The sequence below is a fragment of the Nicotiana sylvestris genome, chromosome 1 (assembly GCF_000393655.2).
Source record: "Nicotiana sylvestris chromosome 1, ASM39365v2, whole genome shotgun sequence".
Lineage (NCBI taxonomy): Eukaryota > Viridiplantae > Streptophyta > Magnoliopsida > Solanales > Solanaceae > Nicotiana > Nicotiana sylvestris.
In genome coordinates this window covers 162,326,577-162,398,665 of record NC_091057.1, presented here as the reverse complement: position 1 = coordinate 162,398,665, position 72,089 = coordinate 162,326,577, and the positions used below count along the sequence as shown (strand labels likewise).

General features: G+C 36.8%; 2 protein-coding genes, 1 long non-coding RNA gene and 1 pseudogene across 6 annotated transcripts; 2 read left to right on the top strand and 2 right to left on the bottom strand.

The window, feature by feature from the left end:
- The first annotated feature begins 21,981 nt into the window (after nucleotides 1–21,981).
- LOC104242685 (MADS-box protein SOC1-like) lies at nucleotides 21,982–41,107 on the top strand. 2 transcript variants are annotated; one of them, XM_009797767.2, is made up of 9 exons: nucleotides 21,982–22,163; nucleotides 22,414–22,601; nucleotides 39,641–39,725; nucleotides 39,830–39,891; nucleotides 39,990–40,089; nucleotides 40,176–40,217; nucleotides 40,449–40,490; nucleotides 40,620–40,802; nucleotides 40,888–41,107. In XM_009797767.2, exons 2-8 carry the CDS (start codon nucleotides 22,420–22,422, stop codon nucleotides 40,764–40,766), a joined length of 660 nt encoding a protein of 219 aa, XP_009796069.1. In that variant the 5' UTR covers nucleotides 21,982–22,163; nucleotides 22,414–22,419; the 3' UTR covers nucleotides 40,767–40,802; nucleotides 40,888–41,107. The 2 variants fall into 2 exon arrangements, with proteins under 2 accessions (XP_009796069.1, XP_009796063.1); XM_009797761.2 differs by having other exon boundaries at nucleotides 40,620–41,107.
- Nucleotides 35,714–39,632, top strand: LOC104242677 (pre-mRNA-splicing factor ATP-dependent RNA helicase DEAH1-like; annotated as a pseudogene).
- A 195-nt stretch (nucleotides 41,108–41,302) lies between the features above and the next one.
- LOC104242670 (uncharacterized) lies at nucleotides 41,303–42,847 on the bottom strand. 3 transcript variants are annotated; one of them, XR_715055.2, is made up of 3 exons: nucleotides 42,503–42,833; nucleotides 42,186–42,399; nucleotides 41,303–42,105 (listed from the first exon to the last, which is right to left on the bottom strand). It is a non-coding gene; the product is annotated as an uncharacterized lncRNA (long non-coding RNA). The 3 variants fall into 3 exon arrangements; XR_715053.2 differs by having other exon boundaries at nucleotides 42,589–42,830; XR_011405976.1 differs by having other exon boundaries at nucleotides 42,186–42,847.
- Nucleotides 42,848–47,356: 4,509 nt separating this feature from the next.
- Nucleotides 47,357–53,415, bottom strand: LOC104242699 (agamous-like MADS-box protein MADS3). Its single transcript, XM_009797774.2, has 8 exons — nucleotides 52,702–53,415; nucleotides 49,467–49,542; nucleotides 49,300–49,361; nucleotides 49,049–49,148; nucleotides 48,669–48,710; nucleotides 47,993–48,055; nucleotides 47,759–47,898; nucleotides 47,357–47,598 (listed from the first exon to the last, which is right to left on the bottom strand). The coding sequence occupies exons 1-8, from the start codon at nucleotides 52,881–52,883 to the stop codon at nucleotides 47,508–47,510; spliced, it is 756 nt and encodes a 251-aa protein (XP_009796076.1). The 5' UTR covers nucleotides 52,884–53,415; the 3' UTR covers nucleotides 47,357–47,507.
- Between the last annotated feature and the right edge of the window lie 18,674 nt (nucleotides 53,416–72,089).

Here is a 72,089-nt window from a genome sequence, read left to right as displayed (position 1 = left end):
CACAAAAATTGTAAAAATAATGAAAGACATCATTTTGTTTGAATTTTTGGGAATAATTCATATATAGGGCAAAAATCACGTGCTCACAGCTGCCCCTCTTTGCCCGGAAACATGAAGAGTTTTCGTGCAAAGATAAGTAAGCGGAAACGAGCGATTTTTGCCCGTTTGAATATTCTGTGGGAAACATTTTTGAAAGAGCTGACCGCACCCTGCTTCAGAGGTTGCCTACATATCCTGGGCTAAACAGGAATCGGGTTAGTGTAGTTCAGGAGTGTCTGGTAGCTGGGACTACCAGGAGCTGTGATTTCACTACGCTTGCTGCTGCTATTGCTTGCTGACCTCCCTTATTAAACCATGTCAATAAAAAGAAGCTAAACTAAACTGTGACTACAAACTACAAAGGTCCTATCTAAATTCTTCAAACTTGCTCTTGTACGTCATGTTGCCTTGTTGTCTTGTGTTTTCTTGTTGCCTTGTTGTCTTATGTTCTCCTGGTGAAATCCATTGTTGCCGCTTCAAATTGCAATACTGAGATGTTGTTCCTTTTCTTCAACTTGTTGAACTTGAATGTATTCTCTTGTTGTACGGGTAGGCTCCCGACTGCTGAACTTGAACTTAAATGTATTCCTCTGTTCTCCGGGCGGTCTCCTGACTTCAAAACTTGAAATGTATTCCTCTGTTATACAGGCGGGCTCCCAACTGTTGACTTGCAATGTATTCCTCTGTTATACGGGCGGGCTCCCGACTTCTTTGTTATACGGGCGGGCTCCTGACTTCAAAACTTGAAATGTATTCCTTTGTTATACGGGCGGGCTCCCGACTACTGAACTTGAAATGTATTCCTCTGTTCTCCAGGCAGGCTCCTGACTTCGACACTTGAAATGTATTCCCATGCTCTCCAGGCGGGCTCCTAACTTCATACGAAAACAAGGAAAATTTTCTGCTCCAGTTTGGTGGCTGGGCCCATGGGTGAGTGTTGCTGAATCATAAACCAGCTATTACTAAGAGTTTGAAAGCTAAATCCTATTATTCAGGGAGGTCCTGACAACTCCTAAAATTACGAAACTAAGGTATTACTCTCACTACATCATGTCACCTACAAGGGTTTTAAACTACGTCCTGTTATCCAGGAAGGTCCTGACAACTTCCAACCATTACGAACCTAAGGTATTATTTTTCACTACATCATGTTATCTTACAAGGGTATTTGAACTACGTCCTATTATCCAGGAAGGTCCTGACAACTTCTACTTGAATTTTATCCTAAACATGCAAATTTTGCAACCAACTTATATTCCCCTATGCTATTCATAATTATCTTGTGTTTTAATCGCACCATACTTTGTGGTCAAACTTGATTACTGCTTATTTTTCCCTTACTGAGAGTTCCTCCGGCACAATCGATTTTTCTGCCCCTGTTTCGATCAAAGAAAATTTCGTCAGTTTAAAATAGTGGTTAGTTGATGGCATTCTTGCTGAAAATCATTCCACTGTATTGCTTTGTTTTTTCCTCGAACTGGCCTTGAATCGCTTGCCTTTCTTCCTGACTTTCAAACCCCTGACTCTGACAAACCGAGTGTTCTGTACCCATGTTGTTGTTTCACACCTCTGAACCTTTTATCTGAACCTTTGCACTTCCCACGACATTTCCCAATTATCCCACTGATGACACTTCCGGTGATTCCCCATACTCCACTTTACATCAGGTTGTTGCTGACATGCTCTGACCACATTGTGCTTTACCATTTTTGGAAGCTGGTAGTGAGCTTTGAAATCCCTTCCTGCTTGCTTTGCACAGAACTGACATTGAACATCTTAGATAGATAAAACCCCCAAAAGAAATGAAATGCAATGATTTTACGAGTTAAGGATAGGGATAATCCAAAACCGGATGACTGTTGAAAAGAAAAGGGAAAGAAACTTATCTGTCCGGAACAATTGGTACCAATAGTCATGACATGCATTTCGGACTAATCGGCCCTGTCCAACTACCCAGCTCTTGGTCGCCACACTTGGTTGCCCCAGAATTTCCATCACTTGGTTATTTTATCCAACCCTTAATCTTGTTCATCCTGCGGCGCCTTGAAAGATTTTCACCAACATACCTCTTTCATTCGTTCATCTCTCAACTCACATCGCGTTACGGTGCCCGTGAGGGTTTTCACCGATAAGACTCTCTCATTTTAATTTCTCTCAACTCCCATCGCCTTACGGTGCCCGTGAGGGTTTTCACCAATAAGACTCTCTCATTTTAATTTCTCTCCTTGCTTGTACCCGAGTGTTGCCCCTGACGTGAATTACTTTTACCTGCTTGACTTGGCATTTCTCCAAGACTGATCAGAAGGTCTTTCTTTGGACCGTAACGTGGGCTTTGGACGGGGTTAGAAAGAAAGGGTATGAAAGGCTCAAAACAATTTCTAAAATGGGTTAAAATTACAACTTTCGGAATCCAATTCTTTCACAACAACCACAACTTCTGCCCCAGTTTCTTGCTTGGGGACTTTTGGATCTTTATTTTGGTATGACTAAACCTCAGCGAGGTTGCCTACGTACCCTTGCGGGATCAAGTCAAACGTAGTTCACGCCATAGAGACTACGTTGTTGTGTTTTTTTCCGTTCTCCTTTCCTTTCTTTTCTTCATTTTCTTTCCTTTTCTTTTCTTTTCTTTCTTCTTTTCACTTTCAATTTTCTTATTCTTTTTCTTTTCTTTTCTTCCTTTCTTTTCACTTTTCTTTTTTTTCTTTTTCTTTTCATTTTCTTTTCTTCTGCGCTCACGTTTCTTAATGGTGCCATTGATTCCGAAAGAGGGATATGAAAGAAAATAAGTGAGGCTCAAAGGGGATGACAAGGGGTAAAAGTGTTTAGATAGCAGAACAAAACGCCTTCGTCATTTCAATCTTTAAAATATGCCAAATACAAACAAGTACAATCAAAATAAAGAAATCATACATAGTATCTCTTGACCGCATCGGAATTGATGGCCATTTCTGCACATTTTCCTTCCACATCTATCAGATATAATGCACCATTAGACAATACTTTGGTTACGACAAATGGTCCCTACCAATTTGGAGCGAACTTTCCCTTTGCTTCATCCCAATGAGGCAAAATACGCCTCAACACTAACTGTCCCACTTCAAACTTCCTCGGACACACTTTTTTGTTGTACGCTCTTGCCATTCTTTGCTGGTACAACTGACCATGACACACTGATGCCAATCTCTTCTCGTCAATCAAACTCAACTGCTCAAGGCATCTTTTCACCCATTCATCATCATCGATCTCAGCCTCCGCAATGATTCAAAGAGACTGGATTTCCACTTCTGCGGGTATCACTGCTTCCGTACCATACACCAAAGAGTAAGGAGTCGCCCCCACCGAAGTACGAAAAGTGGTGCGGTATCCCAACAATGCAAAAGGCAGCTTTTCATGCCACTGTCTAGATCCTTCCACCATTTTCCGGAGTATTTTTTATATATTCTTATTGGCCGCGTCAACCGCACCATTTGCCTTAGGGTGGTATGGAGTAGAATGACGATGAGTAATCTTGAACTGCTCACATGTCTCCTTCATCAAATGACTGTTGAGATTAGCACCATTGTCTGTAATGATCACTTTGGGTATCCCAAACCGATAGATAATGTTCGAATGTACAAAATCCACTACAGCTTTCTTGGTCACGGATTTGAATGTTTTAGCCTCTACCCACTTGGTAAAATAATCTATAGCCACCAAAATGAACCTGTACGCATTTGAAGCTGCTGGCGCAATTGGCCCAATAACATACATGCCCCACGCAACAAAAGGCCATGGTGCGGATATCGTGTGTAACTCCGAGGGTGGAGAATGAATCAAATCTCTATGCACCTGACACTGATGAAATTTGCGTACATAGCTGATGAAATCCCGCTCCATCGTGAGCCAATAATATCCTGCTCAGAGAATCTTCTTTGCTAAAATATACCCGCTCATATGAGGTCCACAAACTCCGGCATGTACCTCAGTCATGATAGATATGGCCTGTCTCGCATCAATGCATCTCAACAACCCGAAGTCTGAAGTTCTTTTGTACAACACTCCTCCACTAAAGAAAACCCCACTTGCCAACCGTCGAATTGTTCGTTTCTGATCACCTGTGGCCTGTATCGGATACACACCCATCCTGATATATTCCTTGATGTCATGAAACCACGGCTCACCGTCAAGTTCCTCTTCCACCACATTACAATAAGCGTGCTGATCGCGGACTTGAATCTGAAAAGGGTCCACGTAAGCCTTATCCGGATGGTGTAACATCGACGCCAAAGTAGCCAATGCATCGACCACTTCATTATGAATCCTTGGAATGTGCTTGAACTCTATTGACCAAAACCGCTGACAAAGCTCATGCAAACATTGTCGGTACGGTATAAGCTTTAAGTCCCGTGTTTCCCATTTTCCTTGAATTTGGTGTACCAGTAGGTCTGAGTCACCCATGACCAAGACTTCCTGGACACCCATATCTATAGCTAACCTCAACCCTAAGATACATGCCTCATATTCTGCCATGTTGTTGTACAATAGAAATGAAGCTGAGCTGTAACAGGGTAATATTGCCCTGTTTCAGAAATAAGTACCGCTCCTATTCCCACGCCTTTCATGTTTGCAGCCCCATTAAAGAAAAAATTCCATCATAGCTTCTCAACTTGTTCCAACTCTTCAACATGCATCACATCTTCATCAGGGAAATAAGTCTTAAAAGGTTCATAATCTTCATCAACCGGATTCTCGGCCAGATGGTCCGCCAAAGCCTGTGCTTTCATTGCAGTCCGAGTCACGTAGACAATGTCAAACTCTGTGAGCAGGATCTGCCACTTTGCAAGCCTCAATGTGGGCATAGGCTTCTGAAAGATATACTTTAACGGATCCAAGCGAGATATGAGGTAAGTAGTATAAGATGACAAATAGTGTTTCAGCTTCTGTGCCACCCAAGTTAGGGCGCAACATGTCCTTTCAAGATAAGTATACTTAACCTCGCAGGGTGTGAACTTCTTGCTGAGGTAATAGATGGCCTGCTCCTTCCTTCCAGTGATATCATGTTGACCCAATACACAGTCGAATGAATTGTCCAATACCGTTAAATATAGAATCAAAGGTCGTCCTGGTTCTGGCGGAACCAACATGGGTGGATTTGACAAATACCCCTTTATCTTATCAAACGCCTCCTGACATTGATTTGTCCACTTGACCGCAACGTCTTTCTTTAACAGCTTGAAGATAGGCTCATAAGTTGTCGTGAGCTGAGCGATGAACCTGCTGATATAATTCAATCTTCCCAACAAACTCATCACCTCGGTCTTGTTCCTCGGAGGTGGCAATTCCTGGATGGCCTTGACTTTTGATGGATCCAGTTCAATACCCCGGCGGTAGACTACGAACCCCAATAACTTTCCAGACGGCACCCCGAACGCATATTTTGTAGGATTAAGCTTGAGATTATACCTGCAAAGCCTTTGGAGGAACTTTCTCAGATCCCTGACATGGTCAGATTGCCTTCTAGATTTCACGATCATATCATCCACGTACACCTCGATTTCTCGGTGTAACATATCATGAAATATTGTTGTCATCGCCCTCATGTAGGTTGCCCTAGCATTCTTCAACTCAAATGGCATGACCCGATAGCAGTACGTTCCCCACTTAGACCCGACATATCATCATACGACTATGCAAAAATATCCTTGTACTCAAACAATGCTTTGATTATCTCCTCCTTGAGTTGTGGCTCTAGATGAACACTTATTTTAGTTTCACGGACATTGTCTTGGTCCCCTATATTAACTGCTTATGTGTCATTTAGGTTAGGTTTGGGTTTTTCTTCAAAGTGACTTAATTCTTTACTAATTTCCTCATAGGCCTCGTCATCGTCATATTCCACCTCATCATCACACTCGATTTCTTGTACTATTATTTCTGAGTTAGATTGGCTTTTAAAACTGGGCCGAAGATTCCTCATGCATGTCATGTCATTGATATCAGCATAAAAAGAACTGTACAGAAAAGAAAAGAAAAAATGGAAACAAAATTAGGAATTAAGAAAGAAAAGGAATTGCATTTCATTGAATGTAAAGATAACAGGGTTTTAACTCATCCAAACGGACGGAACATAGTAACTGAATTACAACCCCTGGAATAATCCAAGTGAACAAAAGGAAAACAAAACCCACTACCGCGACTCCCTCCGAGATGGAAGAGGAGTGGCTTCCCAGTTGTTGACATTAGCGCGTGGCCCGATGTACTATATATCTGCTTTGCTCAACCCTTCCCCAGCCTCAACCATGTTCACCTCAACAAATACCCTCTCAAGCCCTTTCTCCAAGTTCCCATCCACACCAATCAGTGGACCAAACACCTTTGCCAATAATTGCTTCCCGATACCTGGACAGACGTGGAATTGGTTTGGGAAGAACCCAAACTCTTTTCTTCATCTTGCGGGCTCGTCTCACATCCGCCGCCATAGGCTTGAACCCCAGCCCAAAGGTATCCAGATTCTTGGGCAAATAAACTGGCCGAACAATACCTTGCAAATCAGCACCCAACCTTTTTCCTGGTACAAACTCGTTTTTCAACATTTCAGAGGCTACCATGATAATTGCAGCCATTATTCTGGGGACTGGGACGCTTTTACCTTCAGTAACCTTTTCTACCGAGGTCGTGTCAAAAACCTGGTAAACCCACGGCCCCTTATCATCATCAGTCTCTATGAAGGGTACGATGGCATCACTTACAGCGCTCATGTTGTCTTCCCCATGTACTACGATCTCTTGTCTATCCCACTTGAATTTGACCATCTGATGTAGTGTAGAAGGCACCGCTTTGGCAGCGTGGATCCATGGTCGCCCCAACAGAAGATTATAAGACACCGCCACGTCTAACACCTGAAACTCCATGGTGAACTCGACCAGACCAATTGTTAATTCAAGTATGATGTCACCCACTGTGTCTATACCACCACCATTAAACCCTCGAACACAGATGTTATTCTTATGAATTCTATCATCATCAACCTTCAACTTGTTCAATATAGACAAAGGACAGATATTGGCACTAGACCCATTATCAATCAGTACTCGAGTGACTACCGAATCTTCACATTTCACGGTCAAATAAAGAGCTCTATTATGTTTTGTACCCTCCACGGGCAATTCATCATCAGAAAATGTCACTCTGTTTACCTCAAAACATTTGTTCGTGATTTTCTCCAAATGATTCTCTGAAATTTTATCGGAGACATAAGCTTCGTTCAATATCTTCATCAGAGCCAGACGATGTTCATCCGAGTGGATAAGCAATGAAAGCAACGAGATTTGGGCTGATGTTTTCCTTAGCTGCTCAACAATAGAATAATCTTGCACTTTCACTTTTTCAAAAACTCTTCTGCCTCTTCCTCCGTAATAGCTTTCTTAACTGGCACCAGATTTTCCTTGGGAGCCCTGGCCTTTCTCAACTCTTCGGGGGCAAAACAACGTCCCGAGCGAGTTAAACCTTGTGTTTCACAGACTTCCTCTTTGATTTCCTTCCCCTTGTAGGTCACAACTATCTGTTCATACTTCCACGAAACAGCTTTATTGTCAATTATTGGTAACTGGGTTACTGGCTTTATGACAACTGGTTCTACGTGAACCCCTTTACGACTACCGCAGGTGTGCTTGATACTCCCTGAACCACTACCTTGTTCGGCTCTGGTTTCTTCGCAACAATAGACGATCCTTTCCCCAGCACCGCAACTGGCTTGTTGTCTATACTCTTCAACTGAACCGCTGGTTTCACACTAGCTGACTTTTCATTCACTTTGGCTTCGCTAGAACAGATCATCATGACCGTCTGTGAGGGCTTCTTAAGCTCTGCTCCCTTATGTATCAGTTCAATCATGTTGGCCTCATGATGCGCTGGCAACGGGTTCTGATTGATATTCGGTGCCTCTGAGGCCTGAACCTCGATCCTGTTTGTGTCGATAAGCTCTTGCACAGCAGTTTTCAATCTCCAACATTTCTCAGTATCATGTCCAGGAGCCCCCGAACAATATTCATAGCTCACTGAATGGTCCAGATTCCTAGGAAGTGGAGTTGGCATTTTGGGCTCAACCGGGTTCAACAGGCCTAACTGCCTCAGTTTGTGGAAAAGAGTGGTATATGATTCTCCCAGCGGAGTGACTGTTTTCTATTTCTGTATTCTCTCGTTGCTGAAAGCTTGGTTTGTGCGGAAGCCGGATCCTGGCCTGTGAGACCTCGGGGGTGGATATGTGTTTTGCGGAGCTGAGTATGTATTTTGGGGAGCTGGTGCACGCCATTGCGCGTGAGCCGGAGACTGGGTATAAGTTTGGGCATGGTGGACGAAAACGTGTGGCTCTGGTGGTGGATAATAGTGTTGAGGAGGGCCATATGGGATGTATGGATAATTTGGGTGGTGGGGTCTGGGTTGGTTGTAATAGGGTGAAGGGCTTCTAGACCTGGACCATGCTCCGGATTCGATAGTTGCAACCTCTTCTTTCTTCTTCTTCCCAAGCACACCCCAAGTGTCGTTTTGAATAGCTTGGGTGGTTGCTTTGATTGCTGAATAAGTCATGATCTTATTGGACTTGGGTCTCTCCTCAACCATGCCTCCCATTTTCACGACTTCATTAAAGAACTTGCCCACTGCTGACACCAAATGACCAAAATAGGTGGGCTCCAAAGCCTGCAAGAAATAATCAACCATTTCACTCTCTTTCATCGGGGGTCAACCCTCGCCGCTTGCTCTCTCCAACGGAACCCATATTCTCGAAAGCTCTCACCGGGCTTCTTCTCGATCTTTGTCAATACAGTCGATCTGGGATGATTTCAAGATTATATTGAAAATGACAGGCAAAGGCTTGGGCCAAGTCATCCCAGGTGTACCACCTGCTATGGTCTTGTTTAGTATACCATTCCAACACCGATCCGCTCAAACTTTGGCTGAAATATGCCAACAACAATTCATCTCTCCCTCCTGCTCCTCTCATCTTGCTACAGAATCCCCTTAAATATGCTACTGGGTCGCCATGCCCGTTGTACAAATCAAACTTAGGCATCTTGAACCCGGCCGGTAACTGAACATCTGGGAACAGACATAAATCTTTATATGCCACCCTTACTTGGCCCCCTAACCCCCTCATGTCTCGGAATGATTGCTCCAGGCTTTTGACCTTTCTGATCATCTCCTCCTGCTCAAGGTTTTTGGGCGGCTTCTCGGTGCTTGCCGTGAGATCAAGATGAGGGGTATAAGAGTAGGGTTCTGGAACTTTGAATGTAGGCTCAGGGGGATAATACTGGTTGTCGTGCGTCTGGAACAAAGGTTCACTAGGGGATCGGTGTGGGGTAGCAGACGGAGGTGCCACAAAAACGGGAGTGATTGGTGGAGGAGGGTATGAGACTTGTTTGTATGGAGGAGCCTGTGATGTATGAGAAGTGGTGTCTTGGCATTGTTGGTAGAGGTGAAATGCTGGAGATGAATTCACAGTGGGTGGCTCCTGAGGCTGAGCCAATGGTGGGATATAAGCGGGGTTAGCAGGATAAACTGGCGGTGGATGCCTTTTTTCCCAAGCTTGGTACATTTCCGCCATCTGTTGCTTCAGCTTATACATTTCCTCCCTCATTGCATGAACGTACATTTCTTCTACTTCTTTCGATGGGTCAACAATACTCGTATCAGATTCCTGTCCCGTCATGTTCACTTTATCTTTAGACCGGGTGTTGTATGGATGGGTTGCCAGAATGCCAAACAACTAACCACCTACCTGAACTCAACATCAACAACAGTTTGGTCAATGGTTAGGGCATGAGCAGATTTTATAACTGCACGTTGGGGAATGAATGCACCTAAGCAGTTAACCGTTTCTATCATGCATTTGTTCGGCCGCTTGCGTCATCCCGGCTTGGTCATTTGCAACTTTCTTTCTTTTCTCTTTCTTTACTTTCTATTTCCTTTTTTTATCCTCTCATCGCCATCGTTTCTTTCCTTTCATTTTTCTTATTTTCTTTCCTTTTCTTTTTCTTTTTCTCTCTTGTTTTTCCCCTCTTTTCCTTCTCTTTTTTCTTTTTTCTTTCTTTTGGTTATGGTCGAATCCTATGGAGATTGCCTATGTATCATGAACCTACATAAATCAGACCGAGCGTAGTTCCGGAAGATAAGTGCAAAAAGTAAAGAGACAATTTTTGGAAATTTTCGATTTTTCATCAATAAACATTCTATTACAAACTAGACGCTTTCAGAAAGGAAAATAACAGACCCGAAACCAAACCAAATACAAACTCAAGAACTTCTGACAGACTCTGATGCGAAAGGAAAACGAACTCTAACAGCCAACAGATTCTAAGGAAAAAGAAAATGCAGACTCGAACTATGAATACATTAAAGTTTTAAATTTGGGTGCCCGCGGGGCGTCATTCGGCCTCGCCGCAGGCTTAGGTGTAAGTCCCCTTTCCAGCTGTTCCAATTCATACATAATTTGCTTTACAAATATCATTACTGTCGAGAAGAAAGTAGTGCGGGTCATGTTTTCACACACCCGACATTTCCTAGTAATAGCATGAGCAATAGTCAAAATCTTGTCCCTGGTTCGGTCTTTCTCTAGGAGTAGGCGTTCTATATGATCCCCTCTAGCCTTCAAAACCCGAGAATCATGCAGATGTTTTTTCTATAACTGATGTATTTCATCTTCCATCAAGGCCATTAGATCATAGCAGTGTTCACTTTCGGTTTCAAAAGCCTGGCTTGTTTAGCCGCCTCGCTCTCTAAGGTGGTCACCTTCCTTTTTAGACTGGCAATGGTCTTTTCATAATCCTTCCTCATCTGTTGTAAGTACTGTGTGCGCTATTTTTTTTTTTTTTGCCCATTGTGCCTGGAGTTATGCAATGGTACCCTCAGATATCTTCAAATCATCCCGGCACTCACTGATTTCCTTTTTCAACCCTTTTATTAACCGCTCATCCGACCGACTCCTTTGTTGGTTGTCAACATCTATCCTCGTTTGTCGGAGGCTTTCAGCGCCTTTTTTTTTGGGCCAATTTGTTCTTTTCTCCCCGCTCGGCATCAACTTGCAGACTATTTTCAAATTTCAGGTCTCTAATCTGTCGCTTCAGCTTGCCTATTTCTGCCCTGTAACCCTCTTCTTTTGCTAACCAACCCCATTGCTCTTGTGAATTATTAGTAAATTGTGGGACATGGGCTCTTTTGGCGGGCCTTTGGAGAATCTGGAACCTTTTCCCAAACCACGCATTATACTTTGGGTCCACCTCACCTTTAGCTAGATCTCGGACCATAGTCTTAAGCTCGAGGAACCAGCATTCATTCCACAATTTGCGAATTTTATCTTTCAGGAATGCGGCTCTCGGACTTAACTCAATGACGTGCTTGCTCAAGTCTTCTTCTTTGGGGACGACTTGAAACCTTCCCAGTTGGCGTAGTACCCGATGGGGAGCAAACGGTTGGATACTCCGAACACCTATTAAAAGAATATAACACTCTCTCGCTGACATATATAGCACCTCGGTAACGGGCAACCACCCAAATGCCCATTCAATTTGATCGGCAGTCAATGACCTCAGTCGTATGAGCCAAGCTTCGGTACCTTCAGGAAATGCAATACCCCTTACCCGTTTTTCAAATTCTCCGATACAGCTTAACCCAGTCAGCCCATAGTTCATGTACCCCGCCCGGTGGCACAGATGTTCTTGCATCCACAACTGAAGTAATAAATTGCAACCTTGGAAAAGATTTCCTCCCTCCCTGCACACAGTCAATGCTTGGTAAATTTCTAACAAAATCAGGGGAACTATAGTGTTCTCAGCCCTTTTAATTGCAACATCAACCATCCCCACAAGACCTGTCTCTATTTTCTTATCTTTTCGTGGACAAATCACGATTCCCAAGAATGCCATTATGAACGCCAAGGTTTGTCTTGATTCCCATTTACTCCTATTTCCAGCATGGGTCAGTCCCAGGTTAGGTTCGTCGAAACCTCGACGACTACCATAACGTTGATACAGGAATTGAAGAGTGCAACATCCTCCCGACAAATCATCATTCTGAACACTCCGGCTAATGTTTAGCAAATCCAAAAATTTGTGCGGAGATACCGGTCTTAGTGACAGCAAATATTGACCCCTCATATTTCCATTCAGACCCGCATAACCCGCGACTTCCTCCAGCGTGGGTGTAATCTCAAAATCCCCAAAGCGAAACACATTGCGGGTTGGGTCCCAAAATGGTATTAAGGCCTCGACGACATCCGACTTTGGCTTGACATTTAGTAGACCGACAAGACCTCCCAGGATTCTAGCCACTATTTCTTTGTTGCCTTTTCCTAGATCATTCCACCACATGTGGAGCTGGAGGGGGACCTCATTATGTATGGTGAAAGATTCATTAGCATTTGTGCTCCACATTTATTAAGGTGATTAAGAAAAAGGTAAATTTATTTGATTTAGAACAAAACTACTATTTTTGTTTTTCCAAACTAAAATGAAAGACCCGATTTTTCAAACACGGCCTTTCAGCACTTCGGAGACGAAGATTTAAGGCTGTGTGGATTAACCGGTCGAAATCATAAAAATGACCAAAGGTGGCTATTTATGCAAAATCGGCCTTCCGGTGTCCCTTTGGGGACATTCGGCTATTTTTGACAAAACGGCATCACTCGACTTATTTATGTCGAAAATTAAAATTTAACATTTTTGGCTATTTTTGCAAAAGGGGAGGTTGGACCCGATGAGGGTTGTCTACGTATCTCACATCCGGTGAGAATCAAACCTGCGTAGTTCGGGCAAAGCAAACTAGCTATTATTGAAAACAAGATTCTTTTTCCTTTTTCTTTTAAAACAAACTATTCCGTTTTTGAAAACAAGACAAACTAAAGTAAAAGACTTTTTTTCACGCATTTTTGCTTTTTGAGTAAAACAAACAATTTTAAAAACATAAAATATTTTCTTTATATTTTCTCAAAATTTTGGCAGAGTTTCGACAGTACTTGGGCATTGATTTTTTCTAAAATAGGTAATTAACTCTCTACACTGCTATTTCCTCTCTCTCTTTTTCTTTTCTTAATTTTCTGATATTCCCCAAGATTCGGAAGTCGGTCATCATGCAAGTCCGAACAACTAAATGAACAGAAAACAAGTAGGATGCATCAGGATGGTCTTTTTCATTTCAAGTTGCTTGTCCTAGACGGACCCAACCCCTGTGTTGAGTCCCCTAAGTTAAATGCACATGATGCAAATAAGCGTTCCTACTAGGGATCCGGCATGAAGTTGAGTTATTCTAGGTTCAGATCCTGGGTGTTTGTTCTAGACCTGGCTTACCCGAGCGGATAACTCGAGCCGAGGGGGGGCAGCGTACCGTGGATACAGAAGCTCCATCGGCTTAGCAACTTATCCGAACCTCGTTCTAAATGGGAAAAGACTCTAAACAGAAGAGAAGCTACACGAAGTGCACCCTTCTCCATGATGTAGAAGACTCAGAGAGAGGAAGAGATTCGTAACAGTTTATATATACAATTCAACAGATATCAAAGCAGTAAAACATTTAGCACGTATAGTATGGAACATGTAGGAAAATCAGATAAAGCCAAATATAACAATTTACTAAGCTCGAATTCTTAAACCTTGAACCGAAGTTCTAGGTTTGTTCCCCAGCAGAGTCGCCATAGTTGTCACACCTCCTTTTCACTACACCCGCAAGGGCATAAATGAGTTTTTCCAATTAAAGGACAATCGGAACAGGATGTATCATTAAGATTTCAAAGTCGCCACTTGGGAGATTAATGGTGTCCCGAGTCACCGGTTGAATCCCGAACCGAGGAAATTATGACTCTGTTAACAGTTTGCGAACTAGAAATCCGAGTAAGGGATTCTGTTAACTCGGGAGAAGGTGTTAGGCATTCCCGGGTTTCGTGGTTCTAGCACGGTCGCTCAACTGTCGTGTTTAGCTCATTTATCTGATTTTATTACATGAAGAACCTACATGCCAATTTTACTTTTAAACTGGTCTTATTTAATATTGATTTTTTAAAAGAAAGTTGAACGTCGTTTAAAGCGTGCCTTCGGATCGCGTCACAAGAAATGCACCCGCAATCCTAAACACACTCTATTCAACGTTTTGGGATTTTATTTGGGTCACATGAAATGCACACCCGAGTTTAGGAATGTAATTTTATTAAAATCGCGCCTAAAGTGTCTAACGCGTTATTATCTTTAGGGAAGGCCGTGAAATTCGCTAAACGGCTACTCCCGAATTCTAAGTATTTTATTATAATCATTTATTGAGGGCCCCGCGATTTTGTGTTTTTGTTTGACGGGGCGCGCCTCACTTGTTTTAAAAAAAAATCTTAAAGCAACTGTGATTTTCTATTATGTATTGTCTCTAAAATAAAAGAAAAGGCCCTAATTGATTAGCATTATTAATAAACCATCATTGAAAGTATTACATCACAATATCAAATAAAAAGCTTTAGTGAGCAAACTAAGATCTTCAGCAGATTGGGCTTCAAAGGCAGCCCAAAGGAAGGAAAGATTGTCAACTTTAAGAAAGGGGAAGGCTGACTGACGTTGGGCCTTAAGTAGAGTCAGGCCCAAGTCTGGTTTGAGCAGAAGCAGTCACGTTTAGGCCCTCAATTGAGCTCTGATCTCCCACTGATTTTATTTGAATCTTGGCCTACTGATTTTATTCACAACGGCCTAATTATTGGCAAACAAATCATCAATTCTAAATTCAAATTAACATGCCAACTTTCGAGTTCAATTATCCTACACATAGTCACCTGAGTTGTGTAGGGTTGACCAAACATGCTGAACTCGTACTCCTAAAAACCATATCAGTTTTAGATCGATACATCCTAAGGATTTCTTTGTACGTGACTTATATCCACAAATGAACTATCTAATGCATTTAAAAAACAAAGAATGCCTGATCTTACACTAGTAGGAGCATGTAATCCATTTTAAAATCAAGTTCCAACCAGTAACTTGCTTATTAGATCTGAATCTACTTAACACTACAACCGATATTTTCTGCTAATTACTCATAATAGTTTGAATTTCCAGTTTTGAATACAAATGAAAATCATAGATCTTAAGAGCAGTTTCCTGTTCTAGCTATTTTTAATTTTAAAAAGTTAAACTACACAAAAGCAAACTGAACTATACTAAGGCTAATGAATAATCATAGTCCAATATTCCAAACAGTCCAGTTTTAGTTACAAATAAAAATCTAGTGAAAGTCTAAGGCATACATGAAATATAACGTGCCCGAGAAATCAGCCATAGTTACAAACAAAAATTCTACTGGAATTTTATACTACATGGATTACGAAAGACATATCAACAGAGATTCATTCAGCATTTTACTTCATGTCCACAAACTCGAAGTTACAGGTTATGTACTTAGGAAATAGAACAAAATGAAGAAGAGAGTAGAATCAGCCAGCAGTAATCAACAATCAACAATGTTACGCGGCAGAGAACTAGCAACAACAACCCAAAAAATGATTCAACAGTCCAGAAATCTTCTACTTCAAACTGGACCAGTAAATCGACCAAAAACAACTTGAATAACCCAAATGAACTTGAAATTGAACCCGAAAACTTCAGAAAAACATTTCACAATCAAGCCCCGAGCTAGAAGATGCAAATCAGCCACTAAACCCGAAATTAACCTAAGTTTTTCAATGTAACAGTACTTTTTCCAGTTTTCTATTGCTCTTTTTTTTTATTTTTTAATAATTGAGACTAAAAGGAACTTTAGAATTTCAGATTTGGCTTCTTTTTTTTTGAAATTCAAATTTCAGATCTGCTAAAACTTGTGGGAATTTTGGGGGGAATTTTCAGAGATTCCAAACTTGTCAAACAAGGCAATAAGGACTGCCTTTTATAGGCAAAACTAAGGGGGAGCTTCAGATTTTCAGTTGCCTATTAGTTCCTTATTTTCTGACTTGTGTCACAAGTTAATACTCTACAATTACTGAAATTACACTAAAGTCCTACTTTGGAAGGCCCTAAAAGATTCTTGTTCCAACTACCATGTGTTACCCAATCCTAAATGTCTAAACTACTCCTGAACTTAAACTAAAATTACATCTATAACCAAACAATTTCCTAAACTCTGAATCTATCCCAATTTAAACTCTTATTGAATCTATCAATTGAACTCAGAATTAATGACCAAACTAACTATCAAAGGAAAAATTAACACAAGCTAATCTAATCAGAATTGATAACCACAGAACCAATAACCAAATTAAATTATCAACTATAACCAAATTCAACTAATTATGACGACTAATTAAACTGAAACTGAACCAACTAGTAATTAACCTAAACTAAAGGAATACCAGAAATTAATTCAAACAAAACTTAATAAAACTAATTAACAAATTATCAAAGGCTTAACTAAAATTCAAACTAAAATCCGGAATTGGAACAGATTAAAATCAAACAAACAACTACAATTAATCAAAACAAATCAGGACACAAGATTAGAACAATATTGACAAAAATTAAAACGCAAATTAAACTAAACATCAACAAATATGAGAACAGAATCAAAAGCAAGAATTTAAACAAAGAAAGGGAAAAACTCAAAAACTCACTGATTCAACTTCCAAAATCTGGCTAACTTTCAAATTTCAAATTCGGCCATCTCTGGGGAGACTTGAGCTCTACTGACGATGAATGCACTACGAGGGAGGTGAGGGGGTCACTTGGTGTCAATTTGGCGAAGTTTGGGAAGACTAGGGTCTTGGCCAGAATTTTAAAAACTAATATTCGAGCGGTTCCAGTGAGATTTGAGGGCAATTAGTCAAAGGTTTAGGAAAAGGGTGGTGAAAGGAGTATGTGGTGTGATTTTGGGGAGGTTTAGACGTATTTGGGTTTTGGCCAGAAAACTTCGATTCAAGATTCGAACCGTTCAGCTATGATTCGAGGAATGCTATGGCCAGATTCGAGATGAGGGAGAAAAGGAGATTCTAGGGTGCTATTTTGGTCTGGATTGGAGTGGTTACCGTCGTCGCCGCCGACGAGCTTGACGGAGCGTATAGAGGCGGCGTCTCTAGGGTTTGGGTAGGGGTGAGGTCTGAGAGATGAGATAGGGGGGGTAACGTTTGGACATTAATATACTAAACGACCCAAGCTTCTCGTCCGTTGGATTGATTAACCTCGACGGCCCGGATTGATCGACGCCAAACGATGTCATTTCGCTAAGGGAGGGCAGGCCGGATTGAGACGGGGTATGGGCCTGGTCTGGGGCGTGTTTGGTCCGATTGGGCTGCGTATTTGGCCCAATTTTGGTCTCCAATTAAGACCATTTTTTTTAATTGTTTTCCTTTTATTTCTTTTATCGATTTTTGTATTTCATTTTGTATTTTATTTTTATTTTTTCTGACTTTATAAAAATGCAAAAAATAAAAATAAAGACCTAATATATTTTCAAAGTTAAGCTAATTAATTCCTAAAATTGTTTAAAACCTATTTCGCGACAAATTCAACAATTAACAATTAAAAATGCAAAAGTGGATTATTTTTGTTATTTTCTCCATATTACGTTCTAAAAACAACTTAACCACTGATAATCCTAAAAATATGAAATTAAATCCTAAATGCAAATGTCCAGTATATTTTTTTTATTTTTTATTTTGTATTTTTCATATGAATTAAAAAAAATGCACAAATAAAATGCAAACAATTAATAGAAAAAGCACCAAATTCACAAAAATTGTAAAAATAATGAAAGACATCATTTTGTTTGAATTTTTGGGAATAATTCATATATAGGGCAAAAATCACGTGCTCACACCTGTGGAGGTAAAAAATGTGAGCCATTACTTGTTCCTTCTTTATGTGCAGTCCTAACTGTTTTGATTGGCGCTTAGACTTTTCTCCTTTAAATAACTTAGGAGGGTCTAGAACTGTCCAAAAGTAGAAGTCTTAAAATACCTCCAGGGCCACGAGGAAAGGACGGGTAGTGCACGCATAGGACATTTTCAAGGTTGCTAGAGCGCTTTAGGCTATGACCAAAGGGAGGGAATTGGGTAGTAAGGATATGATGACTACGAGCTGATGTCACGTGTAGCCCCTCATTGAGGAGTGATTATCGGGCATTGCGTGGGGGGATCTTGTAGGCTAACCAACCGATGACCCTTCTTTCCCAATTCCCGATATTTAAACTTTACTTTTCTCTGTATATGCAACTTGTTCAAGTCTTTTCCTTTTGTCTAATTACTTGAGTCATATAATGTCCAAAACATGACTTTATTTGCAAGTATGTGTTTAACTATTTATTTGTTAAAAGGGACTAATTCATAAGTATAAGTTCGGCCGGAATCCACCGTTGTGGTCCAAGAGGGGTGCCTAACACCTTCCCCTTAAGGTTATTTCGAGCCCTTACCCTAAATCTCTGGTAATGCAAACTAGTCTAAGACCATTTGTCGTCATCTCGACCATGACTCCTGTCGGTCCTTCGGTTTCGAGTATTTTCTGCTTCTTGGATCACCTCAAATAATGACGACTCAAGAATTCTTCCTTCTTGGTAATTTTATTTCGAATATTATTAGGCAGATTTTAACCCTTAGAGTTAGTCCCTCCACTTATTGAGGCGGATAATCAATTTTAAAAAAAGATTATTAGTAACTTCGTATTTCAAAAAGTCAGAAGAATAGACTTCAAATAAAAACATATGTTATAACTTTCTTTTAAAAATTTAGGCCCCATATTAAACTTTGACCTTTGTCCCCGTATATCCTTGAGCCGCCCTTATTGAGCAGCTGTGTAACACTGAATACACTAGTTGTGTAAACAATCTATCCAATGTCCTTGTGCCAAAAGAAGAACATAGAAAGATATAATAATGGGTATCTATGGTAAAAATATCAACCTATTTAGGATCTAAAATTAGCGGTCTTTTACAAGAGTTCGGAACCAAAATGTGGTTCTTTTGGATAAGTAACACCTTAATAGGTGTAAAAAAGATGACATTTTTATATATAGCCCAAATACTGGGTGCTATACATTAACGTTAACTGTGCCGTTAATGTATAGCGCCCAGTATTTGGGCGCTATATATAAAAGGCTGACACTAACAGTATAGCACCCAAATACCCGGCGCTATACATAAATATTTATGTATAGCGTCCAGTATTTGGGCGCTATACACCTTTTTCCTGGCCCCACCAATAATTCTTCACTTCAATAATTCAAAAGCGTATAGTGTCCACTTTTTGGGCGCTATATATATAAAAAAATCCCGGCTAGCCATTTCCTATATAAAGAGGTTAGGATTGTATAGAAATTCATTCAAAAAATTTTTTAACTCTTGTTGAAACGTTTATTGTTGTTAAATTCTCCAGCATTTTTCCATTATGTTTGAAGAGCGTAGAATAAGAGTTTCATTATATTGGGGGAGTGAGGTTGTGATGGAGAATAACTTCGTGGGCTACAGTTTACCTGCTCAGTGTTTTGAGGCCCAGTGGCACCAAACTATCATTAATAATTATGTGTTTCTTTTATAATTTAAATTTATATTTTTTAATAACTTAATTGTACAAATTACTTATATATATATATATATATATTATATATATATATATATACCTTTGGGTTCCGGGCTCGATATTTTGAGGCCTAGTGGCACCAAACTATCATTAATAATTATGTGTTTGTTTTATAATTTAAATTCATATTTTTTAATAACTTAATTGTACAAATTATATATATATATATATATATATATATATATATATATATATATATATATATATATATACCTATGGGTTTCGGGCTCGATATTTTGAGGCCTAGTGGCACCAAACTATCATTAATAATTATGTGTGTTGATACAATTATTAACTTAATTGTACAAAGTTTGCATTTTCAACTACCAGTATAAGATACTTAAACAAAAGGAATTCAAAGCTAAAATGCTACACATTACTATGCTACAAGGCTCTAAATTTTACTACGCTAAAAGGGTCTACATTTTACTATGCTAAAAAGGTCTAGATTTTACTACGCTAAAAAATAATCTAAACTAAATATAAACAACAAATAAATTTAATTGCAAATAAAACACAACGGCATGAAAACGCACATATATAAATCAGGATATTAACAGACAAATTTATTTGACAAATTTATATTTTTTTTATAAAACACTAATATTAAATCCGGATAAATTTAACATACTAGTTTCGAGAAAAAAAAATACAAACCGAAATAGAACACATACAAATCAAATAATATGCATTATTATAAAAGTTTCAACTTAAACTAAACATAAATACCTCGATTTAGAATTTTCGGAAAGAAAATAGATTAAAATTTTGACTCTGGAAGTGTGAATCAACAATAATACGAAGCTCTATTCGAATGTGGGACCTGCGTTCTTCACCTTTTATATGACGGGGGACCCAATTTTTTTTTCTTAAAATGGTGGGGCAGCGGGTATGAGAGTGGGGGACCAAGAAGAAGAATATGTTAAATATTGAGGAAGATGAAGCAGTCGTCGTCTTGAAGAAGACGATCGATTTTTATAAAATATGTATAGCGCCGAGTATTGGGCACTATACTGTTAGTGTCAGCTTTTTATATATAGCGCTCAAATACTGGGCGCTATACATTAACGACACAGTTAACGTTAATGTATAGCGATAAAGGAATGGGGAGGCGGAGATATTTAATACTGAAATCGTAATCGTAAAAAGATAATCAAAACCTGCTACTTGAAAGCACCTATTAAAGAAGAGGGACTCGATTAAAGGACTCATACAAGCACCTATATATAAAAATGTCATCTTTTTTTTATACCTATTAAGGTGCTATTTGTCCAAAAGAATCGCATTTTGGTTCCGGACACTCTTTTACAAAGATAGAGTAGAATATTCCCCCTTAGAATACAATCCCTTCTGTTACTGTTTATGGAAAGGAAAAAAAAAACTATAGTATAGTATATTCCCTTACTTCTCTAAAGTGAGGATATTTTCGACCTAAAAAAAAAAAGAAAAAAAGGAAAAGATAGTTGATGAAGAAATGATAAAGAAATGCCAGCCATTTGATACTGAGACACAGTACGCTCTTCTCACCTCCACAAAAAGCTACAATAAAGGAAAGGAAATAGATCAGAGTTTTCACATCAAGACTATAACAGCTACTATATTGGAAAGTAGTCCTAAAAACTCCTCACAGAACCAATGCGTTTTCGACTTCTCATTGGGACGTACATACTACTACTACTCTTGACATTGACATATTGATGTAAATTAACGTTGTACGAACTTTCCATTGTTATCACTGTTTACTTCAATTCTCCTTCTTGCAATATATTGCTTGGTTGGCTATATCCCTCCAAACATGGTTTAATATGTGCACACGCCTAATATCCTTTTACATCTCATTTTTTCTCTTTTGGGTTAAGTTTGTAGGTTTACAAAACTAGCATAAAGTAATGAAAGATGATGTTTTGTTTTGGTCTTTCTCTGAATTATTAATTCTCTTAGTTTTTCTTTCTTTTCATTTTCTCAAGGGGGGACCTCAAGAAAAGGAGAGAGAGTGTATAGTACATGTGATTAGTTAATTCTAGGATAACTTTTATATTAAAATGGTGGATTAGTTATCCCATATAAAAGAAATCCCATTGGAATGGAATATCCCACCATTATACCAAATAACTCTTAGAATAACGACCGTTTAATTTTTGTGCATTGATAATATCAATTTTTTACACTAGTAGGTTAGCTAAAGAGTAATTATAAATGGGGTAGTTGTTTATAATAAGTGAATTATCCAAAAAATAAGAGATAATTTTTTAAAATAGTTTAAATTATACAGATAATATAAAATTCTTTGCGCTATAGTGTGTGTATATATATATTAATTTAATATAGTGTATATAAATCACATCCTAATTTAGAATAAGTAAAGTATTTGGCGTTGTCTCTTTCTTTCCATTTTGATAATATACCACAATTTGGGGCTGAGAAAAGAGCAAATTTGCACCTATTACCCTTTCAGCTAGGTTGTTCTTCCACATACACACATCAGATTTGGGACTTCCCCTTTTTAGCTTCACTTCTATATTTCCTCATACCTGCAACCAAAAAGCTTCTGAGTTTTTTTGCCAAATTTGTAAGTCCTCATTGCTCCTCCAATATACACTAATTAAGCCTTTCAATTTGATTTTCATATTTTTTGTACAAAATTCTTTCTTCATATAAACTCTCTCGTTCTTCATCTATTGGAACAACTGTCCTTTATCTTCTTCCTTATACTTGCACAAATATATATATATATATATATCTTTTCTTGTTTTGAATTCTAATTTGGCACTAACATCTTCTTCTTTATATTCGGGTGATTTTTATATCTTCTACAAAAGGGAGATATGGTGAGAGGAAAAACTCAGATGAGGCGTATAGAAAACGCAACAAGCAGGCAAGTTACTTTCTCTAAACGCAGAAATGGTTTGCTAAAGAAAGCATTTGAGCTTTCAGTACTATGTGATGCGGAGGTTGGATTAGTTATATTTTCTCCAAGAGGAAAGCTCTATGAATTTGCCAGCTCTAGGTACCCACTATCTCTTTCTTACTTTCTGTGGTTTTAATTAATTATTTGTGTCCAGTTTTTCCCTTCATTTTCCATCAGAAGTCCAACATCTTGATTGAGTTTAAGTCCCAATTATTTGTTTATAGTCATCAAGTGTGATTTTCTTGCTTCTTTTCATCAGATCTCATCTTCGTACCTATAAAATAGTGACGAGGGGTCTGACCTCCGACATTTATTATGGGCTATAATATAGGAGAGTTGTTTATATGACGTACAACTTAATTAAAATGCCTCTATGAACATCTTATTCACGAAGAGAACCTTCCCCTAAGCATATATTATTGCTTCTACAAGCTAGGCACTGTCCATCTACCTAGCAACTTAACCCTAATTAAGAGATTCTTGTTGAATGGCATTTTATGATCACCCTAAAATAAACTTATATTCAATTTTTCTTTGTAAGTTTTGTTCACGTCATGCGATAACCAAAAAAATGAAATAATATCAACTTCTTAGCACAAAAGTTTTAATTGAGTTAAACTTGTCATGATAAGAAGACAACTCAAGGAATATTAGTACTAGAGTTATATAAATCATGTTTGTAATTACTTATTTTGGGTTTGTTATTTCAGTTGTTGAAGTAAAATTATGCATCGTCATCCTATACGTGGTATAAAATTTAAATATTTCGTTAAAAGTACAGTCAGTCAGAGTCATTCTTTCCCATAAACTTGATAAAATAGGCATTAGTCAGTTGACAAAAAATAATAAAGCAAGGTATGATTCACGGACAAAGTTAAAAGTAAACTGAGTTTCTTGATTTGTTTAGAGTTGTAAAGAGAACTTCAAAGCGAAGACTGGGAGCCAGTTGTCAAGTTAGTACTTGATTTCATGCTCGCTGTCTTGCTCAGGAAGGCCATACTCTTGGGCTGTTTCCTTTGTAACAAACCTTGAGAATCTTTTGGGCAGATATGTACCATGTGTTCTCGAAAAATGTTAGTACTATGTTTGTCAATAAGATACTTTCATTTAAATAGATCGACATGCTCTATGAATATTTATATAATCAATCTCTAACTTACTTTATATTGAAACGTTGTTGTCAATAAAATCCTTCATATTCTTTGTTTATCTTTGGTGTGTGGATATCCATGTATTTCATGCTAGGTTGTTTGAACTTTCCAAAAATTATTGTGTCGAATTCTCCAAAAAATATACTATTTTGGAGGATCCTATATGCCACAATATTTTTAAAGAGTTCGTGCAACATATCTGTCATGTACTTTATTCAAAGAATCAATTTTATATGTCTCAAGAAATCCCTCCAAATTAGCCATGCTTCCATTACTACTAAAGGAAATTAGAAACCAGATCAGGTAGTTCTTGTTATGTTTCAGCTAAATCATGTATTGGTTGCCATATTTCATCTAGGTGATATTGAAATACTGTCATTTACCAAACTCTTTTTTCGTTTAATTAGTCCACATAGTCACAAAAGAAAGCTAACTAAGTTAGATTTCTATCTATATGCAGTTATGCACAAACGTCTATTTTTATAGTAATTTTCAATTTTACTGCTATCCACTGACATGGTCATAACTGAATTCGTATGTTATTAGGTCACCTAAGTGGCAGATTTTTTTAGCTAAGTTAGCCTCCTCTAGTGAAACCGTACCTTCTACTACTCTTTTCAACAACTTCTTAAAAAGGTGAAGGGTCATCTTCAACTAGACAAATGGCAACTTACTAATATTAGAAGAAGATACGACTAAAGTAATTTCTTTGTAAGTTGAATTCACAGTTAGCAATGGAAGAGTTGTATAGCTATAGGCCTTTCTCTTCCAACATATTTTGAAGATTGATTCATCGGTCTCGTCTCTTTCGGAGGTTAAGGTCCATGTCCCCTCCTTTTTGTAATCTTTTGCATGTGAATAGATATAGTAAAGGTCGAGCCTAACCTCCAATACCAATGGCACAAGCCTTGGTGATGACTTAATTAAAAAGAATAAGAAAAGGTCACCTAAAACATAACGAGAACTGTCTGTAAAAGGTAAGATCAGTATCACTGAAAAATAAGGCAGGTTACCTGCTACGACAAATTAAAATACTTTCATAGAATAAAGATTCTTTGCACTTGCTCTATATATAAGTTACATCCTTACTTGTTTATCAGATTTGTTTTGACTGTCTCATAAACTCAGAAATGGATGATATATGGACCACTACGGCAACTTATATTGTTCAATGCTGCACCAAGTACTTTTGAACACTTTGAACTGTTGTGTAGAGTCCGTGGACATAACCTAGTGCTCAAACATTCAAGTACACTCTCTTCATAACCTAATGCACGAATATTCCAGTACATGACTCCTCCACTTCCAATTACACATTCCTTAATGCCTTACAACATGATTGATACTTGTGTTACAACTTGATTTAGAACAATGATCCAATTACACATTCCTTAATGCCTTACTACATGATTGATACTTGTGTTACAACTTAATTTAGAACAATGATCCAATTACACATTCCTTAATGCCTTACTACATGATTGGTACTTGTGTCACAACTTAATTTAAACCATTGAATCCTTAGTTGTCATTGTTAAATTTAATTTAATACTGAATTGTCCAATGATTCCATCTTTAGATTGGACATTGGTTTCGAGGCTTCCTTGAAATTAAATATTCTTCTATTTTGCTCCAAACTTCTAGTTCATGAGGCGATAATTGTCAGGATCATGTAAGAAGACCAATTACCTTTTCCACAACCGGCATGAGACTTCTGACACTTATCCCTTTATTTCTTCTTTTCTTTCTTTATTCCTATATATAGTTTTTCCTACTATTGATCCTTGGGGTTAATCTTCCTCTTTCTTAATCCTCATCATTTTTCTAAGTTTGAAATATTTTCGTATAGTATCTTTGCACGAACTGGTTGGCTTACTTAATGTTCATGATTAATATAGAGATTTTAGATAGAGTATAGAGAAGTGCTTTCCTCATATATGATGAATAACAAATGTGACAATTCCCTTTACATTTAAAAGTATAAGTAGTAGTGAAGTGTTGAATACAATAACTTCATCAGGAGGTGACCACAGACCACATCAACTTGAAGACGCAATGTCATTGAGATAGAAGCAACAGATATGAAAATCTAAGACAAATAAACACTTAAAAAAGACATGATTCGGAATACAATTACGAGATGATTTAGCCAAATTAGTGCGACCTGCCATGTTCAAAAGTTGGTCTTCCATTCAGCTAATCTTGTATTAATATCAACAACTGAAAGTCCTTATGAGTTGGTCTCTTACAGAAGATAAGGAAGCCCAGGTACTTACTAAACTCTTGATTACTCTAAACCCCCTCCTAAACTAGTACGTTTATGGCAGTTACCTACTTAAATTATTTGGTGTCTCCAAAATCTCCCTTAACTATATTCACTTTTATATTAAAAATTAAAAAAATATGTAAGATAACTCGTCCAACGGCACAAAGGAGATGAAATTATACAGAGAAATGGCCTCATTGGCCGTGTCTAATGGTTAGCTAGTGTTAACCTTTTTTATAAATTCAATTTTTCTATTTTCTCTCTATTTTCATTATGTATAGCTTTCTTCTTCATTTTTTTTTAATCTTTCTTCTTCCTTTCTCCTTAAGGATTTCATATTGAAATTTTTTTCTTATCTTCATTTAGGTCTTCTTCTTTCAACACAATTTAGTCACCAAAAGCCTATTATTTTTACCAAACCCTAACTGAAAGTTTTACCAAACCTTACATTTTTAATCCCAAAGCTAGTATTTAACTAAAATTTTCAGTGAAATCGAAGGTTAATGGGAAAAATCCATTGTTAATAGCAAAAATTACAATTGAGACATGGTGTAGCCATTACAGGAAGAGATGAAAAAAATTCTCTTTTTTTTTTTAACAAGTGACCGTGTGTTTATCCCTTCACCCTCTTTCTTTTTTTAACCCCCAAACATTTACCCATTTAATTATTTTTGATTATTAGTTAAAATTCTTAATTAAATTGACATTTAGATTATACTATCACGCTTTCCGTTAAAAAATTGACAAGTTTTAAAAAAATATATAAAGGTATATATTTAAGGGAGGTTTTGGGGACACCAGATAGTTTAAGTAACTGACAAAAACATATTAGTATAGGGGGTTTTAGGATATTCGCTCATTGCATTTGTCATCAACTTCCAATTATTGATTGATGCACTTCTCACCAATATCCTTGATTAAATTTTCTCACCAATATCCTTGATTAAAAGAGTTTCTTCTTTATTGTGCCATATTTGCATGCTCTTTTTTAAACCTACAATTTTTTTTACTTATGTCCAGATCTTTTACAATTAAACACTTGGGTCGTTTACCTTTATGCCAATAAACCTTCTCAGCCTGATTCTTTTTCTTGCATATACAGCAAAGGTTTCGGTTGATTCATTTGGCGTCATCTCAACAAATGACTTTTCACTTGTTTTCTCATCTCTACTGGTCCACCTTTTCTCAATAGTTCGCCAAGCGTTATTAAATTTCATTAACAGAAATTAATATTTTAGAGATCTTTGGAATCCTCAAGTGAAAACATCTTACACAAATTTCTCAAGCAAACCCACAAGAATTTTTTCAATAATTCCATTGTTTGGAACCTTTCACTAAATAGCCTAATTTTGTAGACAATTGTTGTGGGTTTGCCAACATAATCCCTTGATCCCTTCCGATTCTTTATTTTTTTGAATCTCAAATTCTCTTTTAAGGTTCAAAACTTTCAAAAACCTTGAATGCTTATAATATCAATTTGAAAGAAACCATGACCTTCACTCATAATCTCATACATCTCGGCACAAACATAAATTCCAACACACAAAATGGGTAGTACGTAGCCTTCAATAAAAGTTCAAGTGACATGTTTTATTCGATTTTCAAACTTGCATAGTAATGAAAATAATCTTCAAAAGTAACCTCCCATGCCCATAGTCCATGCGACCACTCATGTGGCGTTTTAAGATCTATGAATAAAGAAACAAATAGATACTAATATAGCTAATGGTACAAAATGTTACACCTTTCCTCATCAAGTGTGTAAGAATTTTCAAAGGGGCTTGAATAGTCACCGTTACCTTTAGGGTTGGCTTGGAAAGTCACGTGCAATTACTTGACGGTGTAATTGCCAATATAGTAATTTCACACCTTGTAATTAGTAATTACAATGACCTGTTTATTTGTCAGAACACAATTACAGTATAATTTTCACTGTTATGTTTGGTTAGACAAGTGTAATTACATAATTAAATAAATATTTTTTAAATTAATGACGAGCGCAAAGCACAACATGAAATTGATGCTTGCTAGTCAAAGATAGTATAACTAGTTTAATTATTGTCTCCATAATGCTTGAATTTAAATAGTATTTAAGTAATTTCTGGTTTAACGCTATTCAGGATGCATAATTAACACTTTGATTAGAATGAATATGAACTAAAATAAACTATTAAAACTAAAACAATTAACAATTGATCACAGAAAACTAGAGAGTAGAGCAATGGGTTATTATCAAGACGAAGAATAAAGGTTTTACCATGATAGGTGCAAGACTGCTATCCTAAATTTGACATTGTTATATTTCACTCTTAAGGTTATATCGTTTCTCACGAATTCAATAGCTAATTAGCTTATACTTCTGATTCAGGTTCCTGTCTCGATTAAATCTAAATCTTCCAAATAAACCAATGTGAAGTGTGGTGAAACTTGCAAGAATCTATTGGTAGGAATGATCTAAGAGAAACTTCTCGTGAATATTTCTTTATCTTAATTTAAACGGTAACTCAAAAAGCTCTCTCGATTACTTCAAAGAATCGCCAAAATAAACTAAGGCATACACTGCAATAATATCCAATAAGATATTCCTCTTTCAATTAAACACTATAAAGAATAAAATCACAACTAATATCAAAGCTCCTCCAATAAATTCATGCAACTAAACAGTAGTCGAATCGATAAACAGTCGAATCGATAAACAATAATCAAGTCACCAAATCATATAAAACCCTAAGATAAACTACTCCATAGATATGGAGAAAGTCATCACAAATAGTGTTAAAGAATAAGAAAAGATTAATTTGGTATTACAATCCAAACTCGCGTATTGAATTGGTAGAAGAAAGATGAAATCTTGTGTCTTGAAACCTCCAATGCTTTCCAAAAGTGTCACGACCCGAAATTTCCACCTTCGAGACCGTGATGGCGCCTAACATTTTACTCACTAGGCAAGCCAACGTTAGAGTAATTCTTAAGCCAATTTTTAAACAATTCAAGTAAATAAACCAATTAAACTAAAATGAATCTAAAATGAAGTACGAAATGGCATAATAACCAGCATATCTAAGTACAATCCCGGATCTGGAGTCACAAGTACACGAGCTTCTAGAGGTTCTACAAATATAGTCTGAAATAAATACAACCGTTTCGAATAAAATGAATAGTAAATGAGGAAAAAGGAAGAGGACTTCACGGTCTACGGACTCTAGCAGATCTACCTCGAGTCTCCAAATGTGCTAATCTGAGCTGATGCACCTCACGTACAGTTGGGATCAGTACCAAGCACAAGAAGTGTAGAGTGTAGTATGAGTACAACCGACCCAATGTACTCCGTAAGTGTCGAGCCTAACCTCGAAGAGGTAGTGACGAGACTATGACATGACACTCACATAATTTAACATGTACAAACATAGATATATGTACCAAATAATTATAAATAGAGATTTAGTATGGACAGATGGGAGGGGGCATGCGAAAGGGGAACAAGATACGATAATTACAACAGGGATGACAATATAAGACAGTCAAATAAATCATCAACTAATGAAAATGGATAAAGATAATGAATAAAGACGTCACATCACCCATCGTGCTTTTACTCTTAACCTCACTATGAAACAATAATAATGGCACGACATCACCATCGTGCTTTTACTCTCTACCTCTCCATAAAATGATAAATACGGCACGACATCACCCTTCGTGCTTTAACTCTCTTCCTAATTATGTATTAATCAATAAATGAAGCAATAAACGGCACGACATCACCCTTCGTGCTTTAACACTCTCCCTTACCATGTATTAATGAATATAAAATTTGGGAGATAGAATAAGCAAGAATAAACCTTACATCAATAATGGTTCCAAGATACCAAATCTCAACTTCCAAAAATACTCAACCATCACAAATAGTTCATAAATGTGGAAAGAACGATCAAGTAAGTAATAAACTAATCTAAGCATAGATATCATAATTAAAGAAGGCAATAAATTACAAGGAAACAAATGTCACCCGCATGCTTTATCCCAATAACAATGTGTAAGTACTCGTCACCTCATATATACATTGTACCCACACATTTAAAGACATAGAAAATAGGCGATCAAGTCCTAATCCCTCAAGTCAAGGTTAACCACGATACTTACCTCACTCCGCAGTCAACCCAGAGCTCTATCGAGACCTTTCCTCTAGAATCCGCCTCCAAACCAATCGTATCTAACCACAATCGACTCAATAACGTCAAATAATGCTAAGGGAGTCAATTACAATACATAAAGTTAGGATATTTATACATTTTTGCAAAACTCAAAAAGGTCAACTCCGTACCCTCTTGGTCAAAATTCAAGATTTGGACAAAAATTTATTTACCCATTCACCCCGGAGCTCGAATATATAATTAGTTTCGGAATCCGACCCCAAATTGAAATCTAAATCCTGAATTTGCAAAAACCCTCAATTCTTCCTAGATCCCTAGTGTTCTACCATAGAAGAACAAAGATTAAGACTAGGAATTTGTGGGTGATGTTAGAAATGGAAGAAAATAAGTTAAAGTATACTAACCTATGAATTGGTGATCACTTTTCTCTTCAAAATTGCCTTAGGCCGAGCTCAAATGGAAATATGGTGAAAAATGGGTGAAATCCCATTTTTTAAAAATTTAAATGACTAGGCGTCAGGTGTTCATCACGATCGCGAGACACCTGACGTGTTCGCCAAGGCACTGTCCGATTGGCCTACGCAATCGCGAGTTACTCCACGCGTTCGCATAGGCTTAGCCAGCCTCACCTCCGCATTCGCGTAGAGTAAACGCATCTCCCAGCCCCCGCCTCTCTAAAGCTATGCCTTCGCGTTGGTGTTCGCGAAGGGCACTCCCCTCACTACTCCGCGTTCACGTCCATAACCTTGCGTTCGCACTGAGTAAAACCACCCACTGTCCTAACTAGCCTTCGCGATCGCGAAGAAGGAAATACCAGAAACCAGCAGAAGCTAAAAACTAGCTTTTTTAAGTTTTAAAACTTTGGTAGCCTATCCGAAACTCACCCGATCCCTTGGGGCTCCAAACCAAATATGCACACAAGTCCCAAAATACTATATGGACTCGCTCGCACGATCAAAACACAAAAATAACACATAGAACTATGAATCGGACGCCAAAACGAATGAAATTTTTAATAAAATTTAAGAACTTTCATTTTAACAACTGAGCATCTGAATCACGTCAAATTAACTCCGTTTTGCATTAAATTTTGCAGACAAGTCATAAATATAGCAATGAACCTATACCAAGCTCCGAAATAAAAATCCGGACCCGGTAGCGACGAAGTCAAACTTCGGTCAAATTTATAAGTTCTTTAAACCTTTAATCTTCATATTATCAACAAATTACGATAAATCAAGCTAGGGACCTTCGAATTTGATTTTGGACATACGCCCAAGTCCCAAATCGCGATACAGACCTACCGAGACTGTCAATATATGGATCCGGATACGTTTGATCAAAATATTGACCGAAGTCAATTCAAATAAATTTTAAGGCACGAATTCACATTTTTAATCAATTTTTCATACAAAAGCCTTTTGGAAAAAGACATGGATTGTGCACGCAAATTGAGAAAGGCTAAAAGAAGCTATTTGAAGTTTTGAAATACAGAATTAAGGGTTAAAGCTTTAGATGACCTATCAGATCATCACAAAAAGCTCCAAAGGTTAAAAGTCCTCTCAAAAACGTGTTTCTAATATATTTATACCAAGTTGGAATGTGCCTGGATCAAACTACCCTCTTTGACCCGACATGGGAAAACTTAAATTTTTTTTACGCTTTATGCGTCGCATAGTGCTACGCGCTCTGCGTCGCATAGTGCTACACGCTCTGCATCGCATTAGTGTATTTTGCTCTGTTGTAAACTCTCTGAACTTAGCTTGTCTGACAAACTTCTGTACTAATGCGTCGCTCCTTGCTACGTGCCCTTCGTTGCATTAGTGTATTTTCATGTCAGACCTAAAAAATCCAAGTCTCCGAACTTCTCGAACGTCTGACAAACTTATGCACTAATGCGATGCTCTATGTCACGCCTTATGCGACACACTAAAACATTTTTCTCTATCCCATACACTTTCTTCCAACTTTTGGATGCAACGCCGATTCACGAACACCGGATATGGTCCCAGATGATCAATTGAAGTTTTTATTCAGACTTCGAAGCTACGTGTTTCATTATGGCGGCCCTGATATAAGTCGTGTTTCATTATGGCGACCCTGATATAAGTCTTGAACATACAAATCACATTATAAGTATAAATTTCTACTGAGACCAAAATTCATGCTTCTAGCCTATCATCAATTAACCTATCAATATATATATATATATTATTATTATTACTTAACCTTTAAATTTATAATAATATCGTTATAATAAATAATATTATTACTTAAATTAATTAATTAAAATTTAACGATTTAAGCTTTTACTGACTCATTAATATGTGGCAATACAAATGTATATATAAGAAAAACTAAATATTATTTATCATTAGATATTTAAATTATATTTTTAAGAAATAAAAGCATTAGATAATTATAAACTAAGAAGTAATATCGGAAAGAGTTATCAGTATCTTTACTATATTTCAAATAAATAATATTTTAACTTAAAATAATTAACAACTTTTTTAATTATGAATTAAATTTTTTAGCAACTTAAATGAGTAAAATATTAAATGCATACTTTATTGTACTTTTTAAATTACAAAGGATAAATATGAATTTAAGAGGTATTTTTTAAATAGCTATTTCATACTAAGGAGTAGAAAACAGAGCTAGTAAATACGAAATTGTGTATAGCAACTAAGAAAAAAAAATAGATAAGAAAGAGAGGTTGCAAAATTATATGGAAGCACGCCATAAGTAACACGTTGGAAGGTTAAAAAATTAGAATAAGAGAAATAAAAAAGAAATATTATAAAAAGAATACGTACTTAATATATTCGAAAAATAAAAATAATAAAAGATCAGAAGAGTTACATTACCTTATAATTATAGGGTGTACTCACCACTAATTCTCACCTCCTTTTTGAGAATTAGAAAGTGTAATTACACCTAATTTCATGCTCACCAAGTAATTACTCAGCCAGACAAACATGTTAAACTTTGTAATTATACCCAATTAGACTCAAATAAAACTCCTAGATGGTTTTCCAAACATGATCTTAATTTGCATCCAAATTAAAAATCAAGAAAATATAATTGCTCCTGGCCAGTTTTATAAGAAGCGCGGGTATGAAACGAAACGTTATGCTTAAGCCTCGAAGCATTCTGCTTAAGCTTATGGATCTTTAATTTTTAATATTTTATATATTAATATAACACAAATAATATTAAAAAGATAAACAACAATAACGTACCCACAATAATCCCACAAGTGGAGTCTGGAGAGGGTAATGTATCAGACTTTACCCCTATCTGAAGAGGTAGAAAGACTGTTTCCGATAGACTCTCGGCTCAAAAGGAGGTGGAAAGGAAGAGAAGAAGAAGAAGAAGAAGAAGAAGAAGAAGAAGAAGAAGAAAGACGATAAGGAAAAGAGGAGAAAAAGTAGCATCAGATCGTAACAATCAGGAAGCAACAATTTTCAATAAAAGGGAGAAAGAGTAACACCAAATAGCAACAGTTTCCGGTAGTAATTTTCAAAAACAATGGACGTGGTTGCTAAGTACCAAATATAATAACTAACTAAAGGGAAGTACTTTCAACCAACAACTAGGATATTAATAGTACTATTGTTAACCTAAGAAAAACTCATAACTACCTATCAACACACCACCTTAATTCTCGATCTCCATATTTTCCTATTGCTAGTCATATCCTCGGTTAGGTGAAGCACCGACATGTCCTACCTAATTACCTCTCCCCAATACCTTTTAGCCTCCTGACTGGGATATTTATGTCTTTCCTTCTCACATGCCCAAACCATCGCAACCTCGATTCCGCAACTTGGCTTCCACGGATGGCACTCCCACATTGTTTCTAATAACTTCATTCCTGATGTTGTCTTTCCTGGTATGTCCACACATCCATCTCAATATCCTCATTTCATCTACGCTCATCTTCTGGACATGTAGCTTTTTGACGGGCCAACACTTAGCTCCATGCAATATAGTCGGTCTAACCACCACCCTGTAGAATTCGCCCTTAAGTCTAGGCGGCACGTTCTTATCACATAAAACCCCCGAAGCTAGCCTCCATCTCATCCAACCTGCTCCAATGCGGTGAGTAGCATACTCGTCAATCTCCCCCTTGCCTTGGATTATAGACCCAAGATACTTGAAACTATCTCTTTTGGGAATAACTTGAGTATCAATTTTTACTTCCACTTCTTCTTCATGCCTCTCATCACTGAACTTGCACTTCAAGTATTCAGTTTTCGACCTGCTCAACTTGAAATCTTTGGACTCCAGCGTTTACCTCCAAGCTTCCAACCTAGCGTTAATACCTCCTCGCGTCTCGTCAATTAGAAAATTATAGAAATTTGAAGAAAATATAGAAGAAGTGAAATGTACATAGAAGTAGTTCATCTTAAAACGCTAATTTGAATAAGCAATTGACTAAAAAACTAATCAAAATTGTTTCATGACAAAAGCTAATAAGACTTTTGGAAAAAAAATGAGTATAAATTTATAAACTAAAGTGAAATAGCAAAATAACTTGAAAAGAAAGAAAAGCAAAAAAGAAATTTACAATCAGAAGCATTAAACCAGAGCAAATTGTTGAGGATGATGAGTTTTTACTTTATAGTATTGCAAATTGATAAGTTTTTCCTTTATGCAGTAGAAGACAAAGAGAAAGAGTAAAAATTAGGGCTAAGAATAAAAAATCTTTTGACTTTTAAGTATTTAAGCTTTTTAGCATGTAATAACAATTTGACTTTTGTGTTTCTTTGGTATTAAATTAAGAACTTATTTAGAAATTTTAATTCTAGTTTGGAAAGGTTCTCGGCTTACGTCATAAAATAAAAACTCGTCCAACACCTAGGCATACGCCCAGAACAATAGAGCTTACGCCTCGCAATACTTTTGCTCCCGAATTGCTTCGGTGCATCTTTACTAGCCCATAAAGAGAGGGTGGAGGGGGAGGGGAGGGGGGAATGTGGCTTGCCCCGAAAACGTCTTTTAAAACACTGCTCCAGACATGTCAGTGCAAATGCTATAATTTGTCCAAACTAGCTGACTCCGCAGCACATATAGAGGGCACATAAACAGTTGAGGTTGACCCTAAATCATATGAGAACTAGAAAGTATATCAGTCACTCTAGGTCATAGTTCAGATTATGTCCTTGTATTTTACCTGTGTCAATAAAAAATATCAAGATTCTTTTCAACAAATAGGGAATTTACTCGGCATTTGTTTAACTATATTGAAGCTTTACAAAGTGGCAGAAGATCTCCATACGTGGATGCAGTCGTATATTCATATGATTGTTGAGTTGCAAGTCGATGAAAGTTTACTTTTATTTTCATTTAGACGATTGTTACTAAAGTTACTTATCAATATGAAAAGCTTGACATTTTTAGCAGATTATTAAGTTTGCTTATTCTAGTTTGGATATCTAAATAACCAAATTCTTTTCTTTTTCAGAGTTCCAAATATATCCATTGGTTAAGAAATTTTCTGTATTTTATAAAAGACTACCTAATTAATAATTTGTGCTTCGACTTATAAGGAGGAGTTCCATACAAAAGAGTATTGTTTTAGTAATTAAAAAAAACGTATTCTTATAGTATAATTTTAATTTTTAAGTGAGAATGGATCCTAGTCCAAGTGGGATTCGGTAACATCAATCAAATATACTGGCATGAATCCCAGTCCAAATAGGGTTGGGTAACATCTATCGGATGTTTATATAAAGCTCCAATACCTCAAGAGCCAAATCTACAAGCCCAAAACCCTAGCAACAATTGATTGACGGAACCGAAATTCCATTAGCCCGCCAATACTCTCTTCCTCCGTTGAATTTGTTGTGATTTCCTTCTCCTGAAAAGATATGGGGTCTGAATTAAGCAAGTGGGTTTCAGACAAATTAATGTCTCTGCTGGGTTACTCACAGCCTACAGTAGTTACTTATGTACTTAATCTTTCTAAGCAAGCTTCATCAGCTGGTGATCTAATAAATCATCTTGTAGATATGGGAATGTCTTCCTCCGACGAAATACAGGTGTTTGCTCAAGAAATTTTTGCTAGTGTTGAGCGTATGACGACAGGGCCAAATCTTTATTTACACAAGAAAAGGAGGCTGCTATGTTGGCGAGGAAGCAAAAGACCTACGCACTTTTAGAGGCTGATGATGATGACAACAATGTTGGCGCGGAAAGTAATTCTAGGAAAGAGGATACCCGTAAAAAGAAATTCAGGAGGATTGTTGAGACCCATGAAGACGAAGATGATGACGAGGTAGTTAGGAATGTGGAGGGTGAAAGACGCGTTAGGAGACGAACTTCCCAAGAGCAAGATGACAGTGACAAGTTTGAGTCAGAAGAGGAAGAAATACTTCGGGACCAAAGAGAGAGGGAAGAGTTGGAACGACATAACAAAGAGCGAGATGCTGCAGCGACTAGAAAGTTGGCAGAGCCAAAATTAACAAGGAAGGAGGAAGAAGAGGGCATCAGGAGGTCTGATGCGTTAGAGCGAAATGACGTTGCAACTTTAAGGAAACTCTCCAGAAAAGAATACTTAAAGAAAAGGGAGCAGAAGAAGGTAGAGGAACTCACAAACGAAATAGAAGATGATCAATATTTGTTTGACAAAGTGAAGTTGACAGAAGTAGAGCAATGTGAACTGAGATATAAACAACAAATATATGAACAAGTTAAGAAGCGATCAGAAGATACTGATGTCATGGGCGAGTACAAGATGCCTGATGCCTATGATGTTGAAGGTGGTGTAAATCAGAAAAAGAGATTTTCAGTTGCAAAGCTACGTTACAGGGATCCAGATGTTGCTGAAAAGATGAACTCTTTTTCGGAATAAGAAGCATGGGAAGAACATCAGATTGCGAAGGCAACACTTACATTTGGATCGAAAAACAGAACGCCAAGATCCGAGGACTATAAATTTGTGTTCGAAGATCAAATTGAGTTCATTGAAGCATCAGTAATGGATGGTGTTAATGTTGAACAGGAGCCTCCCATTGAGTTAAGAGAGAAATCTACGGCTAAATAGGCGTTTGAAAAACTTCAGGGGGACAGGAAAATTCTGCCCATTTACCCCTACAGGGATGATTTGCTCAAAGCTATTAATGATCATCAAGTTCTTGTTATTGTCGGAGAAACGGGTTCTGGCAAAACTACACAGATACCGCAGTATCTACACGAGGCGGGATATACCAAGCGTGGGAAGATTGGATGTACTCAACCTCGCCGAGTTGCTGCAATGAGTGTTGCTGCGCGTGTTTCTGATGAATTAGGAGTCAAACTTGGTCACGAGGTTGGCTACTCTATTCGTTTTGAAGACTGCACTTCTGAAAAAACGATTCTGAAATATATGACTGATGGGATGTTGTTACGGGAATTCGTTGGAGAACCTGACCTAGCAAGCTATAGTGTAATCATGCTTGACGAGGCTCACGAAAGAACACTATCAACTGACATTTTGTTTGGGTTGGTTAAGGATATTGCTCGATTTCGGCCTGACTTAAAGTTGCTTATATCAAGTGCGACACTAGATGCAGAGAAGTTCAGTGATTATTTTGACTGTGCTCCAATTTTCAAAATTCCTGGAAGGCGGTTTCCAGTCGATATACACTACACGTAAGCACCAGAGGCCGATTACTTGAATGCAGCAGTAGTCACTGCTCTTCAGATCCATGTAACTCAACCACCTGGTGATGGTGATATCTTAATCTTTTTGACTGGGCAGGAGGAGATTGAAACAGCGGAGGAGATTATTAAGCATAAAGGGTTTGGGGACAAAAATTCATGAGCTGATAATCTGCCCAATATACGCAAACCTGCCAACTGAATTACAAGCCAAGATATTTGAGCCAGGGGCTGGCAAGGTTGTTCTAGCTACAAATATTGCTGAAACATCATTGACGATTGATGGGATCAAATATGTTATTGATCCAGGATTTTCTAAGATAAAGTCTTACAACCCTCAGACCGGAATGGAGTCATTAATGATCACTCCTATATCGAAGGCCTCTGCAAACCAGAGAGCTGGTCGATCTGGAAGAACAGGTCCTGGAAAATGCTTTCGATTATACACTGCATATAACTACATGAATGATTTGGAAGATAACACAGTCCCTGAAATACAAAGGACCAACCTTGCAAATGTGGTGCTTTGTCTCAAGAGCCTTGGGATTATTAACTTGGTGAATTTTGACTTCATGGATCCCCCATCGGCAGAAGCTATACTTAAAGCACTGGAACTGCTCTTTGCACTTGGTGCCCTTAATAAGCTTGGCGAGTTAACAAAAATAGGTAGAAGAATGGCCGAGTTTCCCCTAGATCCCATGCTATCCAAGATGATTGTTGCCTCTGAAAAGTACAAGTGCTCTGATGAAATAATAAGTATTGCTGCAATGCTTTCTGTGGGGAATTCAATCTTCTATCGTCCAAAGGACAAACAAGTCCGCGCAGACAATGCACGGATGAATTTTCATATGGGCAACGTGGGAGATCATATCGCTCTGCTAAATGTTTACAATTCCTGGAAGGAAACAAACTTTTCACTAGAGTGGTGCTATGAAAACTACATTCAGGTTAGAAGCATGAAGAGAGCTAGGGATATCCGAGATCAGTTGGAAGGCCTGCTAGAAAAAGTGGAAATTGAGTTGACTTCAAATGTTACTAACCGGGAAGCTATAAAGAAGTCTATAGCATCAGGATTTTTCCCACACTCAACAAGACTGCAAAAAAAACGGATTTTATCGAACTGTTAAACATCCCCAGACTGTTTACATTCACCCCAGATCTGGTTTAGCACAGGGGCTTCCTAGATGGGTTGTCTACCACGAGCTGGTCCTGACGACTAAGGAGTACATTCGGCAGGTTACTGAACTGAAACCAGAATGGCTTGTAGAAATAGCTCCTCACTACTATCAGTTGAAAGATGTTGAAGACTCCTGCTCAAAGAAAATGCCTCGCGGAAGTGGCCATGCATCTTAGGATCACCTCCTACTTTTGCAAAGATCACGGTGGCTTATGCTAGGATTTGGAAATTTGCCCATTATACTGCTCGGTAGGAGGATTCTGCTAATTGAAGAAGCCCATAGACATTAACTGAGACAATTAGATAGCTGCATATAGGATTTTGTAGATTCTTCATTTTATTGGATTTTTGTAGATTTACAGCTGTAATTCTTTGTACATGCCTCTTTCTGATGCATTATATTGCACGTTAGCACGAGGAAGTGCAACTGTCTAATTAATGAAATGTGAAAAAAAGTAGTAGGTCCAGTGAGTCTTGTGTTAAACGCTGGCAATTTAATACATACTTGTTTGCCCACACTCCAAAGTCTTCTGTACTAGATAAATTGCCAAATCTGAATGATCACATAGAGGTCTATTCTTATGCTATTTGCCTGTGGATTCATCCACTACCTGAGAGTCCAAGAGTTGCTTATGTTCTTATTAGAATACTTGTCATTCAAAATTCTTTATGCTATTAGCCTGTGTGTTTATTATTAAAAAAAGAAAAAGAAAAAAGGACTAATAGGGAGAATTTGGCAGCATGCAGGAGATAATAGAGCGATATAAGAGGCATACTAAAGACAAAGTTCAACCTGAAAACCAAGTTGGGGAACAGAATCTGCAGGTAATGCCTTGAATTTATGCCTCCTCCTTAGATTGAATTGACAACCAATTAGTTTCTTGAAAAAAATTGAAAAACAGCTTAATCTAGCTTACACAATAATGCAGCATATGCAGCATGCGGCAGCAAGTTTGATGGAGAAGATAGAGCTTCTTGAAGAATCTAAAAGGTTCAATCAAACCCTACTCCAAAAGTTGTTGCATTGTCATTTCTCTTCCTTTCCTAGTAAGTTTGAAAGCCTTTTGAAACAAATGGAATTTGCATCAGGAAACTCTTAGGAGAAGGTCTGCAGTCCTGTTCCCTTGTAGAACTACAACAGATAGAAAAACAGTTGGAGCGGAGTGTCAGTACCATCCGAGCACGAAAGGTTTCTTCATAAAAGTCCAAGAAATGATCTGTTCTAATGAAGTTTTGGGTACTTGACATTTAATTTACTTTGCTTATTCTTTTCAGATTCAAGTTTTTAAGGAACAAATTGAACGACTAAAAGAAAAGGTAACACCACAGTTAATTTATTTTGAGCTGCAATTCCCATGAAGGTACACAATTATTTGAGTAACAATTCATGCATAATGCAATCATTTAAATAGTGAATTCAAGATAACTCAAATTGCAAAGTCGAAACTACTTATTTATGGCATGACTTTGTTGTTGCATGTCATTGTCTCTGTCCCTCAATAGCAGCTTCACTAGTTAATGTAATGCTTTCCTGTCTAACAAATCCAGGAGAAAATCCTTGCTTCTGAAAATGCAATACTGAGGGAGAAGGTATATTTTTCTTTTCCTTAGCCTCAAACCTTAGTTTAAGTCCTCTTTCAACTCTTCGACTCTATAGTTCATAGTCGAGTATAAAATCATAATAAAGGAAAGTAGTAATTCTCTCGTGCCTTGTTTTAGTTTGGTGGCCTTCAACAGAGACAAGGCTCAAGTGGAGAAAAGGAAGGTGAAGCTCTTTGTACAGAGAGTAGTGAAAAATCAGATGTGGAGACTGAATTGTTCATCGGACCACCCGAGTGCAGAATAAGGCGTCCCTTACAGAATTAATTGGTGAACAATCTTTTGGACTATCTGCAGTTAAGGGTATATAACTAATTGTGAAAATGGTCTTCATGCTAAATAATTGTGCATTTTTTATCAAGCAACTAATAAGACGTATGTCTCTTAGGCGCAGCTGATGGAACTTTTGATCACTTCTGAGATGATTTGTACTGGGATGTGTATTATATTTTCCTTTGATTGACACTCTTAGTTAATAAGTTCCTTTCTTTATGAAGTTAAGCACCTGTTTAGCTGCTTTCATATTTGTGGAACAACTATATAACAAAACAATATTCTAATCACTCTTTATGTCAGCAAAATCTTAAGCATCATGGATATTGACTTTCTTGCTTGGCTCTTGTTCATTTGCTAGAGTATCTCCTACCTCCAAAACCATAAAAATCAGATAAATTTCTGAGGTTTATCTCTAAGTTGTAGACCCTTAATTTTATTAGTACTTCATGCTGCGATCCAACAGTTGCATCGTTAGTTTTATCATTGATGGGATTGAAGTCCTGACAATACAAAGTTTGTGTGTTCTTGAAGATCAAATCGAGTTTGCATTACAGAAATTATTTACAGGGATAGCATGTGCTAACTTCTCAAGTATCAGAATATTACCACAAGCTGTGCAAATAAAAAGAAGAGTGAGGATAAACATGTAAAAAAACAATTTCGTGATAATTTGCCGAGGACCAGACTTAGACCAAGTCCTATGGAGTTTCAAAAATAGACCTCTATGTGATCATTCAGCTGTGGCACCATCCAAAATTTTAATCACATCTTTTGTAGGAAGAGTAGGAATAGCCTCAAGTTTAACTCTACCTATTCTTCTGTGAAAATCTTGCAAAAATTTATCTTCCCTGCCAAGATGAATCTTCACAAATTATAATTTGTGATAACAATATCAGAAGTGAAGCTCTTAAACTGTTACTGATTTTATACCCAAGTTGGAAATATTAAAACACTAATGTTAGTGTCGTATCATTGTATCAGCAGCCTTCTCCCCCTTCAGTAACCTGCAAAAGCCTAGGATTCTGGTTGAAAACTGAAAAGTTTAGTTATCACAACATTGTCATCTCATTTGCATTATCACCATTAGTTAACAAAGTGATTTTGTGCTCCCTTGTCTGCTATTTCGATGCAAGCACAAGATAAAGGACTTTTACTGCAAACAAAAACCACTACAACTATGCCTCCATTGCAAGCAAGTAGAGATCAACTATACAAGTCCTCACTTTTACTGTTAAGCCAGGGTTTAAATTGTTTGTAAGCTTCAGTTACCTTGATTATGTATGCCAGATTGGCCCAAAATGCTCATGATGCCTTTCCCAGCAGCCTCTGCCTATGGCCATAAATGCAAATCTTAGATTGGGATCTTTCGTACAATTAATATTCAGCGTAGAGAAAGCTTAGTTTATTTACCTTCTGAATGAGATATTTGGCTAGCTCTGCTTCAGTAAGGAGCATTTTCAGCACTTGGAAACATGAGCTCACTCTCACCATCTGATCTTAAGTTGACAGGAGGCCAAGGCTGTCTTTGCCTTTGGGATCAAAACAGATGCCTGAATTATTAACACGGTTCTCTTTTAAGTCATCTGCTAGCATATGAGCTATGACCAAACTGATCTTCACATACCTGAAACAATGATGAAATCTTTCCAATTATCCTGGGAAAATTTTGAGAGAAGCTCTCGAATTAGCAAACGAGAGAACCAAGAAAACTGATTAAGCAAGACTACCATAATGATTAGTTATTACAGCAGTCCTTAGACAACAAATAAAAGTGTCCTATCTTTAACAATATAAGCTTCAAAACGAGACAAACATTTCAGCATAGTATCAAATTGGTTAAGGTCTTCTGGCTTCGTGGCTTTGAGTATCACTGTCACCCACAAAATATCAATGTGTTCGGCCCCAAAAAGTTGCAGGCCGGTAGTGTTTGACCAAAGTTTAGATCTAGGTTTCAACAATTAGATTTTCTTAACAAGATAAGATTAATCTTGGCCAACAACAATATCTACTAGATTGTTTAACTAGTGTCGTGATAATATGTTACAAGATCTGTGGTAACAGTGATGAATATATAATAATGAACAACACTTAATGGCATAAATACAAAGTAAATAACATTAAATAGTAATAAATAGCATATAATGGTATGTAAATAAAATGTAACAAATATGACCTAAAAACGGGATGGAATCGTGTGATGTTCCTTCTGACAATGATAAATGATTGGTGAGCCTTTAAATATTTGTATTCTCCTTGGATCGTGGGAGACAGACTAGACATGGATCTCAAGAAAAAGGTGTCTTTTGTATGTAGTAATGAAGCAAAAATCTCTAGAGAATATCAAAGTCTTCTTTTACAAATGAGTGTTCCATGCCCGCTATAACTATGTTTCTTTCTATTTATTGGGGGTCATGTGCCATAAAACTCTAATAGTACAGATCCTAGAAATATTCTCTTTAAAGTGAGATCAACAAAACTAGTTGTTACTGCCCCATTAAGGTGAGTACTCGTCCTTGACCTCGATATCTATTGACTCCTCGACCTAGCCCCTATCTTTCGTCAGATCACTTCGGCCTTAAATCCGTCTTTCATTGAAATAATACTGATGACATGTGGTAGCCTTCGAAGACACCCCCAGTGCTAACCTCCCGAAACTCACCCGAGGCCCTCGGAACCTCAACCAAACATGCCAACACATCCCATAACATCATTCAAACTTAGTCGAGCTTTCGAATCACTCAAAAAAACACTAAAACACCAAATCAACCTCGGATTCAAGCCTAAGAACTTATAAACTTTCAAATTCCACAAACGACGCCAAAACCTATCAAATCAACTCCGAATGACCTAAAATTTTGCACACGCGTCAAAAATGACCCTACGGACCTACTCCAATTTCTGAAATTTTATTCGGACACCGATATCAAGATTTCCACTACCAACCAGAAAGCGCCAAATTTCCAGTTTCGTCAATTCAAGCCTAAATCTACCACGGACCTCCAAATTATATTCCGAACACGCTCATACGTCTCAAATCACCTAACAAAGCTATCCGAGCCATAAAAACCAAATTCCGAGATTGTTTACTCACAAGTCAACTTCCAGTTGATTTTTCCAACTAAATGGCCAACTTAAGAGACTAAGTGTCTCATGACACTCCAAAATTACTCCAAACCCGAACCAACCAACATGATACAATGAAATGTAGCTGAACAACACATACAAAAGCAGAAATGGGGAAAAAAAAGCGGTAACTCATGAAACGACCGGCCGGATCGTTACAATTATTTTATATGTTTGTTTGTTACTCACTTATTTTTACTATAATAAAATTAAATAATTAATATTCATAATTATACAAGATTTAATTATTAAATATTCACATATTGGTTTTGAACTCGATATTTGAGGCCGGTAGCACCAAGGTATCCTGAACTCCTGTGTTCATGATGAGAAACTTTTCCAGATTTATCACTCAACATGTCTGTTATTTTAAATGTTAGTTTACTATTTATATGTTAGTTTAATATTGTATATGTTAGTTTTATTAATTTATATGTTAGTTTTATTATTATATATTTTTGTTTATGACTCACTTATTTTTTACTATAATAAAATTAAATAATTAATTTTTATAATTATACAAAATTTTAATTATTAAATATTCACATATAGATTTCGCGCTCGATATTTGAGGCCCAGTAGTATCAAGGTATCCTGAACATATTGTTGTTTTTTCATACTTAGTCCGGGAAATATTGTTGTTTTCTCATGTTATTTTCTTACTGTCGTTGACTAGAATTGGACAGAGTTTGTGTTTGAACTATTTAGCTCTTTTGACATATTTTTGGGTGTAATAACTAATTATACAAGGATTAATTTCAATAACTACATAGGATACTACACTAAAGGGTACTACATTTTACGCTAAAAGAGCACTAAATTAGGCTACAAGATACCATTAGAGGGAACTAAAGTAACAATTTATCTATTTTATTAGTCTTTAAGCAAATAAATAATCTAAACCGAATAAAAATAACAAATAAATTTAATCACAAAACATTCACGAAATACATATACCACAGTAAAAAGTAACTAATTAATATTTTTTTAACAACTAGTAATAATTTTTCTATTTTCACTAATTTTTTAGCACACTAATATCATAGTCTGGATAAAAATAACAAGTTAGTTAAATCACAAACAACATAGAACACATTAAAAACAACTAATATGCATTTTTATACGAGTTTTAACAAAAATTAAGTTTGAATACCTCAACTTAAGATTTTTGGAAAGTTGAAGGTTTGGTGATTTGGAGCCGAAACGAGCAACCCACAACGAGATAATGCCTTAGCTAGGATATGGAACCGAGAATCTTTACTTTTTGTGGGATGGGTGGGCTCCACTCGAACTATTTTTCGTTGTCAATGGGGGAGGGGGGGACTGCTGTAATTGTTTTGTTTTAATTTTTTTTTTTTTTGGGGGGGGGGGGGTCCTGTTTGGTGGGGAAGGGAAGGGGACCGTCTTTTATAGCGTCATTTATTAAGGTGCTATACTATAACGCCTTAATAAACGATGCTATACTTGCCCGTCATTTCAAATTTACATAGAAGAGCGTTATACATATTTTGGTCACCATCTTTTTTTTCCACACATTTCGGTCGTTTGAATCCAAAAATATTATATATATCTTTTGGAAATAAAAAAACTTTTCGGATATATATATATATATATATATATATATATATATATATATATATATATATATATATATATATATAAAATCATCCCGTTAACCAAAGAATAAAAATCATTAGTTCCCCAAGCAAACAACTAGTACATGATTTTCTTGACCTACTTTTGTTGTAGCCGCATAGGCGTATTCAGGAGTTTAACAAGATGGGTCCACCGTACACTATTAGGAAGAGGTAGGCATGAATTCGGACACACAAAAAAAAAACAACTTGAAATGATGGTACAATGGGCCATGACTTAAATGTTTGATTGACCATACTTGCATGTCTAGAAAACATAAGACGAGTTGCTGAGGTTTCCTTTTCATTAACTTTATTCAATTGTCTGGTCACAGGATTTTTTTTTTTTTTTTTTTTTACAGTGTGGAACTTTTATTCCAGATAAAACAATTACAAAGGAGGGGTCTAGGCCTGACCTCCTTGTGCAAAAGGAATGGAAATTAGGGGTGTTCATGGTTCGGTTTGGATCGATTTTTCCCTAAAAAGAAATCAAATCAGGTAAGTCGGTTTTTCAAATATTAGAACCAAACCAAACCAATTAAGTCGGTTTTTCAAATATTAGAACCAAACCAAACCAATTAAGTCGGTTTTCTCGATTTGGTTTATGTCGGTTTTTCGGTTTTTTCGATTATTTGTCGGTTTTTTCTTAAATATAAGACATACACTACCAAATACATATTCCGGCGACCACATTTTCAATGTAACACTATCAAATCAATTGCCCTTTGAGAAATCTATTGTTTACCAAAATATATTGATGATAATTGAATCAAATAGTGATGAATAATTTAAGGACTCAATTAAAAATATGTTATTTTTAACACGAAATGGATTTTTACACTAAACAAAAGAAAACTATATATAGGTTTTCTATTAACATTTACCATAAATTTTTTGAAACTTTGTACTATAACAATATACATATATATAATATAGGTGTAATAATAAATTTGAAATAGTTATTCCTATAGTCGGTTTGGTTCGTTTTTTTCTGATTAAAACCAAAATCAAACCAAATTTGATTGGTTTTTAAAATTCAAAATCAAAACCAACCCAAACCAAAAAGTATCGGTTTTTTTTGTCGGTTTGATTTGGTTTTCGGTTTGGTTTAGTTTTTCGGATTTTTATGAACACCCCTAATGCAAATCCATTCACTTGGTCAAAGGACTTGATTGACACAGAGAACTTGCTCTGTTAAATTCTGCCAACTTTAATTGGCCTAAAATAGAAAAAGATTATTTATTTTGGTTCCTTTTTCTCAAACCTTTATTTAGTTGTAATCTGAACGGAAAAAAAGAAGAAGACAGAAAATAATAAAACCTTGTGGAAAGTTATATAGTGAAATTTTCAGAATGGTTTGATCTGGTAACACTAACATCCCCTATGTTTGTGATATCACATTTAGCTCCCCTATTTTAATGTTTCCGTCAATTTCTTTATTTAACTTTTGGGTGATAATACTTTTATGATATTTCAAAATTGTCTGTGTTATTATTGATATCTTGAGTAGACTGCGTTTTGAAATGTCAAAGGGTTTGCCGGCTTTGGAAAACATTGATATCTTCGCATAATTTTGCCACCTTACATCACTAACAGAGAAAAACCCATGGCTTTTCTTACAGTATAATAATTTTATGCTCGAGAAAAAGGATAATAATGAGAAGGTGCTCAAGAAAATAACCCTTAGCTATCCCATCCTGTTAGTTTTATTAGGCCAAACCACAAAGGAGGTCTCTGAAATATTCCCTAAAAGTTTTGACTTTATAAATGCTACATGTATTTAGTCAAACTATGCATTACTTGGTGAGAAAATAGGAAAGTATATGAAGTTAAACAGGAGTGTATAAAACACTTACTCAAATTATACCTTATATGACAAGCACTTCAAATCATAAATATGTCACTGAGTTTTTAGTCTCGGAAAACTTGAAGCAAAAACTTATACTATATCCAGAAGCTAAGTGGGAATTAGAAATCAAAGGCCCCAACCATGGATGATATTACTCTCAACGGCCATGCTCCTTGACCCTGAGGCTCCTTCTGCAGCCATATAGCAGTGATGATACCTGTTCGGAAAACAACACATTCCCTTCAGATTGACAATTGTTGAAGATGATACGAAATATTGAACCGGGGTTCTGTCACTATATGCTAGGCCGCCCTATAGTAAAAGAAAGCGAAGATGGAAATTTAAGGCAAAGGTAAATTGATGAAATGTAGGTATACCCTATTTGAAGTACTGGGTCAGGTTCACATTCCATGTGATTTGATTGAGAAGGATGGACAGCGAAACTGCTGCTTCCAGCTGATGCATTACAAGTCCATGGAAATGGAAGACCTCTAAGTCCTTGTCCTTCTGCCTCTAGCTGCCAATATAGGAAAACAAACTCTTCAATATATATATATACAGTCTCCACAAAGCAGCAGATATATATATATTTCTCAAGTTTGAATGAATACCGATGATAGTTCCAAAGAAACCTTAATCTTCAGTTGCTTGTTCACATCACCAAGTTGACGCTCCTGACAACATAATGCATTATCATGTCAAATAGATTATTACACTGTAGTTCTCCATTTTTTTATTACCTCTGCTAACTCAGAAATCCTATTAATCTCAATGAACTGGTATATATGGTGATAATACCAATTACCAAGATGTATGTTGTTCGACTCACCTCACATTTTCTTTCTTTCCAATCTATTAGACTCTCTGATTGTAGTTCTTTAGGTGTACCTCGAGTCACTAATTTCCTTGAGATTAATGGACGGGAGAAACTAGGCGAGACTTATATAAAGGCTGTAGCGAGTAACCATCTAGCAAATTCAACTCTTTTTTTTTTCGTTATAAAGAGGTCTAGGTTCAATGGCTATTGACGCAATAGTATGTCACATCACATTATAGTTTGGACTCAAACAATTTTTATCAGCTGTAGTATCATTCACCATGACACAAAAAGACGGAATCTAGTGTTCTTGAGATTCTAGGACTTCAAATCCCTTCCAACTCTTAATCCCCAATCTTTTTCACCTTTTATAACAAATTTATAATTGTGATAACTAGGAAAAATCATATTTCTAATTTGTTTGTACTGATCAAAGTGAAGTATTTGTCTTTCTGCATATTTTGACTTACCTTTCTACGGAGCTCCTCCATCTGTTCCGCCATTATTTGTGTCTACACAGAGAAAACAATGCTTATTACCAATAAATAAAAATCATTAGAGGTCTACATATTATACGAAACAATGATAAAGAGGGCAATATTACAACCAAATTAGAACACTAATTGAGTATTGATACCCGTTTTAATTCTTCCAGTATTTTCTTATTTTTAAAGTTTTTGGTCCTTTGATTCTTGTGTCCTTGTCGCTTGTACATTTCTTATAACATTTTTTTAGTCTAAACAAATCTTAAATACTGTAGATACAATTCATATTATATTGAAACATTTACAAAGACTTAGTTGTAGAAAAGGAAATGAAGCAAAGGCAATTATTGAGAACAATCTAATACCTTTCTTTGTCTAGCTTGTGCAAGTGCACCTTCAAGTTGTTTTTCAAGATTTTGCAACTCCTTCAGACTTAGAGGTCCAAGATCTTCACCAAGCAAGTGCCTTCATGCATCAAAATAACATTTCAGAAATTCGACAATATTCACTTTCAAGGATGGACACGAATTTATTATGTTTATCTTCAGTGTGTGGTACATTTATGTACAACATGCATAAGGTGCCAAGATGTGTCTGAATAAGCAATTGACATAACCTTTGAGTTCGTTGAAGGGCTTCAAATTTGGCCTTTAGTTTTGAGACCTCTTGGTACCAGCTCTAAGTTTACAACAAAAACAAATTATGCTTAGGAAAAACCATAAATCATGAGAGGCCAATTGATTAATTGGTGTGGAAACATAGAACATTAAGCTGCAAATTCACCTGTGTTTCTCTCTCACCACAGTTGTCTTGAGGATTAAGGCAACAACGTTGATATCGCTCAAGGGTTTTAGTGATACTGCCAGCACATAAAAAACACAATAATCAAACTCTAAACCATACATGTTACTCCCTCCGTTTCAATTTATGTGAACCTATTTCCTTTTTGGTCCATGCCAAAAAGAATGACCTCTTTCCTTATTTGGAAACAATTTACTTTTATGCAATGATTTATAGTCACACAAAATATGTGTGCCTCATTTTACCCCACAAGTAAAAAATCTTCTCTCTTTTCTTAAACTCCATGCCCAGTCAAATGGGTTCACATAAATTGAAACGGAGGGAGTACAATTTATAATATGTTATTATTACAATTCATAAATAGCTACAAAATGTTCTTGACGAACTACAAGAAAATGCCAGCTAAACAGATTGGTAAGTTACCACTCTGAACAACACTCAATTCTCCTACAAGGAATTTAGCAGCTACAAGTAACAAGTATCAGATAACACATGGAGACATTAACGTACACCATGGCCATGATTTACTGAGAGGACTTTTACTATACCAAAATTTTATATCTTATTTAAAATGTTATAAAAATTCATTTCACTATCAGTGCATATAAGTAAATCCTACAGAAATGCCATAGAGTGCAGCCTTTAGCACTTAACAGAAACTGTCACAGATATCCTGGATTAAGCCGGTAGAACCTAAAAATTAAGAGTCTAAATCACAAGTAACCATTGATACTTTGTTAAACGTTCACAATTTTGAAGAATGAATAAAATGTTAAATTGAAATCTTTTCGTGCACATTATAGCCATGCAAAGACAAATCTTTATATATATTTATGTAAAATGACTATTTCCAGTAACCAAAAGTAAATTTTCTGTTTAAAAAAAAAAGAAGCAAATTTTCTAGGTCGTTCTTTGTTTTTTTTCTTTTCTGCCAAAAATTAATATAATAATATGGATCATTTTCTTTTGGGAGAGCAACAAAAAGTTTTTACTTAAAAAAGAAAATTATTTTGGCTCTTTCTATACTCACGACTCAATAATGTGTATTAGATGGAGCCTGTACCAAGCTTTCCACTACCATATTCAGTAAATCTTCGAGATAATAAAATTAAACTATATTTAAGATAATGCCAATTAACAATCTACCACCAACCCTATACCAAAAAAGGAAAAAAAAAAACAAAAACAAACAAACAAAAAACTCTAAAAGATAAGAAAACTATTGAATATACAATGGGAAGAAAGGGGCATACACAGCAGAAGGAAAAAAACAGTAGAGGCAAAAAGCTGGAAGAGTACATAAGCAGTTGGGGGAGAAGAGGAAGAAGTGAAAGAAACATGATGACATGCCAAAGGGTTAAAATGGCAAAGTCTTCTCATTTCTATTCATTTACTCCATTTATTTTATTGGCCATAAGAACAGCATGGACGTGGTTGTCTTTTTGCTTCTTCCAACCTTTCTATATTTGGAAAGTGCGAAAAGAAATTCGCTTTGCTATTCCTTAAGCATAATTAGAAACATAAACAAAACCATTTAGACATTATATTAATAAGGATCCATATCCTTTTGTACTTAAATGTAAGGATCAGATTATCTTTTTGCCTTCACTAACAAAGATAATGATATTTTCTCCATACAAAACCCTAATTCTAAACAAAAGTGATGGCAGTAGTTGTGATTATGAAAACAAGAATCCAACTACGGATCTACAATATCAGATAGGGGAAATTAAAGGAGAAATCAAATCAGAAAAAAAAAATTATCAACACTAAAATAAAATGAGGTAGAAGATAAGTTTACTTGGATTTACCCCAAGACATTGATGAAACTCTTGGTTATGTATATAAGTGAGAAAACCAGAGATATTATCAAGATGCCAAAAAGAAAGAAGCAATATTTTCAACAAAAACATTCTTGAACTATACAATTTGAGAATAAGGAAATGATGTCAAAAATGTGAAGAAAATGAAAAACAATATATATGCAAGGAAAACCTGCACTGCCACTGAAGAGGAAAGAAAACATAAACAAAAGGATGAAAAAAAGGACCTTCAGTGAGAAGTTTAAGGGGTTGAATCGGAATAAAAGTACTCAGTTTCATCACTTCATGAGCTGGAAGAAAAGTTGCTAATATATGGAAAAGCTCAAGAATCTAAGGCTCAGTTATATAGATAAGTTTCACCAAAATGGGAAGATAAAAGAAATGTTGATGGAGCAGTTGTTGGGGTTTGGGAATTGAAAAAGAAAACTCATTTTCTTACATAGAAAATAGTACTACCTGCAAAACTGATAAATGTAAATCTCGCATATGAACAAATTCCCTTCTCACAGGCATGCCACTCTTTTTGCTGTGCAGTATACAATGCTTCCTTTTACACAAAGGATTTAGTTATACAGAAATAAAAACTATGAGTATGGTAGAAGAAATCAGTGAAGAAACCCCAAGATTTAATGATGAAAAAGTAAGAAGACAAAGTTTAAAGCTTTCTGATTTTTTAGAACCATTGGACTAATAAGTGCTCCCAAAAACTGCAAAAGCATTAAAGAAAAATAAGAGCAAATTAAGTTGGAGCAGAGAGAAAAAAGAAAACGAAAAAGGAAGGGAATTAATTAATAGTAGTAGGAACAAAATGGAGAGAAACCCTAGATCTTTGCACAGTTGTCCAAAAGGGTTGGAGATGTTTCTGAAGCACATACACTTAACAACCTCGTCAGTCCTTACTCTCTGATCTTTTAATTTGTTTGGTGGAAGCTCTCAAACCATATATTGAAACGTGTCAATTCCTCATTGGTAAAATCTAATCATATAGATCATCACATGGTTTTGATCAAACATACAACTGAGAAAAAGAAAGAAAGATCCAAATCTGAAAAACAAAAAACTAACTCCACTTAAGAGACACAATAGATAAAATAAATTGGTGCTTCTATAAAGCACTGCAAAAGCCAATACCAATTTAGCAAGTTCAGTTCTCCAAAAAGAAGAGTCAGCCTAATTATATTAGGCTTAAACCCACTCCCACATAAACTAACAACACAACACAACACAACACAAACCCACCCCCAGATGAAAACAAACATAAAGTTGTAATCTTTTGTTGATTTAGAAGAAACCCCATATTCAGAATCGGCCATTAAAAACCATACAAGAAATCTTGACACGCATATTATTAATGTATAAAACAGTTCAAAAAAGCTTAGTATATTATATTATACCCTGAACTACCAAACTCATAAAGCTTTCCACGACTAGAGAAAATGATGAGAGCAACTTCAGCATCACATAGCACTGAAAGTTCATAAGCCTTCTTCAGTAAACCATTCCTACGCTTAGAGAAAGTCACTTGACGGTTGATTTTGTTCTCTATTCTCTTTAACTCCACTCTTCCTCTCCCCATTTTTCTTTCTTTGTTTCTCAAAGAAAATGAAAGAGAGATATGGGGATATGACGGTAGCCTTGGTACAAGGAGAATTATGTTATGAGTAATGAATAGGAAAACAAGGAGAGGTGGGGATAGCAATAAAGTAAGGGTATGTACTACAAATTTCTTTCTCCCTTATAAATATGGAAGCTGAGTAAGAGGCTCAATCTTGGATCTCCTCTTGCAAGAAAATAGTAACCTAATAATTCTTCTTTTGCTTCATTCTCCCTTTCACCTTTTTTCCCCTTTTTTAAAAAAAAAAATCTTCTATTGAGTGTATAAATTATTTTTGCTCTATTGTAATTTCCTAAAACACTCTTTTCTTGTAGTTGTGAGAAACTTTGTTACCTTCTCTTTTAGGGTAAAAAAAAAACCTGGCCACAGACTACTATAGTAATTTTTTTCATGAGAAGCTGAATTAAAGGGAGGAGGGACCTTTCAAAATGATGATGGAAAAAAGGAAAAAAGTGAATACGTGGTCCAAGAATTAGGTTCAATGAATTCAAAAGCTCCAAATTTCAGATCGTTTCTGTTCAATTATATGTGGAGACATAACAAAGTTTGATGGTAGCAGCCAACTAATATTTTGGGACCATTTTATTAATTGTTGAGAGACAAAGGCAGACAAAGGCTCACATCAAATTTACTCATTTATTCAAGATCTGTCAATGATATATTGGTTTTTTTTTTCTTCCAAAATGCATGGGCTAAGTCTGATCATAATTTCTTTAATTTAGGAGTTTAATAAGTATCCTATCAAAGGATATTTGTTTAGAACTCATACCAATAATCAAATGTGGTTAATTGGGTGCATTAGGGAAGATCAAGAATTGCTAACAGAGGCCCTAAATATCTAAAAATATAAAGAACCTAGCTTTTTTTTATGGTAAATAAAGAATTTTATTACCAAGCAATGTTATGTACAGAGTTTCAAACCTACAAAATCAGACAAATTACACCCGCGAGCTGAGCATAGTGCCCCAACTACTGGGTACTTTCTATCTATCTATCTTCTACTTTCACTCCCTATGGATATGAATCCAATTCTTTTAATCTATTAGCTACTTTTGACTTCTTGTTTCCTTGATAAAATATGTCTTGTACTATCAGCCGAAGGATCCCATCAACAGTTTTCTTCTTGTCCCGGAACAATCTTGTATTCCTCTCAAGCCATATATAGTAGACACACCCTGCGAGAGTCATTCTGTAGACCTCCGCAATGGCTTTCTTTCCATTTATTTCTCGGACTGTCCATTCAATCTCCTCATCCCACTTCAATACCGACCTTTGGAATCCCTGCCATTTCAGTAGTCTCCCCTAGATTTCTTTTGCCATCCTACATTCAAAAAATAAGTGTGGAATGGCTTCATTTTCCTCATTATACAACTCACATTTTTGGTCTATTGCTTTGCCCCATCCTGCGACCTTATCTTTCGCGTGCAACTTCCCTTGGATCGCCAAATTTATTATAAAACTCCACCTAGGAACAACATAGTTGTTGCAAGTTAGTCTCCTTTATGGCATCTTTGGGAACTCCCCTCTCATTATATGGTACATCTTTTTAATAGAGAAGGATTGTTGGCTCATCAACTCTGTAACCTCCATTCATGTCCTTTCTAGGTATGCCTTAACTTTAAGAATTTTGAGTAGTACCCAGGGTGCTTGCTTCACTTGGACCTCCCAGATATTCTTCCCCTTTTCGTAGTATATATGGACCCACCTTATCCATAGTTTATCTTTTTTGGTACATAGGTTTCACAGAAGTTTAATTATTGCTGCCTTGTTCCAAGTTTCAATGTGTATTACATTAAAAACCCCGGTTGTTCTGGGCCAACAAACCTTTTTCCCAAGCCAACAATGCTCTCTTTGATATCTTTGTTGTGCCAGTCCAGAGAAAGCTTCTACATGTTGCCTCTATCAGTTTCACAACTTTCTTAGGTAGCACAAAGATTTGGGTCAAGAACACTTGGACTGAGAATAGTACACTCTTGATAGTTGGAGTCTCCCAGCACAGGACAAGTATTTTGTGGTCCATGAAGTTATCCTTCGCAACATCTTCTCTACAAGTGGTTGGCATTATACTAGGGATAGTCTTTTGGATCTCAGAGGGACGCCCAAGAACCTAATAGGTAACTCCTCTTTTGTAAACTCCAGTGTTGTTAGAATTTCCTCTTGCACCTCTCTGCTTACCCCTCCAAAATAAATGGAGCTTTTGTCTCTGTTTGCTATCAGTCCTGAGCATTGTGAGAATTCATTAAAACAGTTCATGAGCAATTGAACTGAGATTTCATCTCCCCTGCAGAAGAGAAGTAAATCGTCTGCAAAACATAGTTGAATAAGCTGCAGCTTTGAGCATTTAGAATGAAAATTAAAATCTAGGTTGTTTGTAGTGTCTTGAGTTTTCTATTGAGGTACTCCATGTCTTGTAGTACCAAGTATTTGGGAATTCCTAAGAAATAGTGGCTAACCAAGATTTGGCTATCAATTAAGGAATCATAAAACTTAATCAAATGGACATGTTATCTTTAACAGAAATATATGAAGGTGGTGCATATGTTGCCCCTTTTTCTTGTATATTCCCTTTTTTTAATGAAACTATGGTGTTCGAATCAACTTGTGTGCAACTCCATTAATTTTATTGTGTCCCAGATACCTATAGCAATAAGTAATTGTCCATAATAATCATGATTTGGTAACTTAAAACTATAGTGAATTTACCTTCTATATTCGATTAAAATAAACTAATAGTAACACAAGATTACAATGTCAGCGTATATAAGTTAAGTTCTAAATTATTCAGCTTATAAATCTTGTAGTAGAAGAAAATTGCACCAAGCCAGCACTGTTTCTGGTTGTACAAATGGCATATGAGAATGCCTGTATGCCGTTGTTTCTGGAAAACATATAACGAATTAAAGAAACTAAGAGGAGCGAACATAAGTAGATTAAGCATGGATGGGTTAGTAATGTCGTTCGGACTAAAAACAGCTCTACCAATTTTTCAACGAAAAATAGATAGTATATTTGGAGAATATAAGAAATTTGTTTTAGTATATATAGATGATATATTAGTATTTAGTAAGGATATTAAAGAACATTTAGGACATCTACAGACAATACTTAGATTATTTGTAGATAATGGAATAATAATTAGTAAAAAGAAAATGAAACTATGTAAAAATTATATAAATTTTCTAGGAGTAGTTTTAGGGGATGGAAAAAATAAATTACAACCCCATATAGCTAAAAAGGCTCTAGAAATGCAAGATAAATTGGACAATACTAAAGAACTACAAAAGTTTTTAGAAATAGTAAATTATGCAAGAAATTTTATAAAAGACTTAGGAAAAATAGCAGGACCACTATATGCTAAGACAGGATCTACATGACAAAAATATTGCAACACAAAAAACATTAAATTAGTACAAAAAATTAAAGAAAAAATAAAAAATATTTCTGATTTAAATATGCCATTAAAAACAGATTGCTTAATTATAGAAACAGACGGGAGCTTTGAAGGATGGGAAGCAGGTTTGAAGGCAAAACCAAATAAATATAGTGATAAGAATACAGAAAAAATATGTGCTTAAAAAGTGGTAAATATAGAGAAAAAGAAAATATGAGTAGTATAGATGCAGAAATATAAGCTGTAATCGACGGATTAAATAGTTTTAAATTATATATATTGAATAAACAAGAAGTAACAATTAGAACTAACTGCGAAGCTATAGTTAAGTTTCACCAAAAGATAAATGCAAAGAATAGTAGTAGAAAAAGATGGTTAAATTTTATTGATACTATATCAATATATAATTTGGTTTTTGAACATATTAAAGGAAAAGATAATAATCTAGCAGATCAGTTAAGTAGGCTTAAAATTACTGTCAATTAATAAAAATATTTTACATGTACAGCATGAGATCAACAGTTCCTAAGACTGAAGACAAAGGAAAGAGCATTCAAGCCTCACCCTCAGACAAATACTTGCAGATAGTATTAGGTAGTTTTCATTTTAAACCACAATCTTTTGTAGAACAAACTAATATGGATAGGATAAGTTTTGAAAAACATAATTAATATTATTTCCACCATCAAACATATCATTTAGAGTTTTACCAGAATGTGTCATAGATAGACCTCAAAGATGTTTAATAGATAACTTATGGATAGCATATAATAAAAAAGACACTAAATATTTTATAGCGGCTCTTAATGCCTTAGGACAATATTTTACAGACAAAAACCAAGAAAAGCGATTTAAATACTATGTAGTTATACATGGTAAGACAAACGAAATTTTTCAGGCATGGTTAAAAATACTAGACTCTATTAAAGATTTAGAAAAACCGTTTTTCAAATGTTTCAATGACTTCACTGAAGCATTAGACTATGCAAGAGGAATACTAGGACCAAACTACTATATCTCCCCAGCACTCAGACAAAACCCAGAAAAAATCCCCCAATTTAACATCCAAAAAGACAACGATAAGATAATATTCTGTGATCATTGCTCATCAATGACGGAAGCCTTGAAACGAATAAACCAGAAGAATGAAATCCTGGCACAGGAAAAAACAAGACTTATGGAGCAAGTAAAGGCACTAGAATAGGGAGTACATGCATTAAAATTTGGCACAATCCCAGACTCAAGTTATTTCTCAACAAGACACGGAGATGAGTAATCCAAAATAGAGTTTTCCATCTCAAGAAAAAATGGATAAGAAGGGTGTGCATTCCCCGATGAATGCAGTAAAATCTATTATATCGGATAATGATACAGCTAGTCCGGTTCAAACGGTGACCGGTAAAGACACATCAAATCTGTTTATGGCTGTCACTTTGCCAAAAAGTGAAGATGAAGGATCATCAAAACGAAGACTACCTAGAACACTAACACAGGGAGAAACATTAAAAAAGAAGGGTATAATTTCTAAAAAGAAAAAAAATAAGAAAATAGAAAACATAATTAAACAAACATTAGAAAATTTCTTTCAAGAAAAAGAAAAACAAGACTGACATATGATTAAAAATCCCAGTCTTAATCCAAGTACAGAAAGGCCTCAAAGCTCAGGAAAAGATGATAATTACGAAGATGAAAACCACTTAAATTATCAAGATGCTCAAGATCCATATGAAGATGTTTCAGGAATGAGTTTTGATTCAATAGCTCTACATAACTTAGACACGTAAAAAGAAGCAAGATCTCAGTCAGAAGCAATTGAGAGCAGCAAAGACAAAGAAAACCAAGAGCAATAATGCGAGAGACAATTGAAAAAGAAGAAGTAACATAAAGAAAAGAAGAAATGACATAAAAAAAGAAGATGTGACAAAAGGTAGTGTTACAAGACAAACTGAATTTTTGAGTGGAAGAAATAGTTACAAACACTAAGGGAATCTTTGCCCAAGCCATGTGAAGATGGGGCTCAATGAAGTACCCTACAAGACTAGACAAGAAAGATTTCTGGAAATGTTTGAAGTCCATTTTCAAATCCGTTTCAAAAACTTAGCTATAAAAATGGGAAGAAAGAAGAAGAGAAGGACACAAGTACAAGAAAAAACACTCTCAAGAAAACCATCTAAACACCCTCCTTCATCACCCACTATTCTCCAAACACCTTGTATTATACCCTTGTAAAATATTTCCTTATGTATGCCTTAGTAGTTCCTACTTCAAGCCTGTAAAATAAATAAATCCTTACGTTTATGTGTGTTCGTTTTTAATTCCCAAGTCCAGTAAACTCTTTCGGGTTTCCCGAAAGGGAAATCTCTCTCCTGTAAATATGTAAGTTACTTATTTTTATCTAAATTATGTTTCTAGATATTACCCCTGTTTTTACAGTTTTATGTTATTATGTATAGCTTTATGTTTATTATTCCTCAATTATTAGTTTGTAAATAATCAGACATTACTCTTAGTATATGGTTATCTTTCCAATTTCTTAATAATTTTGATGGATTAACCTATAAATTCCTAGGAGAAACCGGTTAAGTCAAACCCGAAATTAACTAAGAATGGGTATATGTGTTTAACCGTGGCCAGGGTGAGGTTAAAGAAAAAAGAGTTAAGAATAAATTTATTTCTTTAAAAGGTTGGGAAGAAGAGATGAACAGAGTGAAGTGATTAAAAAAACAAAAGTATAGAAGGGGTAATTTCAGTTCATAATTTAGATAATAATGTAACAATATAGGTCTACAGAATAAGAGAGAGAGAGAGAGAGAGAGAGAGAGAGAGAGAGAGAGAGAGAGAGAGAGTACCGAGTATGATTTTACAACATAAGACTTTAATCACAAAAAATATTTTTACCGCAAAACATTCTTACCTTTTTATCTACCTTGTAGCTAGGTTTATAGAAATCTAAACATGTGTTTATAAAGCTAATCTGTGATTTATCTACGTAATGTTTGTATATATTGTGGGTTCCATCCATCTGCATAGCCGCAACTGACTTATCTAAGGTTTTGATTAAATTTGGTGGAACTATCTTTTTATTTATTATACATCTTGTACATCCGGAATCTACTAAAGCTAACGTTTCTATTTCGTAATCTTCTATTTTGATTCTTGCTAAAAAATTTATTGTACTTATCTTTTATCTTCATTACATATCAGCGTGTCGTAGTTTTCTATACTCATTATTTCTTTATCTACTTCTATTATATTTTCTCTGCTGTCTTCTAATTTCTGTTTTCCCTTTTTCATTTTTTGTATTCTTTTTTCTAATTCATTTATTCTGGTTATGTTATTATATTCTCATTCATAGTAGAATCATTTATCTCTTGGTATTTTTCTTCTTTATTTATTTTTGTTTCAAATTTCTTTTCTATACATGAAATACATCCCTCCAGATAACATAGTTTACATTTAGCTTTTTTGTCTTTATTAGGGTACCATTTGCATATAAAGCACTAATTACTATCTAATCCTTTATTCCTTTCAAAATTATGGGTACATTCTTCCGATATGTTTACAAAAGTATTTGCTTGTATTTCTTCTAAATCTAATTTTTCTAATCCTATCTCATTTATTAATTCTTCTTCTTCTTCTTCTTCTAATTCTGAGGTGTCTATTTGAGTTTTTTCTTCTATATCTACACTTACTATAGAATATATACTTTCATTATCTAACATATATTCGTCAACGTTTATTAAAGTTTCTTGAAAATCTTCTATTAATTGTAAGTTTCTTGTTTTATTATTAATTCTTTTTGGGCACGTATTTGCTAAGTGTTCTGCACTTCCATAAGTAAAACATTCTAGTTTATTTTTATAGTTTCTTTCTGTTCTATACTTTCTAACATGTCTATTTTTATCTAGGTATAATTTTCTAGCTGATGATTTTCTAAGATAATAACTTTTTCTATTATATCCCTATTATATTGAGGTTTATATTTTCTATATTTTTTCTTTTTATATTCATTCTTGTCATAACTTTGTGTTGTATACATAGGTGATCTGCAGAAACTCATATTATTCTAGTTTAGTTGTTTTTGTATCTGTATATGGGTACACTTTTCTTGTAGTGTTTCCATTATATGTTGTATTTTGTGTCCTATAGACCATTTTACATTTGGATTTTGTATTACTCCATCTCTTTTATACCATCGTTCTTCTATTTCTCTTCCTAAAACTCCTGGGAGTTTATTAAGTAATTTTTTACCTAGATCTTGATCAAAAGCATTTCCACTAATAGTACAATAATAAAAATAATTATTTAAATTTTTTTTATATGAAACCAACTGCTTATACTTAATTGTTCTAATTTTATTAAAGCGTTCTTCTGTAATACTACTAATCCACTATTTGGATCTTCGCCTGTAATTAAACTATGTATTTTATTTGTAAAATTATAAGGATTTGGTCCCATTGCTATTAAGGTTTGAAAGTCTTGTGGAAATTCTGACTTATAGGCTTCCTATAATCCCTTTGTTGATTCTCCTAAGAAAGTATCATTATAGGTTTTTATATAGTCTGCCACTACTATTTCTTTCCAGAGGTCTATTACCGAGTTCAACATTTGTGGGTCATGAGCTGCTATATTTAGTATTTTACCTTTACTTCCTCCTTCTTGAAACCTTATAGGTTCTTCTATAGGCATCCTTTTTCCTGATGGTTTTACATTTTCTATTTCTATTTCTTGTCTTAATCTATATACTCTTGCTCTAGGTACATTTCCTGTGCTAGTATCTACTATACTTTGATGAATTTTCTCTGAAATGGACTGGAACTAGAACTAGTCGATTCCATTAACTTTTAGACTTATTAGAGATTCTGTTTCTGTTTCTTCATAACTATCTTGCATTTCTTCAAAAATTTGATCAAATTTATCCGATTTTTTTTTGTGAAATATTTCTGCTCTATATCCCCAATTATCTGTTCTTAATTCGCATTTCTTAAAATGTTCTTCTATTTTGCTTAAGGTTAATCTTCCAAGTTTACATCCTTTACATTGGAAAGTCCTAGTTTTATTTTCTATAACTAGTTTCCTTGCTTTTTCTAATGCTATGTATACTTCAAATTCGTCTTGTATTATTTCAATATTCATACACTCAGTATCTTCTACCATACTTTAAGTTCCATCATCTATTTCTCTATGGATAAAATAGTTATATTCCGGCGTTGTTTGATGTGATTTGAGACCTCGAGCGAGTCCGTTACGTTATATAACTTATTTGTGTGCTTGGACGGAGTCCCGGGGGCCTCGGGCGTGTTCCGGGTGGGCTACAGGTCATTTTCCCTTATTTTTGAGCTACTGTTTTATGCTTATGGTAACCTCTTTCGCGTTCGCGAAGCTTTGTTGCTGACCACCTGGAAGATCTTCTTTGCGTTCCTGTAACACTCCTCGAGTTGGCGAAACTCTGCTTTATCCCTTATCGCGTTCGCATAGCTATGCAATTCCACTCTTCGCGTCCGCGTACTAGTTCACGCGTTCGCGAAGAGCAATCTCTGGGCCATAATATTTTCCTTCTTCGCGTTCGCGTGCGGGCTGTCGTGTTCGCGAAGTACATCTAGGCATCCTTCATTTTTCTTCTTCGCGAACGCGATACTTCCCCCGCGTTCGCGATGCTTTAAATATCTGGGCAGAATATATGTTTTCCAAATCGAGGGTTAGGTCATTTTTAACATTTTTGGAGTTCTAGAGCTCGGTTTTGGGTGATTCCTTGTGGGTTTTTCAAGCAAAACGATTGGGTAAGTGTTCTTCACCTAGAATTGATTATATTCCATTAATTTTTCCTTATTTTTATCATTTAATTTGTGATTTGGGTTGAGTAAAGTGTTGGTTTTTGAAGAAAATTCCTAAAATAAAAAATCGTGATTTGAGGGACCAAATGGTATCGGAATTGGATAAATTTTGTATGGTTGAACTCATTTTGGAATGGGTGATGGGATTTTGTAAAATTTGACGGGTTCCGAGGTGCGGGCCCGGGGGTCAACCTTTGGGTCGATTTTTTATATTTTTGTAAAGATTGAAACTTTATTACTCGGAATGGTTCCTTATTCGATTTATGTGTGTTTTGGAGTTGTTATAGTTAGATTTGAGCTGTCTGGAGGTCTTTTCGCCCGAGAAGTCCATTTTAGAGTACCAAGTGTGAGCACGTGATTTTTGCCCTACAAGAACTACTCCCACAAAAATTCAAAATAAAATAGTTGTGCATTGCTTGCGATTTATTTGTATTTGTCTGTGCATGTTTATTGTATTTTTACTACTTAAAAATACAAAAATATATGTGTTGCATTTACATTTACAATTTAGGATTAATTAACCAGTGATTTATTTTACGAAAATGAAAATCATAAAAAATAATGTACTTTGCATTTTTAGCATTTAATGTTGAATTGTGTGATTTTAATGTTAATTGACATTTAATTATATGTGATAATTATTATTAGAAGATAAGTAGTATTTTTAACTTGGTTTATAATTTTAGAAAATAATTTGGGAAGAAAAGAAAACAAAAATGAAAACTAGGAAGGAAAATCAAATTGGGCTAAAATCCCTGGCCCAATGGCATGTCCCAAACCCGGTCCAGGCAGCTCCTCTCACAGGATGGTGAAACGACGTAGTATAGGAACCAAACTACGTCGTTTCAATGGCAAAAAATCTCCGCCGTTCAACCAAGCCACATCCAACGGTCACAGATCAATACCCATATCTAAGAACCGAACCCGACCCGTTACCCGGTTCAAACAGACCCCCCTACTTAAACCAAACGACGTCGTATTAGTTAATCTCTTTGATCCTGGCCGTTGATCTTAATTGATCTAACGACCGGATTAAATACCACACATGATATATATTCCTAAATCCTACCCCGCCCCCTAGACCAAACCCCCCTCGCCCCATCGTCTCTCTCAGACCTCTCAAAGACGACCCCTCGGAACCCTAGAGCTGCCACCCTGCCCCTTCGCCGTAAACCAGATGGCTCCAGCTGCGATGGCCATGAAAATAACACCCCTTGACCACCCTCCCCTCCCCTCCACAAATCCACACTCGTCTTGCTTCGAATCATCCCCGAGCTTCTCGAATCTTCAATCGAAGATTCGAGCAAAACCCTAAACCTACCCAACCAGTCCCAGGTTCACACCCCAGCTCCACCTGACCCCCCCTCGACCCAAATCTCATGTTAGTCATGCTCAAATCAAGCCGGAACTGAACGAGCCCTAGAAGAACAAAACCTAGGAATTGATCCAAAAGATTTGAGGTCTTAACCGACTTTAGTCAAGTGTTCTCAGTCGAGAATACTCGATTAAGGTCCGTTTTGGTTTCAAAGTCTCAAGACGAAGTTCAAAACTGAAACGGATGGGGTTTGGTCTGAAGTTTCGAGGTATTTCCTTTTGTTTTCCCTTTCCTTCTGATATTTGTTTTATTTGGACTGAGTAGTTCGTCATTTTCGTCAAGTAGTTCTTTCTCCTCTTTCGGACCTTTTTCTTGGTCCAGTTTCCTTCTGTTGATTAACATGTATTATAAATAGTTTCGTCGATTAATCCGTTCATGTCTGTAGTTTAGTAGTTCTCGTCAATTTGTTTGGTGTCGTTTGTTTTGTTTTCAGCCTTAGGTTTCTATTCAGTATATCCTCAGGGTCCCTACGTTTTGTGTTTAAGGCTAATTTAGAGCTATGAATGTACTGTTATTGTTGGTTCGAATTGTTTCATTTTATGTGATGTTTGTTTCCTTTTCTTTGATTGTTCATCATTTGGCATATGAGTTCAGTTTGTCTGTCGATTCAGTACGTTTACAATGATCATTCATTTTGCCTAAGTTTGATTCAGAATTGTGAAAGCAGTCTGTTATTCCCATGTACATGTGCATCTTAGCAACTTAGCATCAGTCTGCTATTTCATCTAATTTGAGTTCTAAGTTCGAACTGCTAGATGAATTGAATTAAATTGGTTATAGCTACTGAAGTTTGGTGATTAATTAGGAATCAGTTTAATTTTGATTAAGGAAATTGGTTATAGCTGATAGGGTACAAGGTATTGGACTAGGACAGTAAATCACAGTAGTTTCAGGGGTAATTTGGGAATTGAAAACTTGAAAAAATGATTAATTTGAGTGCTCTTTCCACTAAGCACTAAAAATATTAAAATAAGGCATTGTTTAATACATAGTGGGGAACAAGGCATGCAAGTGTAGGGAACAAGGCATGCAAGTGTGGGGAACAAAATAACTTCAAACAAGAAGACATTAAGTAATGGGATTCAAAGGGGGATGGGCAGAGAATCTGATAGTTTCAAGGCAGAAATAGCAGGCCTGTTTTTGGGTTATAAATATAGTCATTTAAGACAGATTTGGGCGGGGTTTTTTTGGAGGGGAAAAATCAGTCCTCTTTTAGTTTTTTTTCCAGAGATTCTAGGCTGGATTTTTAACATTTAAAAAAGTTCAGTAATTTGAGAGTAAAAAATAGGCTGGTTTTCAATCCTAAAAAGGTTCAGTGTTTGAGAGCTAAGAAACTAAAAAGTGAGGTCTTTTCTTTTACTGCTAAATATCAGAACTAGTACTTTTGCTGTTTTATTGGTGTTGCTGGTTGGTATTCTGGGGTTTCAATTGGTTCTTCCTGAGTTTGCTATTGGTTATTTGCTACTGTTTCATTGGGTGTTGCTGGAATTCTGCTGATTCCTTTTTATATCTGTTACTGGGTTGTTCTGTCACTGTGCTGCTGGTTGTTGTTGTTGCTGTTTGCTACTGCTCTGTTGATCCTCCTCTTCTTCTTCTAGTGTCTATTACCAGGTACACTTTCGAATCACACTGTGATGTAGCTGTGAGATGCAAAAGTGAAAAGAAAAATGCTCGAGTAGCGGAGTACTTAGTGCATCTGTAATTTAGTAGATAAATAATAAGTTGTATAGTCTATCTTTATAACTCAATGAAGAATGTGGACTGTGGAGTTTGTATCTGATAAGGACTGTATTGGACCATTAATTTGCCTTTCGTAGTTGTAAATTTAGTAGTTTAATACCAACTTTAGTAGCATAGAATTGAAAAATCAAACTTCCAAGTTAATTGTGCTTTTCCCGAATAGTTAAGTATGCCCATTATTGTCAAAACTGTATAGTTAAATAAGTGGAATAAGATGAAGATAGCATGAGTTTGTTCTATTGAACCAGCCTGTTTAAACTTGTTAGTTCATTAGCTATGAAGGTTTTAATGTTGTCAACAGTAGGTGGATAATGATTGTTGGCAGTCCACTTGCTCAAAAGTTGAAATATTGGGTTTGGCTTCATCATGTAAAGCGATTGGCAATAGCCTATGTACGTTAGATCATACTCGAATCCGCTTCTGTGAGCAGAATGCTGAACGTGGCTCAAATAACGCATGAAATCTGGTCGTAGGAAACGGGCTCGATCACAAGACCATCCTTGAAAATCATACAATAGAGTTAAGTAACAATTGGTTGGAACCTTCGTTTTGTGTTTAGAGACGAACTTAATAGAAAAGATGTAGTCACATTAGGATCATCCTTTTAAAATTAACGAGATGAGCCTTGCCAAATAAAATGTACAGATTGCAGGGCCCTCGATAATTGTATATATTAAAATACTTAGATTTTGGGACGGGCCGTTTAGCGAATTTCACGGACACTTCCCAAAATAACCCTGTGTTAGTCTCTTTAGGCGCGTACTTTAAATAACATTACCTTCTTAAACCCGAGTGCACATTTATGTGACCCAAATCCAAATCTCAACGAAAGTCGAAATGTGTCGCTAATCACGGGTACATTGATTATGACGTGGTTCGAGATGCATTTCCACGACGTTGCAAATTCCTTTTAAAAATAATGAATGAGACGAGCCTCGACAAGCAAAAGTACACAAGATGCGGGGCCCTCTATACGTATTGGTAAAATTACTTAGATTTCGGGATGGGCCGTTTAGCAAAATTTCATGGCTTTACCCAAAATAGTAATACGCTAGTCGAGGCGCGCATTTAATAATTTACTTTCTTAAACTCGGGTGCACATTTATGTGACCCAAATCTAAATCTCGACAGAGTTAAAATGTGTCAATAACCACGGGTGCATTGATGTGACGTGGTTTGAGATGTATTTTTACGACGTCGCAATTCTCGTTAAAAATAATAATAATAAAAGCGGTAAACAGTTAAAATTTGCACATAGGTTCAACATGTATTAAAATCAGATAAATAAGCCGAATATGACAGTTGAGCGACCGTGCTAGAACCACGGAACTCGGGAATGCCTAACACCTTCTCCCGGGTTAACAGAATTCCTTACCCGAATTTCTGGTTCGCGGACTGTAATACAGAGTCAATCCTTTCCTCGATTCGGGATTCAACCGGTGACTTGGGACACCATAAATCTCCCAAGTGGAGACTCTGAAATAAATAAATAAATCCCTTTTCGATTGCCCTTTAATTGGAAAAAAACTCCCTCTGCGCCCCTTTGCGGGGTGTAGGTAAAAAGGAGGTGTGACAGCTCTGGTGACTCTGCTGGGGAGACATAACCCAGAATCTCTGGTTCAGGGTTCAGAATTCGAGCTTTAAATAATTGTTATAATTGGCTTGTTTTATCTTATTGTTTTTACATGTTTGAGCCTAATGTGCTAAATGATGTTTTTACTGCTTTGATATTATCTGAACTGTATATAAACTGTGCCAAAACCCTTCTCTTCTTACCTACGAGGACGGCTTACTGGTTGAGACTCCCTATTCTGTTAGTGTCATACCCTGAAATAAGAAAGAGGCCGGACAAGTTACAAAGCCGGACGATCTCACGGGTCCCCGGTACATAGCCCCCTCCTCGACTCAAGTTGTCTGCTCAGGTACACAGTCTAGAACAAATACCCAGGTTACGAACCTAGAATAACTCAGCTTCATGCCGGATCCCTAGTAGGAACGTTTGTTTGCATCATGTGCATTTAACTTTGGAGGCTCAACACAAGGGTTGAGTCTGTCTAGGACAGGTGTACCAAAACGACAAAAGACCATCCTGATGCATCCAACTTGCTACCTGTGCATTTGTTTGCTTCAGACTTGCATGCTGACCGGCTTTTGAATACTTTGAGGAAAGAGAGATAGGGGTAGTTAATCGCCTGTTTTGAAAAAAAATCAATGTCCAAATAGCGTCGAAACTCTGTCGAATTTTTGAGAAAATGAAAAAAAAGGGTTTTGTTTATAAAAAATGGTTTTATTTGCCATTAAAAAGAGTCTTGTTTTCAAAAGAAGTTTGTTTTATCTACCCGAACTACGCCGGTTTGATTCTCACAAGGTGCGGGATACGTAGGCAACCCTCATCGGGTCCAACCTCCCCTTTACAAAAATGTCAAAATTTTAATTTTCGTCATAAATAAGTCAGGTGACGTCGTTTTCGTCAAAATAGCCGAATGTTCCCAAAAGGGACGCCGGTAGGCTGACTTTGCATAAACGGCCACTTGTAGTCATTTTTTTGATTTTTGACCGGTTGACTCACCCAGCCTCCAAATCTTCGTTCCCGAAGTGCTGAAAGGCCGTGTTCGGAACCGGATCTTTCTTTTAATCTGTGAAAAATTAAAATAGCCAATTTGTTGAGTCAAATAAATTTTATTTTTTTGCTTAATCACCTTAATAAATGTACAGGATGAGCACGATGCAAAATGAACCTTTTTCAATAATGACTAAAATCTCGTTCAAGTTGCGGCTATGGTGAGATGATTTAGGTGGTGAAGGGCAAGATGAGGTCAAGAAATATCTGAAAGATCTTACGAGTTTATTGGAAATCCAGCCTCGGGGAGACATCATAAGAGCTTTGGTCACCTGCTGGGACGCGGCACACAATGTCTTCCACTTCTCCGATTTTGAACTCACCCCGACTTTGGAGGAAATAGCCGGGTACATCGGAAATGCTGAAGTTCCTTTGAGGCAAAAATACCTGGTTGCTCCAAGAGCTGTCACTGTGCATCGGTTTTTAGATTCGTTAAAGATACCCAAGACGGTCCACAACCCAGATCTGGCCGCAGGTTTTTGTAATCCGTGCTTCATATACGACAGATACGGTCATGTCGGAGGATTCAACAACCCGGGTAACAAGTTATGTAGCAAAAGTAACCGTCAGAAATGGGACGAGCATAGATGAGTGGCTTTTATGATAACCTTTTTGGGCCTTTTGGTATTTACAAGGAAAGACGGAAATATTTATCTAAAAATAGTCGGGGTCGTCAGTACCTTGCTTACTCAAGATGAAAGCACTCTTGCGCCTATGATAGTGTCTGATATCTTTCGAGCTCTCACAGCCTGCAAAGCCAGAGGGAACTTTTTCGAGGGGTGTAACTTGTTGCTACAAATATGGATGACTGAGCATCTTTGCCACCGTTCCCAGCTCTTGAGTTATGGTTCCTTGAAGAAAACTTGCATAGAAGAGTTCTACACAAGGATCAAGGGGGTCAGTCTACCCATGGGGGTTACGGCATTGACATCATTCTTTCGGGCCCTCACCGCCAGCCAAATACAGTGGACACTAGGATGGTTGCCCGTTGACGAGGCTATCCATATGCCGGCAGCTAGGACCCACTTTATATTGATGGGGCTCAAGAGTATTCAGCCTTACGCGCCATATAGGGTTTTGAGACAACTCGGGAGATGCCAAAAAGTGCCACAAGAGGAAGATCTTAGTGCTCAAGTAATTGAGATTAGCCCTGACAGACAGTTTCCTGAAGCAAGAGTCCGTCAGATCTGGAGTGAATGCCAATATTTAAAAGCAGATACTTGCGTGCAGGATCAGGCCAAAGGCGAAGTGGCGCCAGGATACCTTGCTTGGTACATGAGAGAACTTGAGCACGAAAGGCCGGCTAAAGACCCCATCTCTAGGAATTCATCAAGGCGTGGCAAGAACAATGGGATTGGTTGGCTAAAGAGCACGAGTACAGGGTTACAATAGGCAAGTTGGAGAAGCAAGTTATAGATTTGAAATATGAAAAAGATTTACATATCGCTGCAGATGAGGGAGAAAAGAGAAAACTAGCTCAGGAAAACAAGGTCCTCAAAGCTCAAATCCAGGAAATGAAAATAGCTACCAGAAACCCAAAGAGAAGTCGGGCTGATGAAAGGCTCGTAAATGGTCTAAATAAGAAAGTCCTCGAGTATCAAGAAGACCTGGAAAAATCTAAAGCTGGTCTAGCGAGAATCCAGGTGAAACGGATAAAGAAGGAAGAAGAGTGAGCACGGTCTATGCAACAAATGAAGAGGGACCACGAAAGGAACATCACTATATTGAGAGAAACTATATCCACTCTCAAAAAGCGGATCTTCAGACAAGCCCGAGATGCCAGAGCAGATAGGAAGTGCTACTATGATCTAATGGCCCGAATGGAGAAACAGATGAATGAGTTTCAGGATCAACTCCTTTACAACGCTCAAATGCTGGGGACGCGGAATCAACAAATAGAGCGATTGCTTATGGAAAGGGACAGAATCAAGGGAGAATCGACGATATCGGGAACTACATCACCATAAAGTGCCTAGCTTGTGAGGATATGTCCCGTACTACCTTATTGCATCAATAATGATTTATGTCCACCAGATCATGGAAGATTTGAAAGATCTGCGAAGGGGCCTTGCACCAAAGCCCGCGGCAAGGCTGAACGACGCGCCGCGGGTGCCAAAATTTAAAACTCTGAAACATTCATAGTTTGAGTCTGTATTTTCCTTGTCTTCAGAGTGTGTTATCCGTCGGAGTTTGTGTTTCCCTTCTTTGGCATAATGTTTATAGTCTATATCAAGTCTGTCAATTTCCTTTCAAAATTGTTTTGCCTTGTAATAAAACGTTTTGCTAGTAAGGGTTGAAAAATCAAAAAATGGTGTCTTTATTTTCCGCACTTATGGTAGAACTATGCGCGATCTGATTCATGCGGGGATATGATACGTTGGCAATCCACATAAGATTCGATCACCACTAAAAAGAAAAAAGAAAAGGCAAAGTGAATAAAGGAAAGGAAAAGAAAGTAAAAAAAAAGAGATAAAGAAAGTTTCAGAAACACTTAAACGAGGCACAAACAAAGTAAGCCGGAATGACGTATGCGGTCGAAGCAAAGACATGTTAGAAATGGTTAAATTGCCTAGGAATATTGCATCCCCCAACGTGAAATTGCAATATGTGTTAAACTCTAACGCTAACAAGTTTGTTGTCCTTCCAGAGATTTTGAACCGGTTAGTTTGTTAGAACGTTCTGGCAGATTACCATTACCAAACAAGATCCAAAGGGCCCATACTAAAAAGCATGACTAGTTCAGACCAAAGTGGCAAGGATGAAAGGACGGAGAATCAAATGCTAAAGGAGGAAATGGGTAAGATGAGACATGAGATGAAAGAAATGCAGTTGGCCTTAGCTAGGGTACAAAAAGTGCCTGGCCCTCCCGTTACTCCCACTCTCCCACCAGGACACACGCCGGAATACCCTCCCCTTGGCCCTTCGACAAGCTTCCCCAGTCACCAATACTATCAAGGAAGAAATGCATATGATCCCCAAGCTTCACAACCCAATCAGAACCCTCCTTCACCAAATGTTCCTGTTTTCGTGGCACCCCCACCAGCCACGCTGCAAAGATCATCCAGCGAGCCGTTGTTTCAGGCTCACGATAACCAATATTACCCCCTGAACCAACCTTCAAAGCACCCGAGCCTTATACTTATAATACTCACTTCGAGATCCCGGTAGAGACTGGAAAGCCGGCTAAGAGCCCAAAGCAAGACGAGGTGCTTCGAAAGTTTAAAAGCGTAGAGCAGTCCTTCAGGAATATCCATGGGTTAGGCAACCAAGTCAATGTGGCCTACAAAGATCTATCCCCATTCCCCGACATTCAATTGCCGGCAGGGTTCAAGATGCCAAAGTTTGATCTATACGAGGGGCACGGTGATCCAATGGCACATCTGCGAGGTTTTTGTAGTAAGATGAGAGGGGGCGGGGGGAAAAGACGAGTTGTTGATAGCTCATTTTGGTCAAAGTCTAAGCGGGTCTGCACTAGAATGGTACACAAGACAGGATCCTAGCAGATGGTAAACCTAGGACGATCTGGCATAAGCCTTTGCAGGTCACTTCCAGTACAACCTTGAGATCGTCCCTGACCATCTCACATTGCTGAAACTTGAGAAGAAGCCTGGGGAAAGCTTCCGAGAATTTGGGTTCCGCTGGAGAGAGCAAGCGGCAATACTTGATCCTCCGATGAGAGAGGGGGAAATGGTGGACTACTTTCTACACACTCTGGAGCCAACTTACTTCGGTCACCTGGTGACGTCAGTTGGCAAATCTTTCAACGAAGTAGTAAAAATGGGCGGTATGATTGAAGAGGGACTTAAGTCCAACAAACTCCTGAGCTATTCGGCGATTAAAGCAACTACTCAGGCTATCCAGAGCGGCACGGGAGGTGCGCTCGGAAAGAAGAAAAGGAAAGATGTTGCAACAATCGAGGCAGGTACTTGGTCCAGATCCAGAGGTCCCCCTCCTCACTACCAACCTAGACCCCATCACTCAAGTTACCCACACATTCCATACGACCCTCCACAGCCCTATTACCCACCACAAGAGCCTCATTTCTCTGTCCATCACGCCCAAACTTACACCCATCCTCCGGCTCGCCCGCAATGGCATGTGCTGGCTCCCCAGAATACATATCCACCTCCGCAAAATACATACCCACCTCCACAAAACACATATCCACCTCCACAAAACACATATCCACCACCAAGGGCCTACAGGA

What these genes read in the sequence shown, in the direction of transcription:
- LOC104242685 (XM_009797767.2), top strand. Translation starts at nt 22,420, where the DNA reads ATGGTGAGAGGAAAAACTCAGATGAGGCGTATAGAAAACGCAACAAGC. An exon ending in CTTCTTGAAGAATCTAAAAG is followed by an intron (nt 39,892 to 39,989) that starts GTTCAATCAAAC and finishes AATTTGCATCAG; the next exon opens with GAAACTCTTAGGAGAAGGTC. An exon ending in GTACCATCCGAGCACGAAAG is followed by an intron (nt 40,090 to 40,175) that starts GTTTCTTCATAA and finishes TATTCTTTTCAG; the next exon opens with ATTCAAGTTTTTAAGGAACA.
- LOC104242699 (XM_009797774.2), bottom strand. Translation starts at nt 52,883, where the DNA reads ATGGGGAGAGGAAGAGTGGAGTTAAAGAGAATAGAGAACAAAATCAAC. An exon ending in CACAAGCTAGACAAAGAAAG is followed by an intron (nt 48,711 to 49,048) that starts GTATTAGATTGT and finishes TTCTCTGTGTAG; the next exon opens with ACACAAATAATGGCGGAACA. An exon ending in TGGAGGAGCTCCGTAGAAAG is followed by an intron (nt 48,056 to 48,668) that starts GTAAGTCAAAAT and finishes TTATGTTGTCAG; the next exon opens with GAGCGTCAACTTGGTGATGT.